The 60,948-nt window shown below is 41.5% G+C and overlaps 1 protein-coding gene and 1 pseudogene across 1 annotated transcript; one reads left to right on the top strand and one right to left on the bottom strand.

Moving 5' to 3' along the window:
• The first annotated feature begins 649 nt into the window (after positions 1-649).
• On the top strand, positions 650-34,213 carry LOC132098593 (receptor-type tyrosine-protein phosphatase beta-like; annotated as a pseudogene).
• Positions 34,214-34,437: 224 nt separating this feature from the next.
• Positions 34,438-40,943, bottom strand: LOC132099106 (dual specificity phosphatase 29-like). Its single transcript, XM_059505555.1, has 6 exons — positions 40,861-40,943; positions 40,634-40,754; positions 39,888-40,260; positions 38,894-39,126; positions 38,373-38,764; positions 34,438-34,734 (listed from the first exon to the last, which is right to left on the bottom strand). Exons 2-5 carry the CDS (start codon positions 40,752-40,754, stop codon positions 38,373-38,375), a joined length of 1,119 nt encoding a protein of 372 aa, XP_059361538.1. The 5' UTR covers positions 40,861-40,943; the 3' UTR covers positions 34,438-34,734.
• Positions 40,944-60,948: the final 20,005 nt, after the last annotated feature.

The following is a 60,948-nucleotide window of genomic DNA, read 5'->3' as shown; positions in this document are numbered from 1 at the left end:
CATAGGTTGTTAGACATTCTGTTCCCTTCACTGAGAATAATTCACTGCAGGGCACATTGTGTCCACACCTTTTTGTTTCTATGTAATCTATCATATTTTAAGGATTGTAATGATAACGTCTGTCAGAAGCTAAGAACCAAAAAGATCACTGATTATCATCTGCATGACTTGCACCATTTAGTCTATAAATAATACTTCATTGCAACAAATGTAATTGTGTCTTATATATACGCTTTCTAAAACATGCTTTTAGTCAATCAATTTAGTAAATTTTAGAGGTTTTCAGTATGAATTACTTTTTACTTGACATGCCATACTGAAAAAAAAATGTATTATAGTATATGTTGTCTAAAAAGTGTATTATAGTATATGTCTGCCACAGACAGATTCACATTCATATATTTTTATGTGGATTTTAACATATTTAATGCTTCAGTTAATTTGATTTTTAAAATGTCCTTATTTTTATTCATTTATTTCTTATTATTATTATTTATTTTTTTTTTTGTATTTCACACTATTGATATGATTTCTTTATGTCTCTTGGTTAGGACCTTCAGCAGTGGAAATTCTCTGGGTTTCTGGGGACACAAACAGCTTGGAAGTTTCATGGCTGCCTGGTCCAGGCAAAACAGAGCGATATCACATCATGCTTATAGACAGCAAAGGCACTGGTTCAATCTGGAACACAACAGTTGTTAGCACAGCAACCTCGTATACAATAAAAGGGCTGATTCCTGGTGGACTCTACAATGTCACTGTCATTACAGAGGTTGGCGAGCTACAGAATTCAACGTCTAGACAAGCACAAACAGGTATTTTGCATCGCATCAAGTAATGAAAGAAATAACAAATGAACAGCTTTGACAATATAGACACTAAAATGTTGCTTTTGTCATCACTCTTTTATAAATGTGAATGTGATCATATATTTGCCTGTATGATTTCCTGTATTTTAGGCTGACATATTAACACCATTTCCTGTTTTGAGTGCTGAAACATCACTTTTGTCTCCTTGTGTTATGTAATGTTACATCATTCTGCCTCAGTCATGAAACATGCATTGGTTAGAAATTCCTACATTCATTTAATTTGTGCCATTTTATTTGATTGGCTATATTCATTGTCAATCTTTGAGATCTTCACAGCAAATCCTCAAACATACTTAACATGATCACTGTGAAGCTGCTTTGACACAATCTGTATTGCATAAAGTGCTATAGATCAAATGAGGTCAGGTTCAGTCATTCATCATGTGCGTGTGACGGAAATATTACGTCCCTTGTCATAATGTGTCTCCCAGCACGACCAGATAAAAACATTAACACCCATTACAAATGGTGTTCTTCCAAGCAGAACACTCTCTCTCTCTCTCTCTCTCTCTCTCTCTCTCTCTCTATATATATATATATATATATATATATATATATATAAGCAAAGCAAAGAAAATAAAATAAAATATCCAGCAATTGGCTGAAAAGGTATGTATTATATACCATAGTGGGGCAAGTTACATTTTGATGAAAGATTTTGAAGATCTCTCTTTTTTGGACTTTAAACATAGGCATTATAACATCTTTAGCAAGTAATGTAACTGACTTCCATATCTCTTTACAGTACCAGCTGCTGTTTCTAACCTCAGAGTGGAGAACAATGGTGACCAGAACACCCTCAGAGTTTTGTGGGATAAAGCCTCTGGTGATGTTGACAGTTACTTTGTCAGTCTGACATTACCTGGTTCAAACTCTATTGAAACTCTATGTCCCCTAATAGTCAGATGTGGTGTTTGACAGTTTGAGTCCTGGAAAGACCTATGTGGAATTGCTTGTCTAGACGTTGAATTCTGTAGCTCGCCAACCTCTGTAATGGGGTGATGCTAGCGCAGTGGATAAGACACATGTCTTATGGTGAGACACCAATGTGTCCCTGAGCAAGACACTTAACCCCTAGTTGCTCCAGAGGTGTGCGACCTCTGACATATGTGGCAATTGTAAGTCGCTTTGTATAAAAGCGTCAGCTAAGTGAATAAATGTAAATGTAATGTAAATGTACCAAGTATCAGTAAGCACCAGGAGTGGAGGACTTTCTAATAACACATGGATCACAGTTAAAACTGGTACAGTTTATCTAAATGATTATCAATCCAATCATTTTTTAATAGTTAACTATTAATTCATAAATATCATTACATTTTGCTTTTTTACAGTTGATGCTCTTTTGGTCGTAATCATTTTGGGACATGTTGTGCTACTCAGACAGAATTAACATTTGGTCTAATCAAGGTCTTACTAGGCAAGAAACTTCCAGGAAGGTGTGTTAAGACAAGCTAATCGTTAAAAGTATACATTTACCACTGCACCAAAAGGGACAAATGAGACAGATTGAAAGGTGTACTGCAAAAAAAAAAAAAAAAAAGAAAAAAAAAGTGTTTTACTTATTACCGGGTGTAAACAGGTCCTGTGTGATGGATGAACAAAGTCAAACCCACATTTTTTATTCCCCACATTTAGAAGACAATAAAACAATGGCCAGGAAAGCCAAAAGCCAGATTTTAAAAGTGACCTATTATGCCCTTTTTTTGTAACACATGTCTCAGGTGTCCCTAGAATACGTCTTTGAATTTCAGCTCAGAATACCTTTAGGTTATTTATTATTTCATGTTGTAAATGCCTGTTTTTGGGTGGAAGCAAATAACATAATTTTCTTGTGACAATGTAGTTAAATTGTAATTTATTTTATTTTTATTGTTTTGCATGCATGCATGCATTTTAACTCTTGTCAGTTTAAACTTTCAAAACGCTGTTATATTTAAAAGTTGCATTTTATAATTTGCATTGGCAACACTTTTTTTCGATAGTCCACTTTAGACATTCTACTACAGTAAGTATCTTTGCAACTACGTTAACTAGCAGTTAGTAGAGTATTAGTAGACTGTCTGCTTAATATCTTCTAACACTATCTTTGTCAACTTATAGTCAACTTATACTAACCATAAACCAACCCTAACAGTCTACTCTGAGAGTTAGTAGACATGTAGTTGCAAAATAATGGGAATTAGTTGACATGTTGTTACAAAGTTACTTACAGTTAGTAGAATTTCTTAAGTGGACTATCCGAAATAAAGTATAACCTTTTAACATTGTGTTTTCCCTATTAGAACCAGGGCAGGTGTCAGACCTGGTGATGGAGAACCTGTCTGATCGTGGTGCCCTAAAGATCACCTGGACACCCCCTTCCGGAGAATGGGAACACATCCGTGTGGTGCTTTCAAATGGAAGTGAAATCCTTGCTAACCAAACAGTGGACAGAACATCAAAGGGAACACTCTTGTCATGGCTAAATCTGCATCCTGGCAAAGTGTACAGAATGGCGGTCAGTGTGGAGATTGGAGGCCTGGCTAATACGGTCTATTACGAGGAGGAAATAGGTAACCAAATATGTGTCAATACACTGAATCGGTGGTTCTCAACTCCAGTCCTGGGGTTCCACCTCTCTGCACATTTTGTATGTCTTCCTTATTTAACATACCTGATTCAGATCATTGGCTGCCCAGATAGTAATTTTTTTCTGGTCCACACAAACCCTTTTCCCTCTGCCCACACACTGCAAAGAATGATGGCCCTGGAGTGGCCCAGATCTTGAATAAAGACAATGATACGTTGTGGAATATAATAGTTTAGTGTGTAATAATTTAAAAAGTATAATTTAAGTTGTTAAACACTGAAAATACTATCCTGATTCATTCTGTGAAGGGGCACATTTCTCATTCAAACACACACATCCCAGAAACTCATCCCTTCATCACAGTAATTGCACTCCTGTTAATTGCACTCAGGTGTCTTCACTTGATAGTCATTACCCTGCCTATATTAACCGGTCTTTTTCTGTTTGTCTTCATGGAGTCCTTTTATTCCGTCACCCAGTTTCCTCGCCTTCCGAGTTTCCTCATCTTCCGAGTTTCCTGTTCCAGTTCCAGAGAGAACTCCATCAATGTCGAGATCCAGCGGTGTGGGACTTTATACCCGTTCCCCAGCCAGTATGTTGGAACGAAGGGCAAGATACGTCAAATTGACCACCCTCCGCCAAGAGGGCAATGAGGTGGGTGCTATGGCACATGTGTTCTGGACCCTGGCGGATGGTATGGGATATAATGATGCGGCCCTTAAAGACACTCCAGAGTCAGGTCAAGTCACCGTTGACACTCCAGAGTCAGGTCAAGTCACCGGTGACACTCCAGAGTCAGGTCAAGTCACCGGTGACACTCCAGAGTCAGGTCAAGTCACCGGTGACACTCCAGAGTCAAGTCAAGTCACCGGTGACCTTCATGGGCAAAGGCAAGTCACCATTGATCTTCATGGGCAAGGGTAAGTCACCAATGATTTTCATGGGCAAAGTCAAGTCACCATTGATCTTCATGAGCAGAGTCAAGTCACCATTGAACTTCATGAACAAATGCAAGTCACCATTGATCTTCATGAGCAGAGTCAAGTCACCAATGATCTTCATGAGCAGAGTCAAGGCATCATTGATCTTCCTGAATCCAGTCTAAACACCACGGAATTACCAGAGTCTCTCCACGCCTCTACGGAACTACCAGAGCCTCCCCACATCTCTGCTGAACTACCAGAGCCTCTCCACGTCTCTGCTGAACTACTAGAGCCTCTCCATGTCTCGGCTGAACTACCAGAGCCTCTCCTCGTCTCGGCTGAACAACCAGAGCCTCTCCTCGTCTCTGCGGAACTTCCAGAACCTCGTCACGTCTCAGCCGAACTCTCTAAGCACTCGACTGATCCTGTCGTGGCCACGGAGGCCACCCTTAACTTGTTCATGTTCTCTGTTTCAGACTTGCCTAACCAGACTTGCTCTCCTGTGTCATCGACCCCACTGTAGTGGTCTTCTGCTCCGCCCCGGTTTGGCTTCTGTCTCGACCGCACGGATGTGGTGGTCTTCTGCGCCGCCTTGGTGGGCTTCTGTCTCGACCGCACGGATGTGGTGGTCTTCTGCGCCGCCCTGGTGGGCTTCTGTCTCGACCGCACGGATGTGGTGGTCTTCTGCGCCGCCTTGGTGGGCTTCTGTCTCGACCGCACGGATGTGGTGGTCTTCTGCGCCGCCCTGGTGGGCTTCTGTCTCGACCGCATGGCTCCAATTCCACCTTGCTCCTCTCTGGATTCCTGCCCTGTCAGTTCGGCCCTAGGCCACTGAACGTTATGTTCCTTCCTGGACTTGTGTTTTGTTGTTGTTTTGTTTTTGTTTTTTGCTCTTCTTCTCTCTGTTTCCCTCCCCCTGATCCTCCACTGGTCCACCTCCCTCCTGGGCTCCTTGTTTTTGTTTTTTTTGCACTTCTTGTCTCTGTTTCCCCATTTTATCTGGCCCTCCGTCCCTCCCCCTGGTCCTCCGCTGCTCCACCTCTCTCCTGGTCTCTGTGTTCCTTGGTCTCTTCTTGTGTTCAGGTGGAGCATCCACTAGTGGTCTCACTTCCCCATAGGCACCTTACCGTAGGCACTACAATTCCCACTAAGCCTAGTCCCTTCATCACAGTAATTGCACTCCTGTTAATTGCACTCAGGTGTCTTCACTTGATAGTCATTACCCTGCCTATATTAACCGGTCTTTTTCTGTTTGTCTCCATGGAGTCATTTCATTCCGTCACCCAGTTTCCTCGTCTTCCGAGTTTCCTGTTCCAATTCCTGTTCTTTCCCTGTTTGTTTATTGTTTGGATGGATTTATGGTTTCGACCCCTGCTTGTTGGATTCTGATTTGGATTACCCATTAAACCACACTGCGTTTGGATCTCTCGTCTCCTGTGTTTCCCTGGGTTCCGATCGTAACAACTGTTGACTGGTAGGCTATATAGATTACAGAAATGTTATATTGTAATGTTTTATATTATATTGTTATGGCAGCAAAATGAATATATATATATATATATATATATATATATATATATATATATATATATATATAACCATGATATATATATATATATATATAACCATGATATATATATATATATATATATATATATATATATCCTATTACCTGGTCCGCTGAGACCCTTCCTCCTACAGAGCCTACCACCAACACCCCGCCAGGTTGCCCACCGGAACTTCAGTATATTCCCAGGACACGGCGCACTCCACTCATACACTCCGCTCACACATCGCATTCCCAGGACGTTCCTCTTATATATATATATATATATATATACAACCCGAATTCCGGAAAAGTTGGGACGTTTTTTAAATTTTAATAAAATGAAAACTAAAAGACTTTCAAATCACATGAGCCAATATTTTATTCACAATAGAACATAGATAACATAGCAAATGTTTAAACTGAGAAAGTTTACAATTTTATGAACAAAATGAGCTCATTTCAATTTTGATTTCTGCTACAGGTCTCAAAATAGTTGGGACGGGGCATGTTTACCATGGTGTAGCATCTCCTTTTCTTTTCAAAACAGTTTGAAGACGTCTGGGCATTGAGGCTATGAGTTGCTGGAGTTTTGCTTTTGGAATTTGGTCCCATTCTTGCCTTATATAGATTTCCAGCTGCTGAAGAGTTCGTGGTCGTCTTTGACGTATTTTTCGTTTAATGATGCGCCAAATGTTCTCTATAGGTGAAAGATCTGGACTGCAGGCAGGCCAGGTTAGCACCCGGACTCTTCTACGACGAAGCCATGCTGTTGTTATAGCTGCAGTATGTGGTTTTGCATTGTCCTGCTGAAATAAACAAGGCCTTCCCTGAAATAGATGTTGTTTGGAGGGAAGCATATGTTGCTCTAAAACCTTTATATACCTTTCAGCATTCACAGAGCCTTCCAAAACATGCAAGCTGCCCATACCGTATGCACTTATGCACCCCCATACCATCAGAGATGCTGGCTTTTGAACTGAACGCTGATAACATGCTGGAAGGTCTCCCTCCTCTTTAGCCCGGAGGACACGGCGTCCGTGATTTCCAACAAGAATGTCAAATTTGGACTCGTCTGACCATAAAACACTATTCCACTTTGAAATAGTCCATTTTAAATGAGCCTTGGCCCACAGGACACGACGGCGCGTCTGGACCATGTTCACATATGGCTTCCTTTTTGCATGATAGAGCTTTAGTTGGCATCTGCTGATGGCACGGCGGATTGTGTTTACCAACAGTGGTTTCTGAAAGTATTCCTGGGCCCATTTAGTAATGTCATTGACACAATCATGCCGATGAGTGATGCAGTGTCGTCTGAGAGCCCGAAAACCACGGGCATCCAATAAAGGTCTCCGGCCTTGTCCCTTACGCACAGAGATTTCTCCAGTTTCTCTGAATCTTTTGATGATGTTATGCACTGTATATGATGAGATTTGCAAAGCCTTTGCAATTTGATGTTGAGGAACATTGTTTTTAAAGTTTTCCACAATTTTTTTACGCAGTCTTTCACAGATTGGAGAGCCTCTGCCCATCTTTACTTCTGAGAGACTCTGCTTCTCTAAGACAAAGCTTTTATAGCTAATCATGTTACAGACCTGATATCAATTAACTAGATGTTCTACCAGCTGAATCTTTTCAAAACTGCTTGCTTTTTTAGCCATTTGTTGCCCCTGTGCCAACTTTTTTGAGACCTGTAGCAGGCATTAAATTTTAAATGAGCTAATTAAGTGGATAAAAGTGTAAAATTTCTCAGTTTAAACATTTGCTACGTTATCTATGTTCTATTGTGAATAAAATATTGGCTCATGTGATTTGAAATTCCTTTAGTTTTCATTTTATTAAAATTTATAAAACGTCCCAACTTTTCCGGAATTCGGGTTGTATATATATATATATATATATATATATATATATATATATATAACTTCTGAAAAGATGGCTACGCCCCTGAGTGGGGTTTATGTTTGGGCTCTAACTAGGCCATGCAAGCACATTAACCTTTTTCTCTTTTGATTAAAGAGGACCAGCTGATTTTTCTCAAGAATATGATGGTATTTTTCCCCATCCATTTTTTCTTCTATCTTGACAAGTGCTGCAGTCCATGCTGCAGAGGAACACTCCCATAACATGATCTAACCCTTTTTATGCTTTACTGTAGAGTATGAATGGTGTTATTTGGATGATGAGCTGTATTGCATTTCCACCAGACATATCATTTGGGGTTGATACTGATTAATAAAATTTTAGTCTCATCTGACCATAACAACTTTTTCCCTGAAGTTTTTGCAAAGCTCAGTCTTGACTGCATGTGGCCTTTATTGAACAACTGGTCCAATTTAAACACGAGAAGAGTGGTGGACGTAAGAATGAATTGCCTTAGGCCCTGTGTGTTATGGATCACTCGGGAGGCTGAGGAGTAACAGACAGAATGGTTTATTGAACAGACACAAGCAGAGGAGCAGGTAGTGTAGGGTGGAGTGAGGGATGGATCCATGCAGGCTGGGTGAAGACTTCAGAGAAGGAAGGTGAACCACACACAAGCACATTGGGGATCTGGATCTTCGGATAATCGCTGGGGAGAGGTAAGTAGAAGAAGAGTTAGTCCTTAGAGTTAGCATACAGGTAAGACCTTGTCGCGAACGAGACCGGACATCGATTGAGTGGGTGTGTGGTTTTTATGGTGCTGAGGTGATTGGGTGGTGATGAGGATCAGGTGGATGTGCTTAGTATTCCGGTGAGGGCGTGCGTTGTGATTGCGTGGAGATGGAACCTGGCGTGTTTGTAACAGTACCCCCCTCCCCACGGCCCACTCCGAGGTTTAAGGAGAGACACATGGAATGTGGGGTGAATCCGGTATTCAGGGGTTAACTGAAGTTTGTACGTGACCGGATTGATCTGCTGGATGATGGTGAATAGGCCAATGAATCTGGGACTTAGCTTGCGGCAGGGCAGACGCAGGCGGATGTCCCGGGTGGACAGCCAGACCTTCTGACTGGGTTGGTACGTTGGGGCCTATGATCGGCCGAAGGTCGGCTGTCGTTCTACGTCTGCGTAAAGCCCGCTGGAGTTGGTGGTGTGCCGCGTCCCAGACCCTCTCGCTCTCCCGGAACCAGTAGTCGATGGCGGGGACATCCGAGGGTTCACCTGACCAGGGGAATAGAGGTGGTTGGTAGCCGAGTACGCACTGGAATGGAGTGAGTCCGGTGGTAGGTTGATGAAGGGAGTTTTGTGCGTACTCGGCCCACCCAAGGAACTGGTTCCAGGAGTTCTGGTGGCCGTGACAGAAGGTACGGAGGAAGCGTCCAATCTCCTGAACATTCCTCTCCGTCTGCCCGTTTGACTGGGGATGGTACCCGGAGGAAAGGCTGATGGCCACACCTAGGAGTGAGTGGAAAGCCTTCCATACCCGGGAGATGAACTGGGGGCCTCGGTCCGAAACGATATCCTCTGGGATGCTGAAGTACCTGAAGACATTATTAAATAACAGTTCAGCCGTTTCCATGGCCGTGGGCAGACCCTTCAAAGGAAGAAGACGACAGAATTTAGAAAATCTATCCACTATGACAAGAATGCAGGTATTGTTATCTGAAGGAGGAAGATCGGTTATGAAGTCCACCCCTAGGTGTGACCACGGGTGATTGGGAACGGGCAGAGGATGGAGCTTGCCTGATGGAAGATGGTGAGGGCTTTTGGATATGCTTTTACATCCATTCATGTACCTCCTGACATCCGAGGCCATGTTGGGCCACCAGAAGCATTCCTTCAGCAACGAGAGGGTTTCATTGACCCCCGGATGACCAGTGCCAAGCGATGTGTGAGCGGAGTGTATGAGTGGAGTGCGCCGTGTCCTGGGAATATACTGAAGTTCCGGTGGGCAACCCGGCGGGGTGTTGGTGGTAGGCTCTGTAGGAGGAAGGGTCTCAGCGGACCAGGTAATAGGAGAGACGATGACTCTTTCTGGAAGAATGGTTTCCAGAGTTTCGGGATTCTCTTCGGGGGCGTAACACCTGGAGAGAGCGTCAGCCTTTACATTTTTCACCCCTGGGCAGTATGAGATGGTGAAATGGAAGCAGGTGAAGAATAACGCCCAGCGGGCTTGTCTCGGATTTAATCTTTTGGCCACTCGAAGATACTCTAAGTTCTTATGATCTGTTAGGACCAGAAAGGGGTGTTTGGCTCCCTCCAACCAATGCCTCCATTTTTCCAAGGCCAGTTTGATGGCCAACAGTTCCCGGTTGCCGATATCATAGTTGACCTCCGCCAGGTTGAGTTTCCGGGAGAAGAAGGCGCATGGGTGGAGGCGACTGGGATTCCCCTGCTGCTGAGAAAGGACCGCTCCCACTCCGGTGGTCGAGGTGTCGACTTCCACGACGAAGGGTCGGTCGGGATCGGGATGGACCAGGAGTGGGGCGGTCGTAAAGGCCCCCTTAAGGATGTGGAAGGCCTCTGTGGCGGCAGGAGTCCAGGAGAGAGATTTGGGTTTGTTACGACTGGTGAGAGGGCTGGTGATGGTATTGAAGTTTTGTATAAACCGTCTATAGAAGTTGGTAAAGCCAAGGAACCGCTGTAACTCCTTGATGGTGGTTGGAGTGGGCCAATCTCTGACGGCGTTTACCTTCCCCTCGTCCATCCGGATGCCACTGCTGCTGATGTTGTATCCAAGGAACTGCACTGAGTGCTGATGGAAAGCGCACTTTTCGGCCTTGAGATACAGTTGGTAGGCCCTCAGGCATTGCAGGACCTCTGCAACGTGGCGTTGATGTTCTGCCAGGCTCCGGGAGTAGATGAGGACATCATCAATGTAGACTAGGATGAACTTGTGGAGGAACTCCCGTGTTGTTAACACTGTGTCCACCAAAGCGTTTTTTCCCAAGGCAAAAATATTTTCAATACTGTACTGTAACTCTTGAATGCACTGCAGGTCTCTGCAGCATAGGAAACAAGACATTGGAGGGTGTCTCCTCAATGAATCACCACCTAAGGGTTGATGGCTGGCTGTCATGTAAACCTTTAAAGTGTGGTGGGGGGTATCTCAGCAGAAAAGCAATCCTGAAAAATCTCTTGCACTGAATCAATAAGGCAGCTAACTGAGTCCAGCTAATGTTCTCTGCACCACAAAGTAAAGAGTCTCAATTTCAAAGCGTACTCTTGTCCTCATGGAGGCAGTTCTAGAGTCGCAAAGGAGCCAATGCTGCATCCATGCACTTTGTCAAAGTGTGATGTGTCAAGGTTAGGCCAAATGGAACAACCTGATATTGATAAGCTTTGTCTCTGAAAGAAGTAGTGAAGTGAATTCACTTCTTCACTTCACTTGTCTTCTTAGCTGACCTCAGCTAAACAATAACACTATTGTTTTTTTTTACAGTAGCTGCTTTACAGAAAAATTGGTCTCTGTTTGCATCTTTAAATAGTTTTTATGTAATCTCTTTAAAGCTTCTTTGAAACAATCTGCATTGTATAAAGCACTGTATAAATAAAAGTGACATAGATCATGTATGTCACCTATTGTAATGTAATGCACATTTATCCTAAACTTCTGCTTACAGCTCGACTCACAATGGCAGAGCACAAAGGCATTCCTATCAGAGTATATTGAGACTCTATGAATAAAAAGACCAAACAAATATATAAATTACTAACATTAACATTAAATATAACATTATTCATATTCTACTTATTTATTTATTTATTTATTTGTATCCTCTTTATATTTTTTCTTACTCTCTTCTCTTTATTTACTTTGATGCTGATATGTGAGGTTCAAAAATCATTTTATCCTATATTTCTATGTAAATGTTCTTGATCTCAAATGTTTAAATGTCAAAGAAATTCAGATTTTCTATTTCATGACCCCTTTAAATTCCTGTTTGTTTATGTATGTATTTATGTATTTATTTATTTTTTTCACCCTTGTGTTTTTCAGTTCCGGGTGCTGTGGGTAAAGATCGTGCTGTCTACTCACAGCGGGTCATACCAGCATGCAGAGATCCTTGAGGGCCACACAGGTACTGTAAGTTTTTACAGTGAAAACGTTTTATTTTCATGTACATGTAATAATAATCATATACATTATATATATATATATATATATATATGAAATTAGAAACAACAATAATAACCAGTGTGCATTGTGAATAATGGTAATACTGTCTTTTAGAAAGCAAAAAGAAACCTGGACATATTTTTGTGAAATTCCCATATAATTATAATGCATTTTATAATGAAGCTAACTGTTGTAGCATTGTGGCATTGTGGGGTGGTGTTGGCGCAGTGGATAAGACACATGCCATTGGTGTGAGAGACCCGGGTTTGAATCCACTGTGAGACACCAATGTGTCCCTGAGCAAGACACTTAACCCCTAGTTGCTCCAGAGGCGTGCGACCTCTGACATATATAGCAATTGTAAGTCGCTTTGGATAAAAGCGTCAGCTAAATGAATAAATGTAAAAGTAATGTAAATGCATCAAGCAGTGGTTAATGAGGTAAAATATTACTATTATTATTATTATTTACATCACGTGTGCTTAATTTGAACATCAGATTTAACACTGAATATGTGTTGAATCACATGTTGAACCTGACAGGATTTGAATCCTAATGTTTCATTATCATCATCACAGTATCCTTTGTGTAACAGCTGTTTCTTTTTTCCCACCCAGAACCCAGTCAGGTTCGGAGTGTTCGTCTCAGCGCTGGCTCCACAGACAGCAGTCTCAGAGTCTCTTGGTCCTCTGGTGAAGGAGACTGGGACTTTCACTTAGTGTATCTCTTTCATGAGACACATGTCAAGGACATCAGAAATGTTCCTAAACACATCCCACAGACAGAATTTCAAAAACTGGTACCTGGTCAACTGTACTCAGTTACTGTGCAGTCGGTCAGTGGAACGCATACAAACAACATAACAGCTAGTGGCAGAACAGGTGTGAATAACAAATATTAAATGTATTTACAAGTCAAAACCAGATCTTTTAGTGGAAACATTAATTTAATTAATACAATAATGTTGTTGAGACAAGAAGTATTTGAAACCAGAAAGTATAGTCTAATGTGTGCTTATGTGCAGGGGCGTAGTTTATGGGGGGGGTGGGGGGAGGTAACCCCCCCAATATTCAAATCCATCAGTTACAACCCCCCCAATATTTCAACATGAAAATCACAGTAGATCAAATGAAAAATATAATATGAAAAAATAGAATTCATTTATTTTGTAAAAATAATTTTGTTCCTAATCAAATATGAGTATGTCATAATAAATCAGACAAAAAATACTCCCCCTCCATTGAACCGATTGGTAACGCCCAACCAATGAGTCGCACTTTGACCAAAACAAGCGAGTGGCGTTTGAATGGGAGAGCACACGGTTAATGTTAACGCCAAAAATGAAGAGAAGCGCTGCACAGCGGACTATATTTAACTGCTGGTCAGAGAGGGATGCAAAAAAAAATAAAAAAAAACAAAGCATGTACTGAGAATGAGGTATGAGAATATTGTGTAATAGTTAGTACACACCACATATATTTTAGCTAGCTAATCCATTGCAATGTTTGTATTTAGTACTATGTACTATCAGTATAACAAGTTACCAAAGCAGCTGTCTGTTTTGCTAGTATATTTTTCAATAGTGTCTGTAATTATCAACGACAAAAGTATCCACATCGGTGTTTGTTTTCTTACTAAATTAATCTGACTTTTGAACGAATTGGATGAATTAACGATTTAAAGGCAGGGTAGGTAAAAAAATGTATAAAAAACTTTTTTCCAAATTTGTTTAAACTTTATTTATATATCAATACATAATTAAAATGTAAGTACTCTGAAAAAGAAAGTATAAAAATCGAGTGACTGTAGACCTCTCACGACTGTTTTAAAGACAGCTCATTATTTCCATTCACTCCACCCCCTCCCTTCTGGGCTCCTTCCAAAGCCTCTACTATGGCTCGCTAAGTAATGTTATGTTAGCTATATTACGCAGCTACGTGTGCTAATGACACATGCTTCATGAAAAAAATATGTATGATCAAAATACAAAAAGAAAGATTTACCTGTCCAGCAGAAATAAAGCCATCAAGGAGTCACTTTTCAGCCCCTTGAGTTCCCTCAGTTCTCGCCATCGCTGGAAAGCCACGCCGATTTTAACTCGCGTTTTATTTGTTTGTTTATCCAAAGACTTTTTGTTCATTGCTTTTTCTTGTACTGTTACTGTCTTCCTTTTTTTGCCTGGTTTGCCTTCACTAACTGCATAGGCTGGTACTGTGAATTTTGCTTGCTGTTTCTCTGCCATTGTTTTGGTATTCCTAGGATCCGTGCCTGTTGAATCAAACGTGCTGTTTCCTCAAATCAAACGTGCACGCGCAAGTGGGCAGGTCATGTGTGGCAAAAGGGTGGTTGCCATGGTTGCGAGAGAGTGACAGTCGCCTAAGCCAATCCTATGTTTCGTCCCGAAATGGAAATAATGAGCTGTGTTTAATACAGATTAAACGGTCTAGAGTCACTTGATTTTTATACTCTTTTTATCAGAGTACTTACATTTTAATTATGCATTGATATATATAGAAAGTTTAAACAAATTTGGAAGAAAGTTGTTTATACATGTATTACCTACCCTGCCTTTAAGTGGCTAACTCATTAAAACAGTGAAACACTGCCGCCTACTGGCGGTTTCAATACTTAATTTCTTTCTTTTGATAATCTCTACTATGTTAGAATTTTATGAATGATGATTATACACAAATTTCATAAGGTTATGAGGTGTATAATCTCTTAACATGTTTTTATAACAGATTCGAGGTAAATATAGCTGCAGGGTAGAAAAGTCAGCAGAGGGAGAGGAGGAGCAGGTGATCAGGTAAAGAAGATACCATTCAATCAATAAAATAAAATAAAATAGGAAACAGTATAGAAAAACAGCAGTTTTGTAAAGTTAGGCTATACATTAATGCCTTTAATGTTTTAAAGATGTGTTTCCCTTTAGAAAAAAAATTAAAATGCATTAAGGTGGAATGTAAAAATCTTAAAATAAATGTCTAAATGTTGTCTCTTTCATATTTGTATATGTTGAATTTGTAATCAGTTAAAGCATGTTGCCAGATAGATAGATAGATAGATAGATAGATAGATAGATAGATAGATAGATAGATAGATAGATCTACGCCCTTGCTTATGTGTGTTTCAGACCCCTCCACAGTCACTAACCTGCGGGTAGATAATGAACTCAGCACACACAATCTGTTAGTGAGCTGGACGGCAGCTGTGGGTGTTTATGATGGATACAGTCTACAGTTACTAGATGAGAGTGACACAGTTATCGCCAGCGCTTCTGTACCTGCTACTAACAACCACCACCTGTTTAAAAATTTAACTCCAGGGAGGTGGTACACAGCACACACTCAGACACTCAGTGGCACTGCCAAAAGCAAGGACATCACTGCCGAGGGACAAGCATGTAAGACACTCATCTTGTAGCATGTTTTTCAATGTGTATTTACATTATGTCATCAGTTCGCCACATGACTGAATCGCTCACATGATAAAAAATAAGAAGAATTAGACCCATACATGTATTTTGAGTTTAGACATTTTTTTAAGCCATCCAGTTAATTCCACATGGATAAAACCAGAGACAATTTATAAATAAGAGACATGCCACTTCCTCAATCCTCAATACAACTATATAAGGAAAACCCGTAACGGCAAAGATGGCGGGTGTATGCACATGTCCCGCCCCTCCTGCTGGAAAGCCAATCATCTGCTTTTAACAGTCAAGCCGGGAAACATTTAAGCCTATCGTCTGGTTCCACTGATGTATGCGCACAGTTGAGGAACCCTTGTGCATGCGTAGTAAAGGTATAACCTGTGGGGGAAAAGGTGTTTTAAACCTTATTTTGGGGCAAAATCATCTAACTTTTTCAGCGATTTTTATCATATTTTACAGCTGTTTCTATACATGCAGTTTTTACGTCCCGGTGACCAGTGGAAGTGCAGTTCTGACTCTCTGCCCATTCATTTAGGTAGGAGCTGGTCTTGTTAGTCTGAAATAGCTGCCCAGAGGCGTTGCCAAGATGCCAAGATCACACATCCAGGAGAAAATAAACTTGTCAACGCTGCCCCACGACTTTTATTAAATACAGTTTAAATACTGATTCGCTACATTATATTTTCCAGCGACAAGATGATGCAATCACTGTTTTTAAGTAAACTCACAATAAAAAGATAAACGCACAGACGCGAATACACGCAACCTCCATTTCTCTTTCTCTCTCGAATAGGCAATATTTGAGAAAATAGTTTAGTGATTTCTAAACATTGCAAATATTGCGATTTTTTGCAAACATTTCTTTGAGTAACATGACCATTAATATGAACTCACAATTGAATGTAACATAAAACAAATGATTACTTTTCGTTAAAATCTTTATTCATATTCTTTAGACAGCAAAGGTAGTCTACATGTTAAAACAGGAAAAACAAGCTTGCAAATATATATCTTACCCAAATGTATTTCATTTAAACAAAATAGCTGTTTTTATGGCATTTTTATTTATGTTATAACATATCTTACTATTTAGCATTTAAAATACTTGAGCTCTGTTTAACACATTTTACTTCAAATAGATAAATTCTGCAGAATTCCACAGATTTTCCAACCCAGTTAATGGAAAAACAAAGATTCCAAGTGTTTCCCAGAATCACGTAATGGCAAGTTTACAAGACTTGATGTCCTAATCTCCTCAGGTCCAGCAGCAGTGACCGGGCTATACATATGCTCCAACATGAGCACTGAACTTTCATTCTGCTGGTCAATACCGGAGGGCCGGGTGGACAGGTTTGATCTGTACCTGTTTGAGGTTGATCAAGTTAAGGAAATACAGTCCCCCAAGACACTGGGAGAAGATGCCCTGGAATGGTCCTTCACAAACCTGCTGCCGGGGACGCTGTATAAGATGATGATCATCAGCAGGAGTGGGAAGCTGAGTAGTCAGTCATCTATATGGGCACGTACAGGTGAAAACCAAAACTCTTCAGAAATTGTATTTATTAAAACCCAATACTTGGATTAGATTTTTAGGAGCAGTTTGACCTTTATGATGGCAGGTTTCGTTTCCCTTCATATTTGATTAGTTTAAATCCAAATAAGTATATATATCAAAGATATTATTGTAAAAAATGATTACTAAAACTAAAATTAGAAGTAAACTATATCTGACTAAAGTAAAACGTAACTAATGAAAAAAAAATCTTAAATGTGTGCTAGAATATGCATAAAAATTAACAAAATTGCATAGGACGACTTTAGTTTTGACAATTTCAAAAAGTGCTAAGTGGTCGAAGTTAGTTAATTAATCAATTCTCCCAAACACAATTTTCAGTATTCTGTGCTATTAAACAATAAATGGCTGTCTGATTGGCATGTAAAATATCTAACATCACAAAAGTTCAAATTTTCCAAAAGTACAAACAAGCTTAAAACTTTCTGAACAAAAACTAAATAAAACCAAACTGAAATTCACAATATACAACAACATACACTTCTAAAGCTACCAATTTACAAAACCGGAATAGGCGTAGAATTTAATTTGATATTAATGTATCGTATATCAAAATTTAGATTAACAGTGAAAGCCTGTGGCATTTTTCTCACTTTGACCTCCTAATTTAAGGTACTTTCTGACTCTTACTCTTTTTAATTTATCTAATAAAGAAAAAATAATAATAATAATAATAATAATAAATATTCTTTATTTTTTTGTTTTTGTTTGGATGCTTAAAGTCTTGTTTGTTTTTTACAGCTCCTGCCTCTGTCATAAACCTCCATGTTGAGAATCAGGGTCAAATGGATAGTCTTCTTCTGAGCTGGATGCGTGGTCCTGGAGGACTTACTGGATATTCTGTCACTGTAGATGGTTTTAAACAGCGGTTGGGTCCAGAGAGCACACAGGTGGTCTTCCACGGGCTGGTAGCTTGTCGGCTTTATTCTGCTACCCTTCAGAGCTGGAGTGAAGATCTGACCAACACTACGACAGCAGTAGGTCGTACAGGTCAGTACTGCTGCAAATCAAAAAGCCCTGAAGATATGTTTAACATTATAACTGATCTAATGCCATAGAGATGGGCCAGTTTCATTTAAAATGTTTCTATATTTGAAACAGTTTGCAGTATGCAACAGTATGCCTGTGCTGAAAATCTCTTCCATGCTGCAGCTCTCAGCTTTTCTTCTGTGATTCATTTCCAGCGTATAATGACTTAATGAGTTATTCAAAGCATCATACAATCTGAAAAGACTTGAAATATAGTGCCCAGGTCATATTAATGAAACATTTGTGATGCTTTTATACTGATTTGTGGTCTTCTTGGAGCTCAGCAAAGAACAGCTTGGACATTTTGCTAAAACCAAAGCAAAACCAATGCATTTCAGTCCTGAAAGCTAAATTACTTCTATTATATCACCACAGTTCCTGCACCACCATCATCAGTGTCTGTCAGCAGTTCTTCCGGCTCAGTGCAGATAAAGTGGCATGTCCCAGAAACAGGAGACTATGATGATTTTGAAGTGGCATGGTTTCCTCAGGATGTACTTCATGTTTCTGTTCTTCATCCCACTTGGCGCACACTGGAAGGACTTTATCCAGGGCGGCTCTATAATATCAGCCTTCGGACTGTCAGTGGGACGAAAGAGGGTCCTGTGACCTAAAGCAATCCTGTTTACCGCACCATCAGAATCCGTGAGTACAGAATCATCGACCACTCGAGATCACACCAGGATTGCTAAAATATTAGCTCAAAGTCACTTGTGGCGAGTTTTACATCCTACAGTATTGAAATAAAGTATTATTTATATATATATATATATAAAAAATAATTATTAAGTATTGAAGTATGTGATTAACCTGATGAAAAAACAATCAAATCTAACCATTATAGTATAGTAAAACCTAAAAACCTGCTGGTTTTGTTTTGTACGGTTTATTAATTCCAACATTTTTGGAACATGCTTGATTCCAGTTTTTTTCCGAATCATTTCAGTTCAAATGAACTGTTTTGAGTCCTAAGAAAAATGTCTGTGTATGAACAAATGGTGAATTATGAAAGCTCACTCACTTGAAAGCGTGCACTGGTCGCCACCTGCTGGTGTAATTATGTATCCAACAAAAAATTAAGCAGAGAATGAATTTGAATGAGTGTTTTTGATGAAGAGAATCAAATCAAAAAAGTGTCAAATCACAATAAATAATTCCCATCCCAGCTCTTCTGGAATGCGTAGTTTGGTAACTAAGATAATGTACACATTCTGGATCAACTTCAATAAAGTGTCAATAAAAATAACTATAAAATTGGGACCAATTTCAGCAAAATGTATACATAAATTGAAAGCATTCTATCCTGGTTTTTATTCAGTTCATAAGAATTATGGAAACATATGTGAGTTCTGGATTGTGGATTGTGGAGACGTCATAGGCGGGTGAAGTCAGAGACAAGGAAGCATTAAGCATGAGCGGCGAACCCGGAAACCAGCCTCAAAGGATGAAGCAATACAATACATACGTAACCCCAGACGTTCCTCTTCAGGAACTCGAGCTGCGTCAAGAACGTTTGGGGAACGAGAATGCCCACGCCGCCAGACTTTCAAATCTCTGCCTAGTGTGGAAGAGCACAGCTAAAGCAAGAGAAGGAGCCTGACAGAATTCAGGGACAACCCGTCCAATGGCCAAACTTCAGAAGGAGTGAGACTTGACCCCCAGGAGAGGGAAGATTAGAGGACTCGAGGCTTAGGATAACATCCTGATCACCGCTTAGCATAAGCTTCTTCTGGCCGGGGGCCTCAGCCTCAGCGCACCATGGAGGAAACATGTAACCAGAGGGTTTCTGCCCACTGACTGGCCACCGAGAAGGGCGCGGTAGGCCACCATGGCCGCCACGTAGACCTTCAGGGTGGAGTGGGTCAACCCTGCGGAGAGCCTGCAGGAACTCCAGCACTGTACCATACGGGCAGTTAACTGGGTCGAGCTGGCGGTCTCCGCACCAAGAAGTGAAAAGCTTCCACTTCAAGGCATACAGTTTCCTCATTGAGGGAGCTCTGGATTGGAGAAGGTCTTACAACCTCGGTTGAGAGACGGGAAGCTAAGAGTTGTGCCTCTTCAGAGACCACACCTACAGTCTCTAAGCTCTAAGAGATCTCTCCTGACGGGAACCTCCCATGGAGTGCCGTCAAAAAGAGAAATCAGGCCCAGGAACCATTCCCGGCCAGAACGGGGCTAATAACAGCAGCCGGCTCCGTCCCGGCGCACTCTCTCCAGAACTTTAGAGAGCAGAGCAATCGGGGGAAAAAATGTACAGATGAAGCCTCGGCCACATCTGTACCATGGCGTCCAGCCCCAGTGGAGCTGGATGAGTCAGAGGAAGCCAGAGGGGACAGTGCGATGTGTCTTGAGTCGCAAACAGATCCACCAGAGTCTGGCCCAACTCTCCAACTCTGCTTCATCACCTTGGTGTGAAGCCGCCATTCCCCGGGCCTTGGCCCCTGCTTCAACAGGATGTCTGCTCCCATATTAAGATGCCCAGGAATGTGAATTGCTCTGAGCGAGAGGAATTCGTCCTGGGCCCACACAAGGATCTGGTACGCTATTTGTATAAACGGCGTGAGTGCAGACCTCCTTGGTGGTTGATGTAAGAGACCACCGCTGTGTTGTCGGTGCGCACCAACACATGGCGACCTCTTAGGTCTGGGAGAAAATAACAAAGTGCACGAAGCACGGCCCAGCATCTTCAGGCAGTTGATGTGCCATGTCAGATGGCGACCACTCCACAGACCGCAGGCAGGGTGGCCACTCATGACCGCACCCCAGCCGGTGAGGGACGCGTCTGTCGCTAGCATCCCGCGGCGACAAGGAGCTCCCAGCACCGGGCCCTGAGACAAGAACCAAGGCTTCCTCCACATATCCAAGGCACGTAGGCAGCGCGAGCTGGCTCTCAAAACGTCCTAGGCCTTACGCGTCAGGACGTTATGATGACGGCTATCCAGCGAAAACAATGGTCCGTAGAACTGCTTTCCACTAGAAGCCTACGGCCTGGGAGCGCCACTCTGACTCTAGCATCTGCGTAGTACAAAAGTGACACCCCCGGCACGAGGGGCTGGGACATGGTTGGGACTGCTCCGCCCAGCAGCCCCTGACCGCCTCAACCTCCTCAGAGGAAGAGCGGTACACACGTGTTTTCACATAAGAAATTACATCCCTAGAGCCCCTGCACATCTAACTTCACATAGTCAGATAAATATTAATATATAGTAGTTAACAACCAGACGAGTCAACACGGTCTGGTGCAGAAAAAAAAAACTCACATAAAGATGAAACAATGTAATACATGCGTTGCCTCGGCATCGTGCATGTCTATTTTTTATTTTTTTTCTCTTTTATATTTGCTACTCAGTCACACAGACAACATCAATCTCCTCAGAAAAGATGAATGCTGCAGCGAGCTCTGCCTACGAGGACGAAAAACCTACAGCACAGGTTTTCAAGCCTCGAGACCGAGCCCTAGATCTAGTGAACACGGGTGGAGTTAGGACGAGCCGTCTCCAACCCGTTCACCAGATCATGTGCGATTCCTGCGAACGCGGTCGCCGCCGTGCCTGCGCGACCGAAACCGCAAGATCGCATGCACGGATACACTCCTCAGAGCGTGCCCGGCGAGAGGCATGCAGCAGCAGCAGCGAGCTGTCTCAGAGGGCGAAGAAACTGCAGCGCTGGTTTCCAAGCCTCGAGAACGGGCTCTAGATCTAGTAAACACAGGTGGAGATAGGACGAGCCGTCTCCAACCCGTTCACCAGATCATGTGCGATTCCCGCTATCGCGGTCGCCGCTGTGCTTCAGCACCAGCGAGACAGCGACCGCATGCACGGACACACTCCTCCGAGCGTGCCCGGCAAGAGCGGAGCGCTTAACAGCGAGAAAAGCACAATCAGCTCCCCGAGAGCCGACTGCGCGAGCTCCACTCTTCATTAATGCTGCTTATTATAATATTAGGCATAATATGCGTGTGTAACTGGTGCTTGTGTGACTGGTGCTTGAACAACTGGCGAGCTCATCGACGCCTTTCCATATCAATTTTTTTTTTTTTTAAGTTTTATTCAAAACTTTCCATATCAATCTTTCTCAGAGAAAGACTCCCGAACCCCCAAGAGCGGCGCCGGATCTGGTGGCTAAGAAAGAAGATAGGGACTGCTGCCCGTCTTCAAGCAGATCCGAAAGCGAATCCCGCGAGCACAACCACCGCTCCGTTTTTTTCATCGACAAAAGCGGGGCTGGCACCGCGAGAAATGCCAGTGAAAGCTCTCTCCTCAAAGAGAGCCTTCTGAGAGTGAAGCAAAGGCTCGCATCGCAGCCGTCAACTCCCTCGAGAGCTGACACTGCGCGCTTCACTCTCAAACAGACAACACACGAGCTGCATGTGTCCCTACCTTTTTTTTTTTTTTGGCAGGGAAAACACACAGCCTGCTCTCGCCCAAAACTTCTCTTGATTGAAGCTTTGACAATGGAGTTTATCAGTGGACAAACAACACTAAATAAGACTCACAAACAGATTGTGACTGACACACACACACACACAGAGTGCTTGCTGAAGACACAAGGCTGGTTTCTGGCTTCGCTGCTCATGCTTTATGCTTCCTGGTCTCTGACGTCACCCGCCTATGACGTCTCGCCCTTCCTTTTGACTGATTATACACATTATTCTGAGAAGTCACGCTGGACACGTTGCCCAAACGTTCTCGACGCAGCTCGAGTTCCTGAAGAGGAACAATCTTTTCTAGAATACAAAATTGTAATGAATTTAAAGAATTACATAGGTACAGCTGGAATATGACTTTTGCACCGATTTCTGCCCAGATTTTCAGCCGATTCAATCATGGCTGTCAATCACGTTTAAGATTTTGAGCCAATTTTAGAATGCATATTATTATTATTAATTTGTCTTGCATTTCCTAGCAACAAGGCACCATTTTCTTTGTGAGTTTGCTGCTTCTGGAACAATTAAAAAAAAAAAAAAGTCTAGTACCGTGTGATCTTCAGTCGTTTATTTTATGATGGCCAGTCTTTCTCTTTAACCATTTACAAGGAAGCAGGCGTATGAGGCCAAGTGTTTTAAAATCTGTTCCATATTTGAAAGTTGTGAAGTTTATTCCAGCTTTTAATTGCCTAATTATATATAGAATACTTCTAATATATAATTTAGATATACCTAAATTGTCAAAATGCTATGATAGAATCTCAAGAGGTCCATATTGGTTTTTCAGGGCCCCCTGTCCCACCAGTGACAGTACGGGTCAGTGAGCAGTCCACGGTCATCAGCCATTTCTCCATCCGGTTTAAGTTCAACTGCAGCTGGTTCAGTGATGCTAATGGGGCTATTCGTTTCTTCACAGTTATTGTCACCGAGTCAAATGGTACCAATCATTTTTTATTTCAGTTTCTTAAACTGAGATTAGCAGAATTTATGCCAATATTATTGCTATTTGTCTGTGGTTATGTCTTAACTCTGAATCTGAATCCAGTCTTATTTCATTTACAGATGTTGATAACATCCTCCCAGAGCAAAGACATCCTTAGCCATCTTATCTAGACTACAGACAAAACCGCTCCATCAAAGCATACCAGACCGGCTGCTTTCACAGCCTGTGTGCTTTGGGATCTGACAGCAAGATCCGTGTTTTTGAGATCAACCTCGGAGCAGGGATGAAATATCTGGGAGGAGCTTGCAAATGGGATCCAGAATCTATCAAACATGGAACACATTTCTGTGACGGGCCGCTCAGACCCAGAACTTACTATCGGTACTATTGAATAGCTTTATGTATTATTTGTTGTAGTATATTACTTTAAACTGAAGATTTTAATGTTCATCCATCTCAATATCATTGTGTTTTATTAAAAAGAAGTTTGTCTTCATATAAAAATATTGTATGCTGAAGCATTAAAAAATTGATATGCATTTAAAAAAAAATGCTCTCATATTCACTCATATTATTCAAAACCATTGTTCTGTGGAACATCAAAGGGGATGTTTAGAATATTGTTCAAGGTGTTCTTTTTCGATAAAGTGACAAGAGAATGTTGATGGCAAGCTCTAAAAAAGATCAAAAAGTGATTACGCTAAAATGATACAGCATTAAATTATTTTAATGCTGTAACAGGTTTGGTATGATGTGAATATGAGTAAATGAGGACAACATTACAATTTTTTACTGAAATAGTTTCCAAATTAAGTTTAAGATGTGTATTTCTAAAAATTCTTACTTTACTCTCTCAGATTAAGTGTTCGTGCCTTCACTCAATTGTTTGATGAAGAGAACAAAGAATGTGCGCATCCCCTTTACACAGACACTTACCTTTCCCTCCCATTATTAACTCAATCAGGTAAGACACCGTTGACATTTTTTTTTAGTGTTAAGAATCAGCAGGACAGTTGAGTTTAAGGTTGTTGAGATGAGAACATGACACAGGTCAGACTCAAACCAGTTCCCCATGTGTAATACCACTTTGCCATGACTCCAACCTATTTTTTATTAAGTAGTGTCATTTCTCAAGTTTTTGTCATTCAGCTCCACGAAATGGCCTAACAGGAGGAATCACCGCTGCTATGTTTCTAGTCACCATGGTGTTCGCTGTGACTGCCTTACTCATTTACAGAAAGAGGGCTCACAAAATGTGAGTATACACACTCTTGTTAACAAATTTGTTACTGTGCTGATGCTTATTTGTGTCTGACTGTTTTTCAAGAGCCGTGCAGGAAAGTCTCGTGATGAAAACGTGCATGTGGAAAGCGTTGCCTACTTCACAGATGTGCTCAGGCATAAGGAGGTACCAAAATACTTCAATTCTGTTTATTTTAATGAGAGGAAAATACATAATAATGTTTTATATTTTCAAGTTTGTTCATAAATTGGAGCATTCATTTTGAACATTATCATTATTGTAAGCATGAATTTTCGCTATTATGCACTAGCCCAGTCCACGCAGCGCAGTTTGAGTCTCATCTTGCTAAACTTCAAGCTGATTGCAGTTACCTTCTATTTGAAGAGTTTGAGGTAATAAAAAAATCAAACACTAATATGTATCAAAGCAGTTACAGAATAGTATATTTGAAAGCCTAGTCAAGACATCATTCCATTTTAATCTAAATGACCATTTATCAGATAATAAGCCAAACTTTATCATCTGAATGCGTTATTGATTATTGCATTCAACATTTATGCAATTTTGAAAAGGGCCTAAAGGACGTGGGACGGACCCAAACTCAGAATGCTGCACGTCTACCCGAAAACCGAAGCAAAAATCGCTACAACAATATACTGCCCTGTAAGTAAAGACAAATGATTTTTAAGTAAAATACAAGTATTATACATTTATATCTCAAGGTATACTAGACTACTACTTATACCAGTATAGTTAGTGCTGGTTTAGTTAGTGCTTTGTGGTCTTTTCCAAATGCAAAGCAGCTTGAATTATTTTTTATTAAAAACTTATAATCTTTTTATTTGTGTGGTCAAATTAAACAAGGACTACTTGTAGTTTAGTCCCTGTGATGGCTACGGCCACACAGGGTAACATCATCTCAATTCTAAACATTTGATTATGGTTTTAGTTCACCTCCATAGTTTGTTGCACTTATTATTTACAGGCATCTAAACTATGTTATTTAAATAAGGAACACAATACCATTTTGATTTGGTTTATTTTGCTTTACCTTGATTTTGATTTACAGGGAGTGCACTAATTCCATATTTCTTTGTGTTGAGTTACCTGGACCTGTTGGGGCGGTCCCTTCCTGGTTGGGCAAAAGGAGTGGCTAAAGGCTGAGGAGACCTATATCTGGGAGCCAGCTCATTAGGCCATACCATGTCTCACCATGTGCCAGGGGGATTTTGTCCTTAGTTAGCTCTCAAGTTCCCAAGTGTTAGGTTTGTTTACCCCTTCAATGTTATTTGGTTTTGTCAAGCTGTTATATAAGCTTTCTTCTGTGTCTTTTGGGGCAGGTCAGTGTTTTGTTTAGTTAACCTTGTGTTGTGAGTTGATGTATTTGAGCTTATATTCAGTTATTTTTGTTGACCTCTTTTTAGGCCTAGTTATCAGTTTTGGTCCTTATGTAATTTTTCAATATTTTGGGTAATAAAAAAAACCCACGTTTTTGAAAAACCTCCTGTGTCCTCTTGCCTCACTGTCCTGGTCCCTGACAATTGGTGGCAGCGGTGGGATCATTCAGTGACGGACACAGGATTGATTTTTTTTTTTTTTTTTTTTTGGGAGTTATTCCCCAACAAGAAGAAATGAATCGTGGTGGAAGAGGTGGAAAAGGCAGACCACAAGGGGGAGCTGAAAGCCAAACTGTATCCGACAAGCAACCTGTTAGTGAAGAAGAAGAAAATGGAGTTTTTGGAGTGGAAAACACTGAAGGGGAAGGAAAGGAGCCAACCCTGTCTGACCTGGCAGCCATTCTCCGAGCACACATGCGACAGCAGGAGGCCCGGGATGAGAAGCAGAAGGAAGCAGCTACAAGACAAGAACAGCGGTTTAAAACACTTAATCAATTTCAGATGCTGCAGTTGGAAGTACAAGCCAGAACATCTCCACTGACAGAGCATCCACCAATAGATTCTGATCAAGATCTGGAGACCTTTCCACCCAACAGAACTCGTTCTCAAACCCAAATGGATCCCACTTCTGTGATTGATACAACTACAACAGCTACAGGTCAGGTCCATCCACACCATGTGCCCAGACTAGAGAAATTTACTGATGAAGTTGATATTGAACACTTTCTTATTGCATTTGAGCGTATTGCCTTAGCCTGCAGATGGCCGAAGCCAGACTGGGTTTTTCATTTAATGCCATTGCTAACTGGTAAAGCTAGAAGTGCTTATGTGCATATGGACATTGATGACTCTATTGATTATGATAGGGTTAAAGGTGCAATTCTCTCCAAGTATGACATTAACCCTGAGACCTACAGGCAAAGATTCCGTTCCCTAGAGGTGAGCCCTGATGAGAGCCCAAAGGAATTGTATGCAAGAATCAAGGAGCTTTATGGAAAGTGGATCCAGCCAAAAGGTAAAACGACACAAGAAATTGGGGAAATTATGATGCTGGAGCAATACTTAAGAACGGTGTCCCCTGAGCTGCAGATTTGGATCAGAGAGCACGACCCAGGTTCTGCCATGGAGGCTGCTAAACTAGCGGAAGTGTTTGTGGCGGCACGGAGGAAAGGACAGCCATGGAGCTATAACTCATGGGAGACCCCAAGAGACCGCCGTAAACCCCCCCCCAGCAGGATCAACCCATCCAGCAGTACCAACCAAGGCCAGAGGCTAGCAGGGGTAAGGTTCCTACTGGGGAGAACCAGTTGTTTAGCAGACCATGACAACCCTCAGGTAGAAAACCAATCTGCTATCTCTGTGGAATAGAAGGCCATACAAAGCCCATGTGCCCTAAAAATACAGCAAAGTTGACTCGGATGTGTGTTGTACCGCGCCCTCAGGCGGATGCTGTTTTCAAGAATGAGCAGGCTGTAAAGATGGCTGATGTTGAAGTTAATGGAACTGCTCTCAAAGCTTTAATTGATACTGGGAGTGATCAGACACTTGTGCACAGGAAGTTTGTACCAACCAATATTATCAACACCAGAGACACCATCCCTATATGTTGTGTGCATGGTGATGAGAAGAGTTATTCAACTGCTGACATGTATATCAAAGTTGGCAGTCAGTCATATCTTTTGAACATTGTGGTAGCTGATAAATTGCCTTATCCTGTTGTTCTAGGACGAGACCTCCCAGTACTTTTTGATTTGTTTGAATCGAACAAAATCAGAAAATGCTATGCTGCTGTCACTAGGGGGCAGGCTAAGAAGTCTAACGAGCACCTGGAGATCCTCAGTACCTTGCCATTCTACAGTGATGAGGCAACACCCAGGAAGTTAAGTAAAACTCGAAGGCAGAAAAGACAGGAGAAATTCCTTCACACAGTTGTGAAGTCACAAACTAACACCCAGCCAGAGTTGCCTTTAGGATTTCAAATGCCAGCCAGTATCATAAACACGCAGAAATCTGATCCATCTTTAGTATCTCTTTTTCAGAAGATCAAGGAGACCGGAGATGAGCTGGACGTGAGCAAAGAGGAGTACATCTTGCAAAATGGCATTCTTTACCGTCAACAGGAATCCGTATTGCAGCTAGTGGTACCCCAAGCAGTTAGAGAGGCTATACTAGTGTTGGGGCATTCCGTTCCCTGGGCTGGCCACCTAGGTAAGCACAAAACCATAGCCCGTATTAAACACCATTTTCACTGGCCTGGACTGCGTAGAGATGTTGCTGAATTCTGCAAAAGTTGTCCTCCGTGTCAAATGACATCTGCTAGCCTTCCCTCCAGAGCTCCACTCCTACCACTCCCCATCATTGCCACTCCATTTGAACGCCTTGGGATGGACATTGTTGGTCCTGTTGAGAAGAGTAAAGCTGGGAACCGTTACATGCTGGTTATAACAGACTGCGCAACCAAGTACCCCGAGGTGTTCCCATTGAAGTCCATAAAAGCTAAATCTGTTGCTTTTTGTTTAGTTTTTTTTTTTCAAGAGTGGGTTTCCCTCGTGAAATACTGACTGACCAAGGAACTAACTTTGTCAACTTTGTTGAAGCAGGTCTATCAATTACTTGGCATCAGGAGCCTGAGAACCACACCTTACCACCCCCAAACGGATGGGCTGACAGAACGTTTCAACAAGACGCTGAAGCAGATGCTGCGAAAGTTTGTGAACAGCAGTGGTACAGACTGGGATCTCTGGTTGCCATACCTTTTATTTGCATACAGGGAAGTACCCCAAGCCTCCACTGGTTTTTCTCCCTTTGAACTGCTTTATGGGCATGATGTCAGAGGCCCTCTTTCTTTGCTGAGAGAAAGTTGGGAGGGAGACCAGGGGAGAGGGGATTCTGTTAATGTGGTATCCTATGTTGTGCAGATGAGACCGATTGGAGAAAATGAGCGAGCTTGCGCAGTCACACATGGCAGAGGCCGAGAAACAGCAGAAGTCCTGGTATGATTGGTCAGCCCGCCAGAGATCCTTCAGTCCTGGACAGAAGGTTCTAGTGCTTCTTCCTAGTGATGACAACAAGCATTTGGCAAAGTGGCAAAGACCATTTGAGATCCAGAAGAAACTTGGGCCTACCACCTATCGGATATTGACCACAGGTCAGTCACGTTCAAATAAAGTACTGCTTGTGAACCTCCTGAAGGAATGGGTGCAACGACCTGAAAGGAAAACTGAGGTGATGCTCGTCAGAAGCATTCTGGAAGAGGAGGAAGTGGATGAGCAATACTTGCCTTCAGAAGGTGTTCCAGTGGACTTTGATCTCAGTCATCTCTCTGAAGACAGACAGAAGCAGGTGAGCGCTATCTGTAATCTTGAAGTGTTCCAGGAGAACCCTGGGAGGACTGACCTTGTTGAACATGATATTGTCCTTAAAGAGGGTGCTGCTGTGAGACGACTCAGTTACAGGATCCCTGAGCGCCTGTTGACCGCACTGAAGGAGGAAGTAGATCTAATGCTGTCCCAGGGTATCATAGAGGCTTCAAAGAGTGAATGGTGCAACCCAGTAGTCCTTGTACCGAAAAAGAATGGTAGCATAAGATTCTGTATTGATTTCAGGTACTTGAACACAGTTTCTCAGTTTGACTCCTATCCAACAACAAGGATTGACGATCTGCTTGAACGGCTGGGAAAAGCTAAATTTCTGACCACATTAGATCTTAGCAAAGGGTACTGGCAAGTACCACTGACTGCGCGGTCCAGAGAGCTGACCGCTTTCCGGACTCCATGGGGCCTATTCCACTTTACGGTGCTTCCATTTGGCCTTCATGGAGCGCCAGCAAATTTCCAGAGGCTTATGGATAAGGTACTTCATGATTCCTCTGCATTTGCGGCAGCCTATCTTGATATAGTTCTGTATAGTGACAGCTGGGAGCAACATCTGGAACATCTGTGCACAGTCTTGGGCTGTCTTCACGCTGCTGGGCTGACCGTAAATCCTGCAAAGTGTGCCTTTGCTGCATCTGAGACTGAGTACCTGGGCCATATCATTGGGAATGGGATGATACGGCCACAGGTTAGCAATATCCAAGCCATTGAGTCGTGTCCTTTACCCCAAACAAGGAAGCAACTCAGATCCTTTTTGGGCATGGCAGGCTTCTATCGTCGCTTTATTCCGCAGTTTTCTACCAGGGCAGCTCTGCTCTCAGACTTGACCGGGTCCAGAAGTCCCAATCAGATCCAGTGGACCGAGGAGGCAGTGGCAGCTTTCCATGATATCCGGCAATCAATGAGTAAGCAACCAGTGTTGTATGGTCCAAACTTTAATGACCATTTCTTTTGTGCAGACTGATGCTTCCGACAGGGGTCTGGGTGCTGTACTACTTCAGGGGCCCCCTGAGAACCGCCACCCTGTGGCTTACATTAGCAGAAAGCTGTTCCCCAGAGAGGTCCATTATTCGACCGTGGAAAAAGAGGGACTGGCTATCAAGTGGGCCCTGGACTCCTTCCGCTACTACCTCCTGGGTAGAGAATTCACACTGGAGACCGACCATAAAGCACTACAGTGGATGGAGAGGATGAAGGACACCAATTGAAGAATCACCCGGTGGTACTTGGCCCTGCAACCGTTCCGCTTCAGCATCCAACATATCCCAGGCAAAGAGAACCAGACAGCTGACTACCTGTCTCGCTGTACCAGCGAGAGTCCAGAAGGGGGGGAGTGTGTGATGGCTACGGCCACACAGGGTAACATCACCTCAATTCTAAACATTTGATTATGGTTTTAGTTCACCTCCATAGTTTAGATGCCTGTAAATAATAAGTGCAACAAACTATGTTATTTAAATAAGGAACACAATACCGTTTTGATTTGGTTTATTTTGCTTTACCTTGATTTTGATTTACAGGGAGTGCACTAATTCCATATTTCTTTGTGTTGAGTTACCTGGACCTGTTGGGGCGGTCCCTTCCTGGTTGGGCAAAAGGAGTGGCTAAGGGCTGAGGAGACCTATATCTGGGAGCCAGCTCATTAGGCCATACCATGTCTCACCATGTGCCAGGGGGATTTTGTCCTTAGTTAGCTCTCAAGTTCCCAAGTGTTAGGTTTGTTTACCCCTTCAATGTTATTTGGTTTTGTCAAGCTGTTATATAAGCTTTCTTTTGGGGCAGGTCAGTGTTTTGTTTAGTTAACCTTGTGTTGTGAGTTGATGTATTTGAGCTTATATTCAGTAATTTTTGTTGACCTCTTTTTAGGCCTAGTTATCAGTTTTGGTCCTTATGTAATTTTTCAATATTTTGGGTAATAAAAAAAACCACGTTTTTGAAAAACCTCCTGTGTCCTCTTGCCTCACTGTCCTGGTCCCTGACAGTCCCTCTGCTCATTAACCTCCTTACTGATTTAACTGCAGACGACTCAACACGGATGACCCCTATTCAGACTACATCAATGCTAACTACATACCTGTGAGTTGTTCTTCATTTGATTTTGGAGGTTTATTGAGGATTTTAATCTGACAACTAGCAGTTTGCACACAGCTTCATTCAGCCTCATGTGTTTTGGTTGCGGATCATAGAAATATGGTATTCAACACCCCCAAAATAAATTTCTAATAAAATATAAAAAAAATTTTTTTTTTTTTTTTTTGTCCATTTCAGCTTACTAAGATCAAGTGACTAGTATTCATCTGGTCATGTGATCTCAAAGTAAAATCACTACTTTCGGTTTGATACTTGCCCTCATGTCATATTAAAGCTGTGCGATGTTCTATCTTCTGTGGAACACATGGAAAAATGTTGGACCCAATTGTTTAAAAAAATAGTTAGTTTTTATTGCCCATGATTTGTAATATAAAATGTCTTAAAATTGTAACAGTGACATTTCATTGCTTTTCTGACATTTTGACCATTTCTACTTCCATTTTGAATTTTTTCAACCCTCTGTTTATTACCTGCATTCATCAAGTTCAACGAACCAATTTATTGTGCAAAAAAATAAATTCAAACTAATATTTAAAAATGTAGGAATGACTGCATGATAACTCACAAAACATATATAACATACCAAGAGACAGTTTATAACTGTGAAACACTGAAACTTAACCGTTACTCAATATGTAATCGATTTGTGTGTGTATTTTTAACTTTGGTGTTTATTCAAAACTAAATTGACAATATCAGCGCTTCACTCTGTATTCAGATTTGGTTTTGGTAACAGGGCTTCAATAACCACAGAAACTAGAAAATGTCATAAAACCTTAGTTTTTCCTCCTGGGGTTGAAAGTCAACGTTTATGGTCGACCACCTCCTTTACTGACAATTTCTTTCAAAAGCATAAACTAAATATTTGTACCCTGTTCATTGAAAGTTAGGGCTATGACTGTATTCTCAGCAGTAAATGGTCCTTTTTGTCCTCAGGCTCACAAGTATTTCTCTGTCTGTTTAACAGGGAAACAATTTCAGATCAGAGTATATTGCCACACAAGGGCCTCTCCCAGGTACCAAGGATGATTTCTGGCGCATGGTGTGGGAACAAAGTGCACAGCCTTGTAATGCTGACCCAGTGTGTGGAGAGGGGCATGGTGAGTGCAAGAGGCTTCTGGTGCTGTTTTGCTGGTGATGTGCACTGGTCTCATGTCATATTTTTGTGGATATGTATTTGATTCAGGTGAAGTGTGATGGATACTGGCCAACTGACAGTGATCCTTTGTATTATGGTGATGTTGGTGTGCAACTGCAATCTGAGAAGATCCTCCCAGAGTGGACCATTCGGGACTTCAAGATATCATATGTGAGTGTCAAATAAATGGATATATTGAATAGAAAAACAATTATTTATTACTTGGATAGTTCACCCAAAAATGTTCAACTGCTTACCCCCAGGGCATCCAAGATGTAGGTAAAAAAAAATTTTCAGTAGAACACAAAAGACTTTTAGCTTAGATTTTTACCGTTGCAGTCCATCAGTCTTAAAATGTAAGTGGATGGGAATCACGGCTAAAACATACAATACAACTTTAAAAAAAACCATACACAAACAAAACCAAATTAAACCCTGTGGCTCGGAGCAATGCATTGATGTGTAAAGACACAATACAATCAGTCTGTGCAAGAAACGGAACAGTATTTATTTGGTTTTTTAACTCTTTGAACTCTCCTGAGCATGTTCTCAGCAGCAGGTGTGTGAGGCATCGTCTGCTTCTTGTTTTATGGTGGATGAAGAAGAAGTGGATGATGAAAAAGACGCCTCTCATCCCTGCTGATGAGAACACACACAGGAAGACGCAATATAAGACTGATAGACTGTAACGGTTTGAGCTTAAAATCTTGGTTTGTGTTCTACTGAAGAAACAAAGTCCCCTACATCTTGGATGCCCTGGGGGTAACCAGATAAACATCAAATTTTCATTTTTGGGTGAACTATCCCTTTAATGGTGTCTTTTTTTTTAATGGTAAACTGTAAAACAAAAATGTTGGGTCATATTTGACTTAATCAAAAGAAATATATATAAACAAATGAGTTTTTTTTTCTTTTTTTTTCGCTCATTTACTTACTGTGTACAGTATTCTAGTAATTTAAATCATGCTAAATTGTATTTTTCCTTTTTGGGGTAAAGTTTGATCTAGACATTTCTTTGCTAGATTCAACAGGTTTGGAAAGTTATTTTTGCAACTTTGTAATTTGCAATTTGGTGGTACAGAAACTCTTTTAAGCATATATAAAGAAATGAAATGACTGAATGAATGAAGAAAATGGAAACCAGTAGTAGATTTGGGATAGTTTTGGAAGATGAGATGACTTGATGCAATGTCTTTTTTCAGGATGGTCAGTTGAGATATCCCAGGACGGTGCGTCAGTTCCATTACACCATTTGGCCAGATCATGGTGTACCAGAAACAACCCAATCACTTGTTCTCTCCCTCAGTGCTGGTGTGGGCCGGACTGGCACTTTCATTGTGCTGGATCGTGTTTTACAGCAACTTGACAGGAACTGCACAGTGGACATTTATGGATGTGTGTTTGATCTACGCCTGCATTGCTTATACATGGAACAAACTGAGGTATGAGTATATCTGTACAGTGACATCAGCAACGTTTATATTGGTGTCAGACTAGCAATGCTTAACAAAATAATTTCAGTTGAAGTAAATCTAAAGTACTTCTGCCATACAAGGGTAAAACAAAGTATCTATGGCAACACTGGAACTGAGAAAAATGGCTTTTTGATAGATTTTCCGTCATTAAAGTTGTATTGTGGACTTCCCTGTTCTCATAGAATTAGGGCCCTATTTTAGTGATCTAAGCACATGGACTAATACACACGTTGCCGGTGTACTCGCATGTCCCAATTCACTTTTGCTAGTTTAATGATGTAAAAACAATCGGCGTGCCTGAGGGCATTTTAAGTATAATTTATGCAAAATGTTTTTTTTTTCCATATATATTCCTATTGAAATTTCTGTCCTAAGGTTTTAAGTATTTATGATTACTGGATAATTGTTTTAATTTTGTTCATGTAATTTATTTATCTGTGGGTTTTATGTAGGTCTGTCTAGTTTTAAACTGTAGTTTTCTCTGACTTACAAGTTCTGAATTGAGGATTATCAGCTGCTTCGAGAACCCCATGTTGGGCCTGATACGTCTCACCTTTATTGCATGGTCAATGGCATCCTCCAACATTATGTCACGGTGAATCATCAGAAAGTGTGGGAGATCTTCTGACACCATCTATGCAGTGCACCAACAGCTTATGTAAAAAACAAAACAAAACAAAAACTCAGTGCTTAACAGTTTGTCACTGTAGGACAATGATGCATTACATTATTACTCTATCACTTGGCTTACTATAATTTACATTTATTAATTTAGCAGACGCTTTTATCCAAAGCGACTTACAGATGAGGACAGTGGAAGCAATCAAAAACAACAAAAAGAGCAATGATATATAAGTGCTATAACAAGTCTCAGTTAGGTTAACACAGTACACATAGCATGGGATTTTAAATAATATTGTGATGGCCTGGATTTAAACTGCACAATTCTTTTATACATTCATCTTTGCAGTTGATCAAGTAAAAGGACATTACTATATTGGTTTGGTTTATGATCTTTATTTGTCATTGTACTGAGTCAGTGCACGGGCTTAGTTATTTGGCTTAAGGTTAAAACCAGTTAAAATTCTTCTTTGGCTAAAATGTAATTTTATACAAACATAGCAATTTGTTAAAATTAGTGATGTGACATTTGAACCGAGGCGTCAGAGCTTGTGTCGAGAAAAAAGGGTCGTGCCAGATGAAGCCGCGATTCGAGGCTTGTGTTGTTAACATGGTGTGGCGGGAGGAGCACAAGACAGACACAGTGGGCGTGGCGTCAGGCCTCGGAGAGGCTTTTATTAACAGAAATAAAATAAAACAGGGGATAAAAGTGGCCAAAGGGGAAGAGTGTCCAAAATAAACAGGGAATCTGGTGTCCTCGTCGTGCTGCGGGGTTCGTGTGGGTCGGGCAGTGTTCATGGAGGAAGGGTCCAGGTAAGGGGCGGAGTCCGGCGGCCGCACGCGCTCCCCTCTTCGGTCCGGGGCGCGAGGGGCGGCGGCTTCCTCTAGCGGCCGCATCACTCTCGTTGGCCGCGGCGCTGGCAGGGGATGGACGGCCCGGCATCCTGGCCCGTCGGCCGTGCAAACGGGTGCGGTTCCCATCCGGATCGTGGGTCCGGCAGCTCACGTCTCCAGTGGCGCGGGAGTCCCTCAACGCACCCTTCCTGGACCCACGAGGACACCAGTGTGCATGCACGGGGAAGAGACCGGTCTCCCGAGGAGAGGTGCGTTGGGCTTTTAAACAGCGGTGGTGATGAGGCTCCATTTCCTTCAGGTGTGCCCCATCACACGCCGCCAGCCCTGACTCATCCAGCGCCCCTCCTCTCACACACCCACTCCAGTCGGGAGCCTGGTGAAGGGCGGCAATTTAGGACGGGGTGCGGGTGACAATCAGGGAGGAGGCAGCTGACTCGTCACAATGGAAATCGGGTGACTGATGACAAACGAGGCCTTGGTTTGTGTGGACACGTCATCGGTTCAGTCTGAGTGTCGGTTCCGGATAAAGGGGGTTCGAAACTCACGCCACCTTGTGGGTGTTGTCAGGAGTAGATGAATCAGTTGTAGTAGAGTCAGAGTTAGAGTTAGATAGTTGTGTCGTCATCGTTATTGTGTCATATATGTGTTAGGGCTGTATATTATTAGATTATATCAGGTTATATTAGTAACAGTATATTGTTATTATTAATTAAAGTAGTTATATTATAGTATTGTTATATTAATTAGATAAGATTTTTTGGATTGCTTTGGTTTTTTGGATGTGGACCTGACTGCTTTTTGATTTGGATTGCCCTTTTGGATTTGTTTGCTTTTTGTGACCTCATCCTTTTTCCTTGTAATGGAGCCAGCAAGAAAGAGGAAATCCTCCCCTGTCTGGAAGGTTTTTGAAATGGTTGGTCACAATAAGGTATGTGTATTAATGTTTTACTGTCTTGATCTAATAATATAATACAGCCTTATAGTGAGTATTATTGTCTATTCATTTATGTTTCTAGGTGAAATGCTTGCTGTGCCTAAAGGAGCTGACATACAACAATAACACCACCTCCATGCTCAGGCATTAGCGAGCACTGCATGAGCATGCACAGACTACTAACAATGTTTATCAATCAAATCAAATCAATATTTATCCAAAGTGAATCTCACAAGATCTGAGGATCCACTAGTATATTGGGCTCAACATAAACATCTGTATCCTCATTTATACCAGCTGGCACTGACATTTTTATGTTCCCCCGCATCCTCTGTTCCATGCGAAAGGATCTTTTCTAAGGCTGGAGAGGTTCGATCCAAAAGGAGTAATCGTCTAAGCTCCAACACACTTGAAAAAATTCTGTTCCTCAATAAAAATAATGTGTGATCCTTCCTTCACTCACCCCAAACTGCAGTGTTGCAGTTTGTTCCTCTAAATCCATAGTCCCATAAGCACAACACTGCACTAAAACTAGTAACAGTTTAATGCACAAAACACACCAGAAACAATTCTTAACCTTTCCCACCCCACACTTTTCTGTTGCAATTTGCGTTATTACACTCCCTCCACCATAAGAACTACACTCAACACAGTCTCACTTTTGTTGTTCCTACTGTCACTATCCAAACTATTTATGAATAATGAATTAACTGTGTGTGACAGTTGTCTCTGCACAGGTAAATTCAGACAGAAAGAGAAACATATTTTATTTGATACCCAGGCAATGGACAAATGTCTGCTCAGGTCATTGATTCAGTATTTTTTTTATTGGTCTGCTATTTCTTTGCACAGTAGCTAAGTGTCACTAGTGAGCAATAATGAATGAAGCTTCGAGTAATGAACCTTTTGGTGAAGCAATGGGCTGCAAGGTCTCAGTGGTTCAGGAAGCCTCATTTTGCCATCACTAGTTAAAGTTCATTCTTGTAATGACTTGAAATGTTTAATACCTTTTGTGTTGTGGGAATGGACCAGCCTAGTGACAAAGAGATTCAAACAGGAAGTTGTTCTGTTTTATGTGAATTCTAAAGGAAATTAGACTATACCAACTTTGATATATAAGAGGGGGCATAGGAAAATGTGATGTAGTGATCAATGTGATTTTTTTGTCTAATAGAATTCTTTTTCATTAACTAAAATTTATCCATGGCTCTAAATTTAGTTAAATGTGTTGTTCATTCCAAATTTGTTGTTGTTCCTGTTGTTGTGAAAATGTGTATTGTTTTGTTTCCCCTTGTTTTGTTTCATGGTGCTGGCCACCTCCTATAAATCCAGTGTATGTTTTGTCTAGAGAGGTTGTTATTTATTGTATCCTGGTAAAGGTGGTGTGGAATGTTGTTCTCTATCAGTTTGAGAGGATTATGCCTAGTTGTGTCTTTTGTGAACCTCCTGTGATGTAATCTACATGAAATACCAATTTTGGTCTTTTCCTCTCTAATGAGGTTTGATCACGTTTTATCTTGCGTAAGCAAGAATTAATAAACCTATCACAATTGAAGACTACTTTGCTCCCTGTTTTGTGGCTATGGAACCATTTTTTTGTTGTGATCTGCTCAGGCTCATCTTTCACAAATATAATATAAAGAAAACAGATAGAATAAAAAAAGAATAGAGCAAGCTAGTGTTAGAGGTCTTTACACATACACATACAATTGCATAATTAATGAAAAGAAAATAGAATACAAAAAGATTAGAAAGGTAGTTAGATTTTTTTTTAAGAATAGAATTAGAATAGTGAGTGTTAAAGTTAGAGGGTCAAATAAATAATAATATAATAAATAATTTATGGTCACTTACGTGCCAGTTAAAGTGTTGTAGACTTACTCATTTCCTATGAAGACATTGGGGCCAGACCTCAGTGACAGGTGTGCAGTCCAGTGCACATTTTTCTTGGCATTGCTTCATATGCTTTTTTAATAGCAAAAGCTCTGTTTTACCTTGAGGTTCTTGTTTTGGGCCTGGGGCTCTAAAACAGGCTTCACCTTGTTTTTTATATTTGTCTAACTGCTTTCTTAATTGTAGTTTTTGCTGCTTTACAAGATCTGAATTGAGGACTGTCAGCTGATTCAAAAAGCCCTCATTGGGCCCAATCCATCTCACGTTTGTGGCATGGTCAATGGCATCCTCCACCATCATGTCATGGTGAATCATCAGGTATGCCAGGACAAGTGTGGCAGAGCGGCTGACACCATGTATGCAGTGCACCAACACCTTATCTGTGGAAATACAACAGAATTTCAAACAAATCTCAACACTCAAAACAAATCCCAGACTATTTATCATCATAAGAGACTTGATAAATAATAGATGATACATGGTGTGTGTGTGTGTGTGTCAACTCTTACTCTCTGGGTTACTCAGGGCCTTGTGGATGAAGTCCGCAGCTGGGAAGAAGTCCTTGCTGATGTCAAACCAGACTTCATCCACTGCAGGCACATTATAGTAAGTGATGCTCATGCCTTGGTAATATTCCTCCCTTGAACTGATCTTTCCATAAAGATCTTCCTCACTTGCTGTAGCGTTCAGGATGTGGGTTATACCCATCTCTTTCAGTTTTGCTCGGTCCTTTGCTGTCTCCCTGCACAAAACCCAACAGGCTAGATTAGGGTAACATTGCAATCAGCTCCCTAGCTTGTTAACCAGTAAATTGTGTATAGCACTTTGGGCATTAGTACAGGATCCTAGCTCACTACACACTGGGACACTGATTAATAAATGATTCCACAGACACTGATTCCAGTGACATGACAATGCGTTCATGTTGTAAAACGTTACCTCTGGAATTTTTTTTTTAAAACAGGTTGACATTGTTTTATATACTTTTTAACTGTTTTGTTACATGTTACATTTGTTACATTTTTGTCAAACTGTATGCATAAATATTAAGTAGAGTATGTGTACTACCTGCCTAGCAATGTGTTATTTCAAGTTTTATTTTTATTATTATCTTCTATTATGTGTAATGTTTATTGAGTTGGCTTGTTCAATTCATGTTTAATTTACATTTATGCATTTTAGCAGACACTTTTATCCAAAACGACTTACAGTGCATTCCGGCTATACTATAGAACATAGCTTGGCTCTTTTGTTTTTTTAGTGCATTATGGGATTTTTAGGGAGCGAAAATTTCAGTGTGCTGAATGGATTTTGCAATTGAGACAGGAAGCTGATTGAGCACACCCCAATCTTTCAATAAATATGTACAATGTATAAAACACCTCTGACAGTGAGAGAAACATTGAGTAACTGCATTGTGTTTGCTGCTGCAGTACATTATTACTTTATCACAAGGTTTGGTATTATGTCATATGCGGGGCATTCAGTGTGTTGTAGACTTACTCATTTCCAATGAAGACATTGCACCAGACCTCGGTGATAGGTGTCCAGTCCAGTGTACATTGCTCCAAGCGATCCTGAAGTTGGATCGCACTTTGTGGGATATACATTTGTAATATTGAAAGCTCTGTTTCCACTTGCTGTTCTGTTTTAGGACAGACTGGACCTAGGACACACAATTGCTCTGCTTCAACCAGATCCATCTGAAGTTCTGGTTTAGGATCGCTTGGACCTGGGACACATACTGTTTCTGGATCAGGCTGTGCTGAGCTCCCAATGGGCGCCACTCTGTTTTTCTGGAAGATTTTTTTCACAGCCTTCCATCTTCTTCGGAAGAATGCACAGATGTTGTTGCTCTTCCTCACTTTGGTATTTTCTGACAAAAGAAGAAGCAAAAGAAAACCAAACAAACAAATAAGCAGCTAACTTAAACATATCTAGCCAAAGATTAAACACTAAAAACTAGTCCATCTTATAAAATTGGCCTAATATATTGTGCTGCTTGACATTGGTGATTTTCACAAGGCCAATGTTCAGTTGTTGCATTTGAGTCTCTATGGGAAGGGTTGGGTTTGGGAAATAAATGATTAATTTAAATACTGTCCTCCTTGTCAGAATGGCATGCAAATACGGATATGCATAATGGCAATCAAATGCACAATGTATTGATGCAGAGCTAAGTAATAAAGTCCACATTTCTGTTTACATTTCACTAGAATATTTATTTCAAATGTTTTATTGACATTCACCTGTTGGGCTGGTCTTCTCAGTGGTTGTAGGAGAAGTGTCCATGCCTCCCTGATCATACCCACTGCTGCTTCCTGCTGGCTCAGTCATATCTTCAGATCCCTTCAAATCCCAGCACTTCATCTTTGAGATGTCAAACTTCATCATTTACACATTTCTCTTTTCTATGGACATGGCATAACTTTGAGATGTTGTTGTCAAACAGTGTTTAATACACATAATGTGTGACTCTTTGTCTGTACAGATGGTCTATAAATCATATACAGTCTATCAATATGAGCTGGCGTCTGTTTCTGTGGTCTGTACTGATCGTTTCTAAACGCGTTCCTGCTCAGTCACACTCACATCTCGTATTATCAGCGGTATACCTGTTCTATGACGTAATCAAGCGGCGCTTCTTCTAGTAGTTCCAAAGTTACCATGGAAACAGGATGTTTGCTAAAACAGCGGAGATTAATCTCACAAAAACAAGTTCCTGCGATCAGATAAAAAAAAAAAAAAAGTTCCTGCGATCAGATTAAATTTACTGACTCGATTTCATAACGTTATTGCATTCTTTGTTTCACACATATTATACATGATATATATATATATATATATATATATATATATATATATATATATATATATAATTTATTTATGTGAAATACTTTAGGAAGGCGTGAATAATCAGGGTCGCATCATATGTAATAAAAAATAAATAACCTAAGCTTTTCAAAGGTGAGCTGTAAAATGACATACCTTTATACAATTTCTTAGCAAATAAATAAATAAATAAAGCCCGCCTTATTCCTCCATTTCACTAACTTTTTTTTTTATTCAAAGAACAATTATGTCATTGTCAATTATATTTCTATAGCACAACTAAACACAATGTGCTTTACAGCAATTAAAAAAAGAAAAGAAAAGGAAAATCAAAAATAAAAATATAGGAAGACAAATTAGTATTTCAATTACTATTACAACAAATAAAAGTTGCCAGGGGGAGGTCATTATTAAAGTATTCAAAACACAGATACAAGATATACATACATGTATACATTAAAATAAAATAAATATATTATGAAGATCACAAGCTTTAAAAGTTCTTAAAGCTCTCTTATTTATCTTATTTAGTCTCAGATACTGCCACCAAGTCAAAAAAAATTGGTATATTTTATATATATATTATATATAAAAATATTTTGGTATAAACATTTTATTGGTATATTTATTTGTATGAATGTAAAATCTAGTCAGCAGTATAAGTAAATTAATCAAGTAAAAGCAGGTTTCCTCTTCTTCACAATAGTCAGTAAAGCCAAAGAGTACATTTTCCCATAAGAGGGAAACTTAAGAAGGTCTTGAACACTGAATATTTTAGATTTTTGTTAATACATTTCTGAACATTACACCAAAGTGTAACTGAGTATGTAAAGTGGCAAAATAAGTGCAAGGCAGTTTTTTTTTATACATACATCCATATATACATATATATATATATACATATATATATATATATATATATATATATATATATATATATATATATATATATATATATATATATATATATGTATATATATATATATATATGTATATGTATATATGTATATTTGTATATATTTATATATATATATATATATATATATATATATATATATATATATATATATATATATACACATATAAATATACATATACATATATATATATATATATATACAAATATACATATACATATATACGTATATATATATATATATATATATATATATATATATATATATATATACGTATATATATATATATATATATATATATATATATATTTAATATATTACCCATACTCAGAATTTGTGCTCTGCATTTAACCCATCCAAAGTGCACACACACACACACACTGTGAGCACACACCCGGAGCAGTGGGCAGCCATTTATGCTGCAGCGCCCGGGGAGCAGTTGGGGGCTCGATGCCTTGCTCAAGGGCACCTAAGTCGTGGTATTGAAGGTGGAGAGAGAACAGTTCATGTATATGTTCATGTATATATGTATATATATATATATATATATATATATATATATATTACACCCACACACACAAAAAAATACTATTGACATTTATTCCTTTTTTTTCTTAATAAAATCTGTAAATAATCTTATATATATATATATATATATATATATATATATATATATATATATATATATATATATATAAACATCCTTAATCATAACTAAGATGATATTTCTTCAGTAACAACCACATTTTCCTTCAACAAATAAATTTTCCATTTAATAATGGAACCTTGTCCTTTGTTACTTTAATCAGACTGAATAAGCATTTTTTGCACTAAAAATCTTTTTATCTGCACTGTTTGTTCACTTCACTGGTTTGCACTCTATCTACCATGTGCCTTGCGCTGTTTTATTTAACTTTAGTTTTATTTTTATTATAAGTCTTTTTTACTTGCCCTTATTGTATAGTTGTATCTTATATTTTATATTTGATCTAGATTTTTAGGGTCTACTGTCAATGTTATCTGTATGCACTGAGGGTCTGAGAGTAACTCAATTTCAATTCTCTTTATATATGTACTGTACATGTGGAAGAATTGACAATAAAGCAGACTTGACTTAATTAAACCTTTTAAGTAGCCATCATCATAGATTAGTTCTGTTGGGATAATAATGTTGATCATTACATGAAATGGGTCATATAATGCGAGTGTTACAAGCTCTTGGTGCATAAAGATCTGTAGACTATAGTCTCAAATCCAAAGATATTCTTTATAAAAGTTAAGTCAACCACTCCTACCTAAAACGATTCATTCTAACACGATTCCCAGGTAACACATGTTAGTTAAAAAAAAAAAAGTTAGCCAGAATGCACTGTAAGTCACTTTGGATAAAAGCGTCTGCTAAATGCATAAATTTAATTTTACGCCCCCACATCTTTACGTCACTATGTGGGAAGACACTACCTGCTGTCATGGTTGGTGATCCGCTGTCTTATCCTAGTCTTGTGTGTCTTGTTACACTAATTGTTTGATGTGGGAATTACCGCTGATCATCAGTGACCAGCGGCATCTTCATGTCATTTCCCGAGCCTATTTAATGCCCGGTCTTTCGTCTCATGTTTGTCAGATCATTGTTGGAGTTTGCCCATGTTGTTTCCTGTTTAAGTTCTCCTCGTGTGTTCCTTCGGCTGCATTGAGTTCTGTACTATTTGTATTTCACTATTTCGTGATTGTGTATGAATAAACACAACTCAGGCATAACGTGCAGTAAGTGTCGACCATCAGCTCGACATCCATATTTTTTTTCCCCACTTCCGGTTCCCCTTACACTCTTGGGTAATGCAGTTCAATATGCAAAAGTAGTGACAAACATTACATCTCCCTTTTTTTTTTTTTTTTTTTTATATACACACTTCAGCGTATAGAACAAAATGTCATGTCACATGAACTTCAGTTGGATACTCATGTGTCACAGGTCGGAGCGGACCACAGATGTCGTGAGTCACGCCCCTCCCTAGTTTCCACCTCGAGGAGGTCCCAAGAACACCCCAATGACCAGACACACGAGAGACGGTAAGTAAGTATTAAAACAGCTTTATTAAATTACTAAAAAAAAAAAAAAAGGTATTGGGAAGGGAGGGAGGCTAAAAGCCAACTCTCCAATTTGGGGGGGGGGGGGGGGGTAATCAGTCTGGAGTCTCTTAGACTCCGTCACGGGAGATCTCCAGTAAGTCCTTCACTCCTCTTTCCTTCTGGCTATGTGACGACCGTCAGCTTATTCACAAGTGCCCCTTTGTTCTAGCTTGCAGGACAGCTGCCCAGGGCCCTCTCCTTTTCCTGGACGTATCAGATACAAGTGGGAAGTATTTAGAGTCTGAATGCACGATGGGTACCTGCTGCTTCTCGTGGCAAACTCCTAGGCGGCCCAGCGGGTTGGACTCCCGGTCGTCCAGATGCTGGTGGAGCTGCACAATGGCTGTCGGGACCCGACTGAAACCGTGCTGGTAAGTGTACGGGAGGTGTTCGCGGTTTCTGTATCCTGAGTAACGGGTCGACGTGCAGGTAGACACTGCCCATTAGCTACACTGGGTGGGTCCGACGCGTCCCTCTCCTTTCTGCCAACCAACAGGGTGAGTCTTCTAGACAGGGGCGAACCTTTGAAGAACTCCACAGCAGGTAATACACGCACAGCTGATTTCCTCCTCCAGCAGCCAACTCCTCACCATTAATACTTCCCACCATATCCACACTGTTCTTACTTGAATTTGTTTCCCACCTCCGTTACGTGGGGTAGAAGGGTCAGGATGTCATCAACGGCATCTAATTTGAGAGGTTGTTTTCTTCGGCCGCCTCAGTACTCACTTCCTCCACAGGATTTCGTCGGGCCTGAAAGGTGGTTTTTGACGACACAAATACAGTACAACACTGCAATTTTCCAGTGTATACACTCACAGCAAAGGACAAAGGCTCACCCACTGCACTCCACACACTCTTGGTGAATTTAGGGTCAAACCCCCCGTCTGACCAAAGACTCGTCCTGGAAATCGTTAGAACACTGATGCAAAGAATATTCAGATTTAACCGTCGCCGCCACAACACCCCAACGTCTTCTCTCACTCCTGGTCCCGGCTCACCCACAATCCTCCTCCACGGTGGGGCCGCTCACTTACTATGCCAAAAACTCACAAAAAGGCTCACAGATAGTTCACTCCAGATAATTATGCTGCTGTACGATGGTTTGGAGTACTCACACTGTTACTAACATAAGGTCTCTTTTCCCTCTTCTTTCCAGCTCCTGGATACTTCTCCTGCTGCCACGTGACCCGTCCAAAAAGGGCCTCCTTCAGCGATATTTCCGGTGAGTCTTCCTGTTCTCAACCACTCAAAATTCGTTACACATGTCCATAGAGCATTTCACAGTTAAATAGACATCCCAATATACTCAGCCCGGTTTCTGTTTCTGCCAAACCCTTGTCTCCGTCTTCGCCCAGCCAACAATATTCCTCCGCCTCCTTTCCGCTGCCCTTGCCCAAACACTCCAACTCCCTCACCGTATCGGCTGGAATAAACAACTCTCTCTCTGCAGTTTCTGAGGCCCTCTTTATACTCCTCCTCCTCTTCACACTGCCCAATCCATGATCGCCCCGTTCATCTATCCACCTGTGATCAATGAAACCCTGATTTCCTTCCCCGGAGTTCCCGGAAGTACCCGGTGTTTGAGGATTATGGTCCGGGCGCAACCAATCTCCATCCCTTTAGTTCCGCCCTTACAAAGTCACTCCGTGGGTGCTTCTCAATATCCCTCCTCGTCTCCTCGCTCCTCCGTCCTCCATCCTATGACCCGGAAACCGATCAAGCACAGCCATCTTGAAGGACATCTCAATTCTCTAATTGCACCACAAGGACGCAAGGATCGAGGAGGGAGGAGGCCTCATGAGGAGCGATGAGCGAGGATACACAGGTGTATCCTATGCGGAAGTCTTTTATCGACTTAACGTGACGTACGTATAAATTCTCCTCCCCTTCACATCTTTTGTAATTATTTTTATTTATATTTTACCTTTTCACTTCAAATAAACCATGCATGTCATATATTTCAAACAGGGCATCTTGCTTTATTAATATTTATTATGAATGTCTTAATTAACAAACTTTAACAACATAGGGTCCCTTTAATCACAGCTAGGATCCCTTTAATCACAGCTGATGACACTCTGAAGTAACGCTGAAGGGAGTGAGGATAAATCATTTCTCTTGATTCAAGTCCTCCATCCTCACGTCTTTTCCTTGCATCCTTCCCTCACATCCTGAAGAGGTGGAGCTAAGACATGAGGAAAGGAAGCGAGGAAAGGAAACGAGGATGCACAAATAAGAATTGAGAAGCACCCAAGTCCTCCATCCTCACGTCTTTTCCTTGCATCCTTCCCTCACATCCTGAAGAGGTGGAGCTAAGACATGAGGAAAGGAAGCGAGGAAAGGAAACGAGGATGAACAAATAAGAATTGAGAAGCACCCCGTGACACATGCCTAAAGGAAATAGTTATGTTCCCCACTTACATTAGATAACTGTATCAGGTGAACTGTCGAACTCTAGCTGAACATCGAATATAACTATCGTATTATGTTCTTCAAATGAATATCAGTAACAGAATGCTTGCAGAATACAGCATTATAAAAAATTTTTTATCACATTTGAAATGGAAATATTCAATTGCCATTGTAAGCATACACTTAAGTGTAATTAGCTCAAGACACTTATACAGTAGATCAAGTATTTATCTCTGCTTAACTATGCGACCTGACCTGGTAATCACGCAATGATCAGTGGGTGTAGGTGTGGTTGCATTTGAGCCCGTAGTGCTTGCTGTATGTTCCTGGGAACTCAAGTTATCATCAGAAACGGGTTGTGCTGAAACTTGCGCACTTTGGCCATTAACATCCATCAGGTGCTTGCGGTTACGGCGATACTCCTGACCGTTGGTGTTCCGGATGATGTACGAGCGTCCGTCCTCCAATGCGCTCGACACAACAGCAGGCTTCCACTGCCCGTTATTTTGCCCGTTTGCCAGTGTGCTTACAACGACGGTCTTCTGTTGGGAAACATGAGCGAGTACAAAGCATCGTGCTATGATCTTCGGCCCGTAGTAAGAGCCAACAAACACAGATACAGGGAACACATAGAGTCACATTTCCAGCTAAATGACTCCCAACGCATGTGGCAAGGACTAAGGACCATCTGTGCCTTTGGACATAAATCCTCTGCAGAGGTGAGAGCAGATCCGTCGCTGGCTGACGAGCTAAACACTTTCTACGGCCGCTTTGAAAGCAATCTAAGCAGTGTGAGTCTGCCGATCAGCGCGACAGGAAGCAGCAGTCAGATCAGCGATCATCATGCGATCACCGTGTCAGAGGACGAGGTTTGGAGGGCACTAAAGCGAGTGAATGTAAGGAAAGCAGCCGGACCTGATGGGAATTCTGGCCATGTTCTCCGGTCCTGCGCTGATCAGCTCGCTGGTTTGTTTACATCCATTTTTAATGAGTCTCTTGCTACATCGGTGGTTCCCACCTCATTCAAAAAATTGGTCATCATCCCTGTGCCTAAGAACGATAAACCCACTTGTCTGAATGACTATCGTCCAGTTGCCCTCACATCAATAGTCATGAAGGTCTTTGAGGGACTGGTTAAAAACGTCATCTGCTCCTCCATACCGGATACTTTGGACCCTCTTCAGTTTGCCTATCGCCCAAACAGATCCACAGATGATGCCATCTCTCACATCCTGCACTCTTCTCTCACACACATTGACAGCAATAACAGGAACTATGTAAGGCTGCTATTTATTGACTATATGTCAGCTTTTAATACTATAGTCCCCTTAAAGCTAGCTTCTAACCTCGGCCTGAATTCTTCACTCTGCAAATGGATTCTTGATTTCCTCACCGGCAGACCTCAAGTGGTGAAACTAGGGCAGTACACCTCGAGCTCCATCACCCTGAACGTAGGCGCACCGCACAACTGTCTCTCTCTGAATGTGAGCAAAACTAAAGAGCTGATTGTGGACTTCAGGAAGAGACAGCAGCAGCCCTATACACCTCTTATGATCAGCGGGACCCCTGTGGAGAGGGTGAGCAGCTTCAAGTACCTTGGTGTAAACATCTCAGAGGACCTGACTTGGACTACTCACATTCAAACACAGGTTAATAAAGCCAGGCAAAGACTGTACCATCTGCGACAGCTGAGGAAATTCAGGGTCTCACCAGCAATCCTGAAAACGTTCTATTCTGGGGCTATAGAAAGTTATTGACTCAGTGCATCTCAGTGTGGTATGGGAACAGCTCCAGTCAAGACTGCAAAGCCCTGCAGAGAGTTGTGTGCTTAGCTGAGCGCATTTCAGGGTCTTAATATCCTCATGCCTCCACTTAATGTTCACTTTATCAGTAAGATATTCATCATTCACTACCTCACATAGACACACTGACAGTGTCACCCTGTTTGCACATTTGCTTCTTGTACATTCCTGTGTTTCTTAATATTTAAGACTACAGTAAAATGCACATATGCACATTGTACATCCCTGTATATCTTAATATTTAAGACTACAGTTTACTTTCATGCACATTATTTTGTGTTCTATATTTAATTCTACAGTATACATCTTTTTTATATTTTATTCTTGTATTTTGTTTGTTTACTTTTATTTCATTCTTACATAGCTATATTTATGTATATTTTCATCTGTGTTGTTTTCTTTAATAATTGCACTGTCCCATGGAGCGGACCTGACTTACATTTCACTGCTGGTCATATATGCTATATATAATTTTGTAAGTGACGAATAAACATCTTTAATCTTGAATCTCTGCGAGTTTTTCGTCTGATACAGGTAAGTTGCTGATTACGGTGTGGACCTGCACGTCCATGCCCTCATTTAATGATGCATCATGGTAGGCCACAGATTTTCTGGATAATGTATCAGCCACTGGTATTTCTTTACCTGGTTTGTGGAGCAACGTGAAGTCATATTTCTGCAGCTGCAGACACATGCACTGTAGGAGTGGAGGGGCGGCAGAAAGCGGTTTCTTTAATATGGACTCTAATGGTTTGTGGTCCGATTCCACAAAGAATGCCCTCCCATATACATACTGGTGAAATCGCTTGCACCCAAACAGAACGGCATACAGTTCTTGCACGTAATTTGCGCATAATTCTGTTTCGTCTCTGTGAGCGATTTTGAGGCGTATGCGATTGGTCTTTCCTGTTGCAGAAGTACCGCGCCCAAACCATTTTTAGAAGCGTCGACTTGCAGCCGCAGTTCTTCATTTGGGTTGTAGTATGTTAATACAGGTCCCGGCTCTGTCTTTGATTTGTTGGAAAGCAACGTTATGCGTCTCGTCCCATTGTTAATTCGTTGCCCTGCTTCAGCATCTGTCACAGCGGTGCGTTTAACTCTGCTAATCTCGGGGCGAATCTGGACAGATAATTTATCATACCCAGTATGGTTTCCAGTTCGGATTTGTTTTTTGGCGGTTCCATTTCCTTTATGGCTTTAATTTTCTCCCGGTCTGGTTTGATGCCGTCATGTGTGAGTCGGTGTCCAAAGTAAGAGACCTCCGGCACGCAAATCATGCTTTAATCAGGATTCAAACGGACACCTTTTGCCCTAGTTCCATACACTAGGATATCGTCTACAATCGCCGCTACTCCAGGCAGTCCTTCGTACGTCTCATCAATTTTCCTTTGGAATTCATCTTGTGCAGAGATTATCCCGAATGGAAGACGGAGGAAACGGTCCGACCACCGTGTTGAATGTGGTGAGCTTCAATGATTCTTCCGTCAGTTTAATGGCCCAGTATCCTGATCTGGAGTCCAGTACACTAAAGTATCTTGCACCTGAGAGTCTGGAGATCACGTCATCCAGGGTTGGCAATGGATAATGCGGCCTTTTGATCACTTTGTGTAGGTCGCGCGGGTCGAGACATATGCGAAGCGCCCCGGTGCTGGGTTTTTCCACTACTACTAAAGCGTTGACCCAATCGGTTGGTTCGGTTATCTTTGCGATGATTCCCTGGCACTCCATTTTATCTAATTCCTCCTTTAGACGACTTTGTAGAGTGAATGGAATTTTTCGTGGGGGATATACTACCGTGATTGCATTTGGGTCTATGTGTATTTTACACTCGCCTGGGAATTCTCCGATCCCTTCAAAAACGTCAGCAAACTCATTCAGCAGATCGTCACTTTGCCTGGTATCGGTTTGTACAGAGAGGACCAGTTTTATTAAATCCATTTCCATTTCCTGAGTCCTAGGATAGGCGGCGCTTGAGTGTCAACGACATAGAACTCTTGCATGGCTTTGGTCCCTTTGTGCTTGCATTGCAGTCTGCACGTTCCTCTCACGGATAAGGGTTCCCCGCCATATCCTGAAAATCTACGTGTTGCTGGGATAAGTTCACTGACAACAATAACATCTCTTATTTTATTTTCTGGTATTATATTTACTTGTGCTCCAGTATCGAATTTAAATTTCATCTTCTGTAGCTCTGAACCTATTTCAATTTCGGCAAAAGCCTGTTCGTTAATCACGTTGCTTTTCTCTTTTGTTATTGTGTCGATGAAGAATTCCTGAGGTGATTCGTAAGCTTGTTCGGTGTCTTTATTTACGGCATGTACATTTTTCTGTTTCCACGTTTGTTGCGATTTGCAAGCTTTTGCGAAATGGTTTGGTTTCCCGCACTTCTTGCACTGTCTACCCAAGGCTGGGCATTTTTCTTTTTCTCTATGCACCTGCGTGCATTGCCGCATGTTGTAGACCTTATGCTGTCTCGTTCTGCTCTGATGGTAGCTTTTACATGTTTCTTTTTATTGCCTTTTTGAACATGGCATGTGCAACCTGTTGCGTGTGAGTTGTGCTGTGCTGCCCGGCCATAGATTGCAGCTGTCCCTGTGCTATTTCGTGAGATCGTGGAATGTCTATGGCTCTCTCAAGGGTTAAATCTGGTCCGTAGTTTAACAACTTCTCCTTCACTTTTGCGGAGTTAATGGCAAAGACTATCCTGTCTCTTACCATCTCGTCTGTACTGGCATATCCGCAGTCTTTAACTAATAATTTTAGTTCTGTAACGAAATTGTAAAAGCTCTCATCTTCCGCTTGTACTTTCTCATGGAACTTGTACCGTGCGAAGATGTGGTTCTTTTTCGGCATCACATATGCTTTAAATCTTTCGTAGTACGTGCCTAAAACTTTTGCAATCTCTTCAGTCAGCGTCCAGGTGTTATAAATGTCTCTGCCTTTTTCTCCTACCCATAACAGGAGATAGCTGCAATGTTCCTCCTCCGATTTTTCATGGAGTGGGCCTTTGAACATCAGCTCTGCGTGTTGTCGGAATCTCCTCCATGAGTCAGGCAAATCGAGGGAATCCCAGTCCATCATGGGCATCAGTACATCAGCGGAGTCCATCTTTTCGTCTGTGTGGGTTCGTTATTTCTCTGACACCATGTACTATTTGTATTTCACTATTTCGTGATTAATGTGTATGAATAAACACAACTCAGGCATAACGTGCAGTGCGTGTCGACCATCAGCTCGACATCCATATTTTTTATTCCCACTTCCGGTTCCCCTAACACTCTTGGGTAATGCAGTTCAATATGCAACAGTAGTGACAAACATTACAAGTTTGTCGCATCAAGCTGTACCACTCCAGGGAATCCTTCACACTGTCATCACTCATCTCATCTGGATTGCCCATCGAAGTCCCTGCATCACCACTCTCCTGCTGGCTGCAACAGTAAGACCAGGGCCGTAGCTAGGGTTATATGCAGGTTGTACCAGTGGGCCCTGTTTGAAATTGTTTAATTTGTATGTTTGTTTTATTTATTTGTACTACTGACATAATACGTTTTAAGTTTGTAGGCGTCCAGCTACAGAAACTGAATAATTAAATGTAAAATAGCACTTCATAGTCTTCACTGTAAACATTAAATACACAATCAAACCAAAATTTATTCAGACACTTTCAACATTTCTTACAATATCAGTTTATTTGTATCATTTAGAAATTGGTAATAAAATATGACAAGAACTCAGAGTTAAACTGCAAATTCATCTTGATAATGTCAGATAACTTTGATAGAAAGCTAGTAATGGATTCCAATCAACCAAAACGTCTATGTCTGTGAGACATGCGCTGAGTAACTCAGTCGAGCTTTCTCGCATCTTGTTTGAGCGCTTTAAACCCACTTGGATGTTTAAATTGGCAAGGTTTAAAAACACGTAAACTTGATGAGCTATCGTGACCATACACAGCAGTGGCCTGTCAACTGTCCTTAGCGTCTTTTCAGTCTGGCCTCAACCAGTCGTTTGAGATCGCCGGGGGCCCCCCTCAGCCGTGGACCCCTATAATCGTCAACACCTTTCACCACATTAGCGACGGCCCTGGGAAAGTCCTTTTGCTGTTCTCTCAATAAAGAGTTATTTTACTTGCAACTTGCATCCGCTTATCTTTCACGTAACACCTGCAGCCTCACTGCAGCTCTTTATTAATACTGTTTAACTAAAAAAAAAAATACTCTTTTGGACACAATCAGCTGCAAGCAAGTCTGTTTTTTTTATTTTTTTATTTTCTACAAACATGGGACTGTACAAAGATACACGTACATCTTAGCTTAGCCTTTTTTTTATATAGGATATTTCATATGTCATCAATTTGTTTTAAATCTGATGAGTAATAACTAAAAAAAACCTAAATTTCATGTTTCGAACAAAACAAATCTAAATTTTGACAAAAAAGGCTTTGATTATAGAGGTTATGCACACATACACATGCACGCATACATCACATTCAATAGGCACAATGGTTTTTACACTGTACAAACTGTACATTATATCCCCTAAACCTACCCATTTTTTAAAATAGTTTTATATTATTAATTTTAATTATTATTAATATATTAGAAGTGATGACATTATTGGTAGTGGCCATGATGTAGCAGTTGCCTCTCTGAGTCAGCCTGTCTGACCCAGTTGGTGACTACTTAATTTTCCTACGAGAAACAATGAATGAATGAATGTGTATATATATTTTTTTTCTTTTACAGTGTATTTAATCAGTGTAATCTGTATAGTTGTATATATTTTAAAGCACAGATTAAAAGGGATATTCTATTGTACTTCACATACTGTAATATCTTACCTTGTATAATTATTATAATTATGGTTTCTAAATAAAGTCCCTTATGACATAGACATTATATGCAAATGTTATATTCATCTCCATAACCATTAAAAATACTCAAATTTGTATAATAATAATAATAACAAACAATTTCTGAATACTTACTGTGACACGTGTCCCGAGCTCTCATCAGCGTCGCCCTGGAAACTGAGAAGGCACACGTGCACCTGCTCATCACGGGCTGAGCTGCCACACATGCGCCTCATCAAGCGCTGCTCACAAAAACCCAGCAAGCAACCACAGAGGTGAGAGATGTCTCCACAAGACTCGGCTAACCCTTTCTTTCGTTGTGCCTGCAGAGAGCAGCGTGTGACCGCCAGCCCCAACGCCCATGGGAGAGCACGGACCCACACTGCACCAGCGCACCCATAACAAGGAAGCCGAGCACCGAAACCATCTCATGACAACGACTTACGGAAGGAGATCCTGGGCCAGATGGGGCTGTCTCCAATCAGCGCTGCCCAGCTATTCAACAAGTGGACCTTCGACCCGCGGCAGCCGGCCCAGGCTCAAGCCGCTAGCCTCTCCCGTCTGGCCCAACACTGGTTGCTGGCCGGGGGTCCCACCGTACACCAGGTAGCGGAGCGCTTTGTGGTCGACTGCCTCCTGCGTGCCCTTCCCCGCCCGCTACGTCAGGCAGCCGCTATGCGGAACCCAGCCAACGTGGACGAACTGGTCGAGGCCATAGAGCTGGCAGAGGCCACCCAACAATGGGAGGTAGGGGAGAGAGCGCCGCCATTTACCCGAAGGGTGGTCCAGGAGCGGCGCGCGCCGGAGGGCACCCAGCGACCGGTGAGCAGGCCGGCGGTTCCCGGCCCACAGGATGAGCCCATGCCCACGGAAGCACCCCGCTCCCCAGGAAGACCTTGACTGGCAGGCTGCGCCGTGCACACAGAGAACACGCCGCGAGCGGAAGTGAAAGTAAACGGCCGCCGGTTCATCGCCCTTCTGGACTCTGGCAGTGCGGTCAGCCTGGTCAAAACATTGATCCTACCCCCGCGGGCCGAAGCCAAGACAAAGCTGCCTATCACCGGTGTGCACGGCGACACCAGAGAAGTGCCCGCGCGGCGGGTTACCATCGCTGCGCCAACCAGCGCCTGGCCAATCGACGCCGGGCTCAGATTTGTTCCAGCAGGTGACCAGGGGCCGGGGGTTTCTCCAAGGAGCAGCACGAGGACGATCGCCTCAAGCACTGTTGGGCTCAGGTGTGGGTTGCAGAGGGAAAGGAGCTTCAGCCAGCACCCCACCCAACGCCCCACTTTATCGTGAACAATGGCCTGCTTTACTGTGTCACCCAGCAGAGGGCAAAGGAAAAAACCCTGCTGGTGGTCCCGCGCAGCAAGACTGAGTTGGTGATCGAGATCGCCCATGCCCATCCGATGGCAGGCCACCTGGGGGCCCAAAACACGATCCAGCGCCTCCGCGACCGATTCCACTGGCCGGGCCTAGAAGCCGAAGTCCGACGGTTCTGCCAGGCCTGCCCAACGTGCCAACGGACGTCGCCTCGGACCCCTCCCCCCAGCCCGCTGATACCACTGCCCATCATAGAGGTGCCCTTTGAGCGGATTGGGATGGATTTGGTGGGGAAGTCCGCCCGGGGGCATGAACACATCCTCGTCATCGTGGATTATGCCACCCGCTACTCTGAGGCCATTCCCCTCCGTAAAGCCACCACGAAGGCCATAGCCCAGGAGCTGTTCTTCCTCTTCAGCCGGGTCGGCATCCCCTCCCAGATCCTGACTGACCAGGGCACCCCGTTCATATCCCGGATGATGGCACCCCCAGACCGACGGGCTCGTCGAGTGATTTAACCAGACCCTCAAACAGATGTTGTGCCGAGTGGCGGCCGAAGATAAGCGGGACTGGGACCAGATGCTCCCCTACGTGCTCTTCGTGTTCGATAGATCCCACAGACCTCCACCGGCTTTACCCCGTTCGAGCTGCTCTTCGGCCGACAACCCCGCGGTCTGCTTGATGTAGGCCGAGAGGCCTGGGTACAACAGCCGGTGGTACACCGGACCACCATCGAACATGTGCGCGAGATGAGGGAGCGGATCGACCAAGTTATGCCCACATTGATTGTGGTTGTTGATATGGATCCGTAACTCTCCTCCGCCCCCAGAAGTCGGAGCTGCAACACCTGGTTAGTCAGTTTCTGGATGTGTTCTCCACCCAGCCTGGGCGGATCCACGTCTTGGAGCACGAGGTCCGCACACTATCGCGCAGCCCATGGTCCAGCCCCATCATCATGGTTCCGAAGCCCGACGGCACCCTCAGTTTCTGTAACGACTTCCAACGACTTGGACCATTGGCCACTGGAAGGTCCCCTTAACGGAACAGGCCAAACCGAAGACGGAACAGGACGATGTAGGAACAGGTCGACGCTTGGGGGGGAGTGTGACACACTCACAACGACACTGTTTCACCACCCTTTACATAAATAAAATCCACCCTTCGGGGAACTTACCTTCATCCTCGAGGCGTGTCCTACTTCACCCCGCCACATTACACACACTGTTAGTTATGACCATTACGATTGGTGACGTGGTGGTGCGCAGCGAAAGTTGGGTGATTTTCCCTATTCACTTCCGGTGGAGTGATGTATCGATGTTCCCTTTTTCCCTATGCCATTCAAAGTGCACTTCCAACTGAACATGAACATTAACAGGCAGTGTTTTTGCACCTCATGAATATGATTTTGGACAGGCTTCTGAGGCAGTGTAACAGTTTATTTATCTAAAACAAAATAGAACTAGTTTTGGTTATAACTAAACTAATATTTAATTACTACAGCTGAGGCCAAAAGTTTTGACAATGACACAAATGATAATTTTCACAAAGTCTGCTGCCTCAGTTTTTGTGATGGCAATTTGCATGTACTCCAGAATGTTATGAAGAGCCAGAATGTTATGAAGAGTGATCAAATGAATTGCAATTTATTGCAAAGTCCATCTTCACCATGAAAATTAACTTAATCCCAAAAACATTTCCACTGCATTTCAGCCTTGCCACAAAAGGACCATCTGACATCATGTCAGTGATTCTATCATTAACACAGGTGAGATGAGGACAAGGCTGGAGATCACTCTGTCATGCTGACTGAGTTAAGATAACAGACTGGAAGCTTTAGAGGGAAATAATTGTTCTTCCTCTGTGGTTACATGCAAGGAAACACCAGAACCATCTCCTAAAGTTGTTTCAGCAGCGGGATTGGGGGCAACACCAGAGCAGAGCTTGCTCAGGAATGACAGCAGGCAGGTGTGAATGCATCTGAACATATAGTGATGTGAAGATTTTTGGAGGATGGCCTGGTGTCAAGAAGAGCAGCAAAGAATCCACTTCTCTCAAGGAAAAACATCAGGGACAGACTGAAATTGTCCAAAAGGTACAGGGATTAGAATGCTGAGGACTAGGGTAAAGTCATTTCTAAAATAAAAAATAAAAAAAACCTTCTGACAAACTCCAAGCATTGATTATGCAAGATAGGCCTGCCATCAGTCAGGATGTGTCCAGAAGTTGATTGACGGCATGCCAGGGAGAATTGCAGAGGTCTTGAGAAAGAAGAAAGTTCTGGCATATCCAACTATTAATTTCACCAATACATTGACAGAGGGAGTCAATGGGGCTGTAGTCATTTGGAGATAAGGCTAGGTAAATCTGGGTATCATCAGCATAGCTGTGATAGGCAATTTGCTTCTTTCTCATTATTTAAATTAATAGGAGCATATACAGGCTAAACAAGAGTGGTGCAAATATTGACCCTTGTGGGACTCCGCATGTCATGGACATCCACTTAGACTTATGTGACCACCCTGCATATAGTTGTGGTCACAAATTAAATTATTTATATATATATATATATATATATATATATATATATATATATATATATATATATATATATATATATATATATATATATATAATTTTTATTTTTACACATTCCTTTCTATTTACATGTGTATATATAAGTTTTATTTTAATTACTTAAATATATGATGAGTTTGCACTGTGTAGTTCAGCTGCATTTTCTGATCTCTGGATGACAGTTGAGAGAGTAGAGTTACCATGACAATTGCAGCGCATCCTCAGACAACAAAGAGGAGCGTTAAGGAAACAACTAATTATTGTCTCTCTCTCTCATTTAATGTAAAGGTTAGTTAAATTAATTAATTGTCATACCAAACTGTAATTTACATGTTTTAATGTTCAAAAAAAAATTATTATTTATTTTATTAATAATTTTAAGACACTTACAGTATGTCATAAAAAAGTTTACTCATGTATCACTTACCTGAAATACTTACTTGAGTTGTTTTCTTAAGATACTTACCTGAATTCAAACAACTAATTCAGGAAACAACTAATTCTTGTCTCTCTCTCTCATTTAATGTCAAGTTGATTACTGCTTACAGTCTTCCTGACTGCCCGGGACCTGTAACACTTATGCTCTCCTAGACTCACATAATAGCCTCTCCCTTCTTAGTATGATCTGAACCATTTGAGTACCATCCCAGAAAGCCTGACCCAGTTTTTCAGTCTCTCTAGTAGTATGTTATGATCGTCAGTGTCAAACGCAGCACTAAGATCTAGCAATACCAGCACCGATATTTTGCCAGAGTCAGAATGTAAGTGAATATAATTTATTATCTTAATGAGTGCTGTCTCTGTGCTGTGATGCGGTCGGAAACCAGATTGAAAATTGTCCAGGTATCCATTTGAGTTTAAGTATTTGTTCAGCTGACTAAAAACAACCTTTTCTATATTTTTGCCTATAAAAGGAAGATTAGATATTGGTCTATAATTGCTCAAAATGGTGTTATCAAGAATGTTCTTTTTCAGGAGGGGCTTAACAACTGCAGTTTTCAGGGAGTTGGGAAATGTCCCAGAAAGAAGTAAGGCATTCACATCTTCTAAGAAATCTGCTTCTAAACAGTTAAGCACACTTTTGAAAAAAGATGTAGGAAGTGTGTCAAGATAGCATGTTGAAGATTTTAGGTGATGCACTATTTCTTCCAAAATTTTGCTATCAATTGCTTCAAAAGTAGACATAGTATCTTTTTGATATTGTGGCAAAATCTGTCTGACCTCTGCATTGTCAAGTCAAGTCAAGTCACCTTTATTTATATAGCGCTTTAAACGAAATACATTGCGCCAAAGCAATTGAACAACATTCATTAAGAAAACAGTGTGTCAATAATGCAAAATGACCGTTAAAGGCAGTTCATCATTGAATTCAGTGATGTCATCTCTGTTCAGTTTAAATAGTGTCTGTGCATTTATTTGCAATCAAGTCAATGATATCGCAGTAGATGAAGTGACCCCAACTAAGCAAGCCAGAGGCGACGGCGGCAAGGAACCGAAACTCCATCGGTGACAGAATGGAGAAAAAAACCTTGGGAGAAACCAGGCTCAGTTGGGGGGTCAGTTCTCCTTTGAGCAGACGAAACCAGCAGTTCAATTCCAGGCTGCAGCAAAGTCAGATTGTGTATCTGTATCTAGGGCTCTTGTTGTCCTGGTCTCCGCTGTCTTTCAGGAATGTAGAGGTCCTTTCTAGGTGCTGATCCACCATCTGGTCTGGATACATACTGGATCTGGTGGCTACGGTGACCTCGGAATAAGAGAGAAACAGACTAATATTAGCGTAGATGCCATTCTTCTAGTGATGTAGCAAGTACATCGGGTGTTATGGGAAGTGTTCCTGGTTCCGGTTTACCTAATTAATGCAGCCTAAAAATCCTTTAACGGATTTGGATATTAAAAACATATTAGTATGTTATGTGTAAGCCAGGTTAAAGAGATGGGTCTTTAATCTAGATTTAAACTGCAAGAGTGTGTCTGCCTCCCGAACAATGTTAGGTAGGTTATTCCAGAGTTTAGGTGCCAAATAGGAAAAGGATCTGCCACCCGCAGATGATTTTGATATTCTAGGTATTATCAAATTGCCTGTGTTTTGAGAACGTAGCGGACGTAGAGGATTATAATGTAAAAGGAGCTCATTCAAATACTGAGGTGCTAAACCATTCAAGGCTTTATAAGTAATAAGCAATATTTTAAAATCTATACGTTGTTTGATAGGGAGCCAGTGCAGTGTTGACAGGACCAGGCTAATATGGTCATACTTCCTGGTTCTAGTAAGAACTCTTGCTGCTGCATTTTGGACTAGCTGTAGTTTGTTTACTAAGCGTGCAGAACAACTAGGGATGTCCAGATCCGATCACGTGATCGGAAATCGGGCCCGATCGCGTGGTTTCAGACTCGACCGGAATCGTATGTTACCTCCCGATCAGGACTCGGATATATATATATATTCTCAATAATTTTTAGCACATCTTTTGTTATGCGGTGGCACAGAGTTAAACCCTTTTGACTCCACACAGAAACAGCAACGCCTGCGGCATGACATCACTTTGTTTTCAAGAGCTGGTGTGAATAAATATAGATTCAAACTCAAAGAGACATGATAGTTTGCGCATGACCTGATATTTCATTCGGACTCAGGATACAGCGAGATGAACATCACAGAGCGCTAAACTCTCATGCAGTGTGTGTCTCATTCATACTCGAAGCCGGAGCGCGCTCTCGCGCTGATATCAGGATATTCCTAATATGGACAAAAGCGTCCAGCTATGCTGTGGTGCGCACAGGAAAACAGAAACTTATGCAAACACGAAGACGTTAATATACGATCACGACAATAAATTGTTCTTCAAGTCATCTCCAGCAGGTGATAAATAAAGTATGAACAATGCAGTGCTGATTGACATAGTATTTATTACAGTATAGAAACTATTCTGCATTATTATGTGATAAACAGTGTTTGTAGTATATAAACAAATCATTATTATTTGTTATTGTCCAGCATTTATAGATTCCTAAGCCAATTAAAAGCTAGAAATTAGAGAAAAAGTTTTTGTTTTTGAAGTTTTTGAACAGTAAGCTTGTTAAGGTTTTTTTTTTTTTTTTTAAGAAGTCCCTTCTATTCACCAAGCCTGCATTTATTTGATCCAAAGTACAGCAAAACAGTAAGATTTTGAAATATTTTTACTAGCCTATTTAAAATAACTGTTTTATATTTGAATATATTTCAAAATGTAATTTATTGAAGATCCTGGATCTGTTTTTTCGCTCTTCTTTATTCTTTTTTTATGTATTATAGAAGTATCGGATCGGGACTAGGTATTGGCAGATACTTAAAATCAAATGACTCGGACTTGGACTCGAGGACAAAAAAACCTGATCGAGACATCCCTAAGAACAACCACCCAATAAAGCATTAAAATAATCTAACCTTGAGGTCATAATGTAAAAGGAGCTCATTCAAATACGGAGGTGCTAAACCATTCAAGGCTTTATAAGTAATAAGCAATATTTTAAAATCTATAGACGGTTTCATCAGGCGCAAGCGCCTGGACCTTAGTTAACTTCCGGTCTGTGTTGTGTATATCGGTCTGGCTGCAGTGCCTTCTACTAACCCAGTAAAAGTCAAGGTGATGAGTAGACTGAAGTTGGGCTCAGGTGGTTGTGCTGCGGGATGTGTTTCCCATACATATATTTATTTTGGGAGACTCGCCACAATTTTA

Source organism: Carassius carassius, chromosome 22 (assembly GCF_963082965.1).
Source record: "Carassius carassius chromosome 22, fCarCar2.1, whole genome shotgun sequence".
In the NCBI taxonomy this organism is placed as follows: domain Eukaryota; kingdom Metazoa; phylum Chordata; class Actinopteri; order Cypriniformes; family Cyprinidae; genus Carassius; species Carassius carassius.
The sequence above is the reverse complement of the archived record's forward strand: the minus strand, read 5'-3'. Positions and strand labels throughout refer to the sequence as shown.

Bases quoted from the DNA above. Each gene is read 5' to 3' on its own strand.
- LOC132099106 (XM_059505555.1), bottom strand. From the start codon at position 40,754: ATGAAGTGCTGGGATTTGAAGGGATCTGAAGATATGACTGAGCCAGCA. The intron at 39,127-39,887 runs GTAAGTCTACAA...GGTTTTGTGCAG, and splicing joins AATGTCTTCATTGGAAATGA to GGAGACAGCAAAGGACCGAG. The intron at 38,765-38,893 runs GTAAGAGTTGAC...GTATTTCCACAG, and splicing joins GGCCCTGAGTAACCCAGAGA to ATAAGGTGTTGGTGCACTGC.